Source organism: Tamandua tetradactyla, chromosome 3 (assembly GCF_023851605.1).
Source record: "Tamandua tetradactyla isolate mTamTet1 chromosome 3, mTamTet1.pri, whole genome shotgun sequence".
In the NCBI taxonomy this organism is placed as follows: Eukaryota; Metazoa; Chordata; class Mammalia; order Pilosa; family Myrmecophagidae; genus Tamandua; species Tamandua tetradactyla.
This window is the reverse complement of record NC_135329.1, coordinates 79220627-79284480: the sequence shown is the minus strand read 5'-3', so window position 1 is coordinate 79284480 and position 63854 is coordinate 79220627. Positions and strand designations below refer to the sequence as shown.

The 63854-nt window shown below is 48.3% G+C and overlaps 1 protein-coding gene across 2 annotated transcripts; it reads right to left on the bottom strand.

The window, feature by feature from the left end:
- Positions 1-12213: 12213 nt before the first annotated feature.
- Positions 12214-21658, bottom strand: AGXT (alanine--glyoxylate aminotransferase). Of its 2 annotated transcripts, none has more exons than XM_077153309.1 (12): positions 21457-21658; positions 20677-21042; positions 20399-20591; positions 19621-19685; positions 19117-19217; positions 18090-18160; positions 16998-17082; positions 16013-16108; positions 15270-15339; positions 13473-13568; positions 13052-13180; positions 12214-12550 (listed from the first exon to the last, which is right to left on the bottom strand). In XM_077153309.1, exons 1-12 carry the CDS (start codon positions 21520-21522, stop codon positions 12443-12445), a joined length of 1446 nt encoding a protein of 481 aa, XP_077009424.1. In that variant the 5' UTR covers positions 21523-21658; the 3' UTR covers positions 12214-12442. The 2 variants fall into 2 exon arrangements, with proteins under 2 accessions (XP_077009424.1, XP_077009425.1); XM_077153310.1 differs by lacking the exon at positions 21457-21658 and adding an exon at positions 21144-21165.
- Positions 21659-63854: the final 42196 nt, after the last annotated feature.

Below are 63854 nucleotides of genomic sequence, written 5' to 3'. Positions count from 1 at the left end.
TTGTTGATCAGGTGCCTGGAAGACCCAGGGCAGCAGATCCAAGACCAGGAAGAAGCACATGAACGGACCAATGGGAGTGGACACAAAATGGTGGATCTGCATATTCCACCCCAGTGCCAGAAGAAATCCACCTCAGAGAAGGCACTGGACAGCCAGGTGGACAGAATGACTTGTCCAGATAGTCTTTGTCCTCATACGACCTGGTATTTGCACAATGGGCCCACGATTGGAGCAGCCACAGTAGCCCGGACAGAGTGTGCTGGCTCCAACAACGAGAGGCTCCACCTCTCCTCTCTTCCTGATGGATGCCAGGCTGAACATTGGACATCTAGGCAGCACTAACCATCACTGAGCTCCTGAGAGAGCACCTCCCCTCAAGGACTCCACTCAGCCACGTGTGGGGAAGGTTGATTACACTGACCCCTTCCTCTCAGATGAGGCAGCAATTTATTTCTGCTCTGTTGACATGTGTTCTGGGAATGGGTTTGCCTTCCCTGCCTTCAGGACCTTGGCCAGCTTGGCTCTCTAGGGCTCACAGAATATCTGCTTTACTTACACGGCATTCTGCACCACATCTCTCGATTCAAGGTGCCCACATTATGTTGAGATAGGGGCAATGTTGGGCACGTGGCCCTGAGGTCCAGTGGTCCTATAGTACCAGGAATCATCAAGAAGCCACCAGCCTACAAGAATTCCAGAATGGCCTCTTGGAGGCATAACTAAGACTCTAGCTTTGGAAGGACATCTGCACGGTTAGGTTGGGATGCTGTTCTTGAAAATGTAGCATATACCTGTACCTTGAACAAATAGTCATAATATGACTGTATCCCTGATGGGTAGAACGAACACATCTGGAAACCAAGGGGGAAGTAAAAGTGGCTCCTTTCACCATCATTCCCAATGACTGCCTGGCAAATGTGTGTCTCTCATGCCTGTAGGATTTAGGCTCTGCTAGATTGGAGGCCTGATTCTCTGGGGAATGCCTCTACCAGGTGACATAATAAGGCTCCCAGTAAACCTAGAGGGGAGGTTGCTGCTTGGTTTTGGGGGACTCCTACTCGTAGACAACACGCCAAAAAAAAAAAAAAAAATAGAGACTGCTACACTGACTGGCAATTAACCCTGATGGTTATGAACAGACAGGGCTGCTTCCCTTCAAAGGGACAAGGAAGAGTTCATCTTCTCAGGACCTCACAACTCACTGGGACATCTCATGATGTTCCCAAGTTCTGTGAAAGGGCAGCTATGGCAGCTGCAGCTTGTCGGGACCCTGTAGTTGGGGCCCAGACCCTTTAGGCCTGACGGTCTGGTCACCCCACTGGGAAAGTGAGCTAACAGAATTGCTGGGCCAAAGGGCCACTTTGGGTGTTGCTTTGGGCTGAATTTTGTCCCCCAAAACACACATCCAAGTCCTAGCCCTTCATCCTGTGAATTTGACCACAAGGGAAATAGAATCTTTGAAAATATTATTAGTTCAGATGAGGCCAAACTGGATTAGGGGTGGGCCCAGGCTAATATGACTGTTGCCTTATAAGAAGGGAGAACTGGACAGACACACAATGGGGAGAACACCATGGGATGTCTGAGGCAGAGAAGGCCATGGGCTGCCAGCAAGTCCCCACCAGAAACCATGGAACAGATTCTTCCCTGCAGACTTCAGAGGGAGTGCGCCTCTGCTGACGCCTTGGTTTTGAACTGCTAGTCTCCAGAAGAAATATAACTTTGTGTTCGGGTTATATTTTCTCCATTGAGAAAATAACTTTATGTTCCTTTAAGCTAACCAGTTTGTGGAACTTTGTTATGGAATCCCTGGGAAACTAAGGCAGGTGTAGAAAATCACAAGAGCTTATCATGCTTTTCCTAACAAACATTTTGGAAAGGCTAAACAGTTATCATTTTAAAAAATGCATCAGAGAGCTGAAGACACAAAGAAACCAAGTGAACTAAACTCCAGACAGTAAGGAGCCCTTTATAAAAGACAAGACTTTCCACTGCTCTCATGCTTGATGCAACTGTGAGAGGAAGAGGAACACACCATATATTGGTAAGGAAAAAACATCCAGACTTTGAGTGAACTTTTAATGGCCATCTATGGGCTGGCATGACAGATGACAATTCTGAGGACAAAGAGTACATCTCTTCCAACATGCCAGCTCTCTCCCAGGGGTCTTCACCAAGTGCCCAGGTGTAAATGGGGGCAGAGAAGGGGAACTAAGAGAGCTCTCCCCTGAAATGTGTGGAATCTCCCTCAACTGTACAATTGTGTAATTGTAGAACTGTAGAACTGAGGTGTCATCTGAGAGGCAGTAAGAGGAAGGGAGGATAGGACAGGATTGCTGAGGGAAATCCATTAAGAGCATGACAGGATTTCAAGCTGAGGGAGGGGCAGGAGAAGTGAGAGAAGCCCACCTCTGACCCTCTCAACTTTCACCGAAGAAAGAGGAGACCTGTCAGGAGTCTCCTCCAGCACACCCCGTGACCTATAGACTTTCAACTCTTAGGGGTGGGTGAGGGGAAGACAGCTGAGGGAGACCACTCCAAAGCATTCCAGGCTTTTGTAGAGGGTGTTGCTTTCAGGACACTCAAAAAGCCAGGACAAGACTAGAGAACACTATCCACAAAAGCTTGTACCTGGACTGTGGAGCAGGGAGAGAGCACCAGCATTTTCAAAAGCAGATCTCAAGAATCTCACTTATGCTCAGAGTTCAGACACAGCTGAAGGTGTGTCTTTATTCTTACCTCAGAACATTTAAAACCCATGGTGAATTGGATCAAACTTAAGCTGTGCAAAGTTCAGACCCATCTGAATGACGGATTGACTGAGTTCACACTGTAATGGTTTGGCATAAGAAACAATGTGCTCCTTTCGTATTATTTAGTTCCATATTTACTGTTCTATTATACAAAATATATAGTGCATAATAAAAAATCAGCATAAAAAGCCACATATAAAATCAAGTAAATGTGACCCACAATGAAGAAAGGAAACGGTCCCAAAGAAGCACCCACAGATAGCTCAGATGATGGGATTATCATAAATGGACCTTAAAGCAATTCTGTAAAAAGGCTAAAAGGAGTCCAAAACATGTAAGAAGAGATGGGACATTCCACAGACATGTGGAACTATAAAAAATGGAAATACTTGAACTAAAAATACGATCCATAAATAATGAATTAAATAAGCTTGACAGAAGACCAGGGGAAAAGAGAAAAAGACCCGTGAACCAGAAGCCAGGTCAATAGAAAGTACAAAACAAAACAGAGAAAGTGGTAAGTTACCAGAACAGAGCATCTGAGTTAAGTAGAAAAATAACAAAAGGTTGAAGATAGCTGAAGTTGGAATCCTGGAACAATAGAAGAGAGATAATGGGGCAGAGAAATATTTGACGAGATAATGGCTGAGAACGTTCCCAAACTGTTGAAAGACATCAATCCTCAGATGCAAGAAGCTCAGCAAATCCCAAGAAGGATGAATATAAAGAAATCCATGTCCAGGAACCACCTCCTGAAAACCAAAGTTGAAGAGCAGATCTTAAAAGCAACCAGAGGCAGCGCTCATATTCTACAATAGATGGAGGTGGCTTAAGGGTGCAAGGACTGAGGAGTGGAAGGGAAATGTGGCGCATACATGCAATGGACTGCTGAGTGGAAGGGGGAACTGTGGCACATACACACAACGGACTGCTGAGTGGCTGCAAGAAGGAATGAAACTGTGAGGCATGCTACTAGATGCATGAGCCTTAAGGACTATAAATTGAATGAAATGCCAGGAACAAAAAAACCAGATATTATCATTCCTCAACCATAAGGAATAACTATAATATAAAAACTGAGTGAAGTCGAGAACATGGGTTATCAGGTTAGGGCCTATCTAGATTGGAAGTTCTTAACAGCAGTCGCATATACTCAGGAATTGTAACTGTTATTTCTAAATTTTGAGATACTGAGCTGTTTGTTTGTAACCTGATTGTTCCCAGAAACTTTGGGTATTTATGTGACACCTGAGACTCAGAGTTAGAGTTCTGAAGCTATGAAAGTCCACAGTATCCCATACAGAGAACTGTTTAAAAGGTTGAAAAAGTGCTCAGGCTTCAAGTAAAGATATGAATGAAGCAAGTCTGGATAGGACTGAGGTAAATAGGAATACAGGGTAATGGATGATATCATCCACATTTTAAAATTTCAACTTCTGTGTGAGACCAAAGGAAGAGATGTTTATTTGGTGCAAAGTTTATATTTTGGGTAATGTATTTTCTAATTTAACTTTTATGGTCAGTTTAGTTGAACACCATAAGTACATGGAATCTTGAATAGGGCGTGAGATTTTGTTGGTTTGTCTAGGTTAGTGTGATGCCCTGATATATCCCAGAGTAATTTGGGCAGTGAATAAAGTATTTGCAAAGTCCCATTGGGAGACTAGGGAGAAAGGAGAAAAAATATTCAATTTCTCCATTTGGAGAATTTCTGATATTTGGGGACAACCAAATCAATAGGCGGAGTCGTCGATCTTGGGGCTTGCCCCTATGAAACTTATTCCTGCAAAGGATAAGCTAAGCCTACTTAAAAGTAGGCCTAAGAGTCATCCCCAGAGAACCTCTTTTGTTGCTCAGATGTGGCCTCTCTCTCTAAGCCAACTCGGCATGTAAGTGCACTACCCTCCCTCCTACATGGGACGTGACTCCCAGGGGTGTAAATCTCCCTTGCAATGTGGGACAGGACTTCCGGGATGAACCAGGACCCAGCATCAAGGGCTGAGAGATTGCAGAGTCAAGAGGTTATCCCAGAGATTGTTCTTATGCATTATATAGATACCCCTTTTTAGTTAATTGTATTGGAGTGGCTTGAGGGAGGGACCTGAAACTGTTGAGTTGTGTTCCAGTAGCCCTGATTCTTGTATATTCTTGATCTTGAAGATGATTGTATAAAGATATAACTTTTACAATGTGACTGTGTGATTGTGAAAACCTTTTATCCAGGGTATGGACAGATGGGTAAAAAGATATGGATAAAGAATAAATAAATATTAGGTGGGAGAAAGGGTAAAATAAATAGGGTAGATGGAAATACTAGCAGTCAGTGAGAGGGAGAAGTAAGGGATATGGTATGTATGGGTTTTTTCTTTTTTCTTTTTATTTCTTTTTCTGGAGTACTTCAGATGTTCTAGAAAATGATCGTGGTGATGAATACACAGCTGTGTAATGATATTATGAGTCATTGATTGTAACCATGTATGGAATGTATGTGTGTGAAGATTTGTCAATAAATTTGCTGCTTGAGTTTTTTGGGAAATATCAATAAATCAGCTGCTGCCAGAAGGGTAAGGAAACATTACAGAAGGGGGTGGGGGTGGGGAAATGATATAGATAATGACTGACATCTCACCTCCACAATGCAGGGTTAGAAGACAATGGAGCAATATCGTAAGTTACTGAAGGAAAAACTGCTGACCTAGAATTCTCTATCCAGTGAAAATGTCCTTCAGAAATAAAGGGAGAAATAAAGGTGCTTTCATTCAGACAAGAGCTGAGAGACTTCACCATCAGCAGACCAGCACTGCACAGGATGCTAAAAGAATGTTCTTAGGGCTAAAGATGAATCCCTAGATCTTCAGGAAAGATTGAAGGGTACCAGAAATAAAAAGTATCTGGGTAAATGTAAAAAAACTTTTTTAGTTCTTTTAGTTTAAAAGTAAATATATGTATATGTTTTTCCCTTAAGTATCTTTAGGCTTAATGATAGTTTTAAGGAAAATAATCTTTGAGGGTGTTCATAGCATATGTAGTAATAAAATATAAAACAATATCACAAAGTCCAAGAGGGAGATAAGTGGAATTCTGGTGTTTTAAGAATCTTAAGATATGTATGAAATAGTACAACATTTGAAAGTAAAAGATGAAAAAATATGTCCATTGTAATCTTTAGAGTAGCCACTAAATATAACATGAAGAGGTATAGTTAAAATATCAATGCAACTTATAAAATAGAAAACTATAAAATATGAAGTTCACTCAAAATAGGGCAAGAACTCTCTCTTTCAGCCAACACGACAAGCAGACTCACTGCCCTCCCCCTGTCTACGTGGGACATGACTCCCAGGGGTGTGGACCTTCCTGGTAACGTGGGACAGAAATCCTAGAATGAGCTGGGAGTCAGCATCAAGGGATTGAGAAAAACCCTAGAATGAGCTGAGACTCAGCATCAAGGGATTGAGAAAACCTTCTCAACTGAAAAGAGGAAGAGAGAAATGAGACAAAATGAAGTGTCAATGACTGAGAGATTCCAAACAGAGTAGAGAGGTTATCCTGGAGGTTATTCTTATGCATTAAATAGATGTCACATTTTTAGTTAAGGTGTAACAGAGAGGCTGGAGGGAACTGCCTGAAAATGTAGAGCTGCATTCCAGGAAACATGTTTCTTGAAGATGATTGTATAATGATATAGCTTTCACAATGTGACTGTGTGATTGTGAAAACCTTGTGTCTGATGCTCCTTCTATCTACCTTACTGACAGACGAGTAAAACATATGGATTAAAAATAAATAAATAATAGGGGGAACAAATGTTAAGATAAATTTAGTAGATTGAAATGCTGGTGGTCAATGAAAGGGAGGGGTAAGGGGTATGGTATGTATTATTTTTTTTCTATTTTCTATTTATTTCTTTTTCTGAATTGATGCAAATGTTCTAAGAAATGATCATTTCTTAGATGATGATGAATATACAACTATGTGATAAAAAAGAATGTTCATATTGTATGTTGATTAGTTTTATTAATACAAATTTTTTAAAAAGTAGGGCAAGAAAGGCAGAATGGAGGAATGAAGGACAAACAGAATAAAGAACTAATGTTAAGATTGGATATTTAAACCCACATAAATAGACCAAACCCTCTAAATAAAAGTTAGAAAATTTCAGTTTAGATTAAAATAAAAGTAGGACCCAACTTTATGCTATTTAGAAGATACAAAGAAAAGGCAGTCTGGATGTAAATGGGTGGGAAAAGGTGTACCATGGAAACATTAAACATGAAAAAAGTTCATGTGGGATATGAATTTGAGACAACGTAGACTTTGGGACAAAGAACACTGTAGAGGTAAAGAGGAATATTGTATAATGCTAAGAAGAACAATTCATCAATAAGATATAACAATTCTAAAACAGATCTTCAAAATTCATGAAGAAATTTTGACAGAATTAAGGGGAAAAATCATACACACCAATGGAGATTGCAGCACCCCACGTGCAGCAACTGATAGAAAAAGCAGACAAAACAATCAGTAAGTAGATAGAGAACTTGGCTAGCACTAACATCCAACCTGACCTAATTGATATTTGTGGTACCCAGCAACAGCAGAAGAGACATTCAAGGGTTTATGGAGTAGTCGCCAAGATGGACCATAAGCTAGACTGACTATAAAACAAGAGCTCAGGAAATTTTAAAGGGATTAAAATCTATAAGAAGTATGATCTCTGACCACAAGAGACTTAAATTAAAAATAACAAACAATAAGATATTTAGAATGTCACCAAATATTTGGAAATTACAGAAGTCTAAATCTGTGGCTCAAAGAAGAAATCACAAGGGAAATTATAGAATATTTTGAAGTGAATGATAATAACATAATCTATCAACCTTTGGTGGATGCAGCTGAAGAAGTGTTCAGAGAGAAATTAAGTAGCTGGAAAAGAATAAAACCAAAGAAAGTAAAATAAAGGAAAAATAAGAGTGGAATCAATTACATAGAAAACAAATAATAGAGAAAAACAACAGAGGCAAAATTTTTTGTTGAAAAGATTAATACAATTGATAACCCTGTAGCTAGACTAATAAAGGAAATAAAGAGTACAAATGACCAATATAAGAATGAAGAAAGAGAAATCACCAGAGAGCCCATAGACATTAAAAGATAATAAGAGGCTATTTTGAACACATTTATGCCAAGAATTCAACAACATAGATGAAATGCAGATTCCTTGGAAAACACAAAGTTACAAAACTGATGCAAAAATAAAGATAAAAATCTAAAGAACCTGGGCAGGCCATGGTAGCTCAATAGGCAGAGTTCTCGCCTACCATGCCAGAGACCTGGGTTCGATTCCCGGTGCCTGCCCATGCAAAAAAAAAAAAAAAAGATAAATAAAAATCTAAAGAACCGCATGTTTATTAAAGAATTTGAATTCATAGTTAAAAAAAATCCTTCCAGAAAGAAGGCTCCAGCCCCAGAAGTCTTCAGTGGTGAATTCTACCAAATATTTAAGGAAGAAAAATATATATTCTATACAAAGTTTATTGGAAAACAGAAGAGAATACTGCCCAAATCATTGTATGAGGCCAGCACAACCTTGAAACCAAAACCAGATATATTACCTAAAAATAAGAGACCAAGCAATGAAATGCAGCATATCAACAGAATAAAGGGGGAAAACTTTATGATCTCACCATATGCAGAGGAAGATTAGACAAAACCCAACATCCACTAATGGTAAAAACTCTTGGCAAAGCAGGCTTAGAAGAGAATTTTCTAGATCTGGTGTAGGGCAGCTACCAAGAACCTGGAGCTAGTGTCATACAAAATGTGGAAACATTAAACACTTTGTTGCTTCACTGGGACAAAGGCAAGGATGTCTGCTCTCACCATCTAGACTCAGCCTTGGATTCATGGCCCTTGCTTGTGCAGTGAGACAGGGACAAAGATATGAGGCATAAATATTGGAAAAGAAGAAATAAAACTGCCTTAATTCACAGACCACTTGATTATCTACCTAGAAAATCCAAAGGGATCTACAACAAAATTACTAGACTGGTTGAATTTAGCAAATTTCACAAGACACAAGACTAATATGTTAAAATTAACTCTATTTACACATTTTAGGAATAAACCATTAGAAGTGAAATTTAATAATACTATTACAACAGCATCAAAAATATCAAATATCTAGGAGTAAATCTAACAAAAGATATGCAAGACTTCTACACTGGAAACTGGAAACATTGCTGAAAGTGATTGAAGGACTAAATTAATGTTTGTGGATTGGAATTCATCAGATTTTGAAGATTTCCGTTCTCCTTAGCTTGGTATATAGATTTAGTTAAGTCTCTGTAAAAATTTCAGCAAGCTCTATTTTGAAGAAGTAGACAAGACGACTCTAAATTTTATATAGAAATTCAAATGATCTTGAAAAGGGAACACAAGATTCGAGGACTTGCAGTACCTGATTTCCAGACTTACTCTAAAATGATAATATGGTGCTGACATAAATATAGACAAATATAGCAATGGAACAAAAAAGAGACTAGAAATAGACCTAGGTTTGGGGTCAATTGATTTTTGTATTGTTAGTTTAGAATCTTAAGAGATCCTTTTTTGAATGATTTTATATGCATGAATATGTATTATTTATCGTAAAACCCACTTGCTCTGTGACACACACACAGTGGAAAACACGTTTGGCCTGTTGCCACTCACTTATGCAAAGCAGAATCGGTGCCTTTCTGAGTAAGTGGAAACAGGTCTGTTCTTTCTCAAAATAATCAGAAGCAAAAGAACTTCTTAACTCAGAGAAGACAGGGGGCCCACACCTAAAGAAACATTGAAAAAAATAAAAAATAAAGGAACATCAATGGCTTTTGATAACATAATTCCTTTGAAAATGTACTAATTTATAAGTAGCTTCGGGAATGTCAACTTCTGACCTGCCACTTGAAACAGAAGGGGCTGGATCTTCCCAGTGCCCTGGCTTTCTCTTAAGATAATGTTCCCAAAACATCTCCTGGCAACTTCTAAAACTGCATTTCTTGGGTCCCACTCCAGACCTACAGAATCAGAAACTCTTGGGGTGGGGCCAGCAGTCTTGATTTAACAAGGCTCCAGGTGAGTCTGTACACTAAAGAGGATACCACTGCTCAGGTAAGCAATGGAGTTCGTTAATTCTGCAACCCCTGAGAAGGTCATTTAGTGCAGTGCGAAAGTAATGCACTGAAAGGGTCAGTCAATTTCTGACAAAATTGTTAAGTCACCTTGGGCCAGTTTGAAGCTATTATGTACTCCAGAAAAGCCGTATTCTTTAATCTACAATCAGTCTTCCTAGGTGGTATCTTTCTGATTGTTTCCATGGAGATGTGACACACCCAATTGTGGGTGGTAACTTTTGATTAGATGGTTTCCATGGAGATGTGTCTCCACCCATTCAAGGTGGGGTTGCTTACTGGAGCCCTTTAAAAGGGAACCATTTTGGAAAAAGCTTTAGAGACACCAGAGCCCACACAGCCAGGGACCATTGAAGAAGCCCGGAGACAAAGCTAGCAGACATTGCCATGTGCCTTTCCATCTGAGAGAGAAACCTTGAACATCATTGGCCTTCTTGAACCAAGATATCTTTCCCTGGATGCATTAATTTGGACAGTTTCTTGGCCTTAGAACCATAAACTTGCAACTTAATAAATTCCCCGTTTTAAAAGCTACTCCATTTCTGGTATATTGCATTCTGGCAGCTTTTGTAAACACAACTCAATAGGGAAGGGACAGCCTTTTAATGAATGCTGCTTGAACAACTGGGTACTGGTATGGATAAACAAATGAATGTCGACTGCTTTTTCACTCCATACCCCAAAATTAACATGGATGGGTCATTGACCTAAACACAAAAGTTGACATCATAAGGCTTCTAGAAGAAAATATAGGGTAGATGTTTTCATGACAAAGGTTTCGTGGATAGGAGATGAAAAAGCACAGATTGTAAAAAGGAAAAAAAAAAAGATAAAATTGCCTCAAAATTAAACGTGCTTCTCTTTGAAGGATATCACTAAGCAAATGGAAGATATGTTCATGGCACATAAACATGACCGAGAAGTACCACCAATCAACCATGAAAATCCAGTTAAAATTATGGACAAAACACCTGAACTGATACTTAAAAGTAGATATTCGAATGGCCAACAAACCTACTGAGTCATCAGGGAAATGCAATTAAAACCAAGTGATATACAACTTCACGCCCACTGGAAAGGTTGATGTAAAAGTAAAACACCACCAACTGCTAGTGAGGCTGCGGGGCAGCTGAACATTCCTTCCCTCCTGGTGGGAACCCTAAATGCTACAAGCCCTTTCTGGGACGCCCTCATAGAGTTACTCTTACTGTTGACCTCTGATCTGGCAATCCCCAGGCTAGGCTGTACCTGACGGAAGTGCAGACATACGTCCACGTGCACACAAAGCCTTGTCCAAGAATGCTCCTTACGGCCTTACTCCTAACAGCCCTCAGGTGGCAGAAGCATTGGAGCACCTAAGAGTGCCAGCCCTGTGCTGCTGTGGGACTGGAAGAAGCAGACCGAGCTGGACGAACCATTTCTCCATGATTCCACTAACATGGAATCCGAATATGGACAGGCCTGGCTACAGCACAGGGATCAATGTGGAGGGCCCTGGGGGCTTCCCTGGGATGAGACCGAAGCCTTGAATGTGGCGGGGCATGTCCTGGGCCCCCACATTCCCCAGCTCCTAATGCAGCCCCCCGGATCCCCTGACCCTTTCCCATACTGCACGCATGGTGGCTGTGCCGTGAAGTGGCCTTGTGTCCCCCTGGCCTCCCTCTCTCCCTCCTCGGTGCCTTGGCGGCTCGTGCCAGCCCACGGAGCAGGCTTGGCCAGTACCTGGAGTGTGTGACCAGGGACAAGCCAGGCTGAGCATCCTCTAAAGGGCATGGGGTGTGTGCCGCAGTGGGGCCCCTGCCCATCCTCGTGCTGGGGGTTCTTGGGACCAGTGAGAATGTGGGCATGTGGGCAGGGAAGTCACTGCCTGAAGTCCATCCTGGCCCTGAGTGGACAAAGACTGCTCCACCTGGCCCGAGCTTTCCTAGGGAGGAGAAAGTCCAGCCAGGGACAGGGGTCAAGGGCCAGTGGCACGGGGAGGGGCTGGGCAGTGGCCTGCCCTGACCTGCAAGGCCTGCATGAGCTCCCGGGCTTGCTGGTGCCTCGTCCGCATGGGCCCCAAGGGGTGGGGCCTCCTGCTTACAGATGCATCTGGTAGGCACCACCCCACCCTGCTTACTTACCTGCAAATCCCGAAGAAGGATGCGGTGGGATCTGCCCCAGCCCCCCACGGTCCACACTGCTGCCATTCCAGGTGACCACAGGCAGCGAGGGGAGCCGAGAGGTGCCCTCCCACGAGACTCTGGAGCCCACCCTTGCTACCCTACAAGCAGAGAAGACTCCTCCACAGCAGCTGGCTCTTTATTGAAGGTCCCCAGGAAGGACGGTGACCGATCGGGGGAGCCTCAGCTCATTGGGAAGATGCTGCAGGTCCCGGACCGAGAAGTCTGTTTCCAAGGGTCCCCTCCAAGGGGGCTGGGGTGGCTGCCAGGTCCTGGCCGGGTCAGCTTGGCATTGTCTGTTTGCTCCTGGGCCCTGCCCTCGAGCCCAGGCGGGTGTGGGAGCAGGTGGGGGTCACAGCCTGTTCCGGGGGCAGTGCTGCAGGGCCTCCTTCAGCGCCTCGATCACGCGGTCCACGTTCTCTCGCGTGGCGTTGTAGCCCAGCAAGCCAATGCGCAGCACCTGGTGGCACAGGTAGGGGTGCAGGTGCATAGTCTGACCCTGCCTGGGGGCTGGTGAGAGCTGGGGGTGGGTTCCCCCAGCGTAGCCACCCTGCCCGTGTGGTGTCCAGCGGGGAGGCCCCTGTGGACGGAGGCCACAGCTTGCTCTTGGTGCCCACGGGCCAAGCCCAGGGAGTCAGGGTGGGGGTCTGGCTAAGGCCCACTCAGAGCATCGCCCTGCAGTGGGGAGAGGCAGACCTGGGCACAGTCCACCTGAGAGAAAGACAGGCATCCCGAGTGGGCATGGAGAGGCTGTGCCTCTTGGGGTAGAGGGGGCAGGAGGAGGCCCTTTATCCCGACCCCCTGGCATTCCACGTAGGGTCTGGGCTGGGGTTACCCCCATGCCTGCCGTTCTGTGCCCCACCCTGGCCTGGTCAAGGCAGGTGCACCATGGGGTATGAGAAGCGGGGCTCCCCCTTGGCAAGGGAGATGGCAGGACCCGCTTCCCCAAGGGCCCTCTCACCTTCCCCATTGAGGGCCCCAGGCCACCCGTAATCTCGATGCCGAAGTGGTCCATGACGTAGTTGACAAGGTCCCTCCACTCATAGCCAGCAGGCACGACCACGGAGGTGACTGTAGGCAACCGGAGGGCCTGTCCGGGGAGAGGGCAGCTCAGTGCAGGGAGCCCCCTCCCCCACCCCTTCGGTGCTTGCCGCCACCGCCCCACCTCCCAGTGCCCCAGCCAGCCGTGCCTGTGCTTTGGAATGGAGGTACAGGGAGGAGAGAAAGGAGCCCACGATGGCTGTGGTGGCCCACCCACCCACAGGGTGCCACCCCAGGGTGCCTCCGGGAAGGGTCAACTCCAGCTGAAGCTGTGCTGGCCTTGCAGCTGGGCTTACATGCCCTCTCCCTCCACCCTCCAGGAACTTGCCCGGAGGCCTCACCGGGTCCTTCACGAAGAGCTGCAGGCCCAGCCCCTGCAGGCGCCCGTACAGGTAGGCCGTGGCCTCCCGGTGTTGCTGCCAGCTGTGCTCCAGGCCCTGTGGAGAGAGTGCACCTTGGGGCAGAGGGGCTTTCCCTCAGCGGCCATCAAGGTGGGGTTCCCCACCTGGCCTGGACCCAGGGACTTCTCGCCCCTAGGAGACAGGTCTGGGGCTGCCCCCGGATCCAGGCCTGAGGGGGGTTGCCAAGGGGCCCTGAGCAAGGTGGGAGCCAGGCAGTGTAAGAAAGGGATGCTTGGCAAAACCCCAGGCTGGTCCCGTCCCACCATCCCTACTTGACTTGGGCTGGGAAGCTGAGCATGGCTGGAGGAGGCACCCTATGATTACTTTAGACTCAAAACCCCTGACCCTATAGGGCCTGCTGCCACCCTCCAGGTCACAGTCCCCGGCTGGCCCCCGCTCCCCTTGCCCCGGCGACCACATCCCATGCTCAGACACCCTTGACTGGGCCCTGGCACACTGCCTTGGGTTGACTGAAAAGGGGCCAATCCTGCCCTATTCCTGCACCTGAGATCTCCATCTTCTCGCTTACCCTCAGCCCCTTCCCAGCTCCCGCCCCGGCACCTCTCAGGCCTGTCCCCACAGGGTCTTCTCTCAGCCCCATGTCGCCACCTCTTCTGCAGGACCAGGCTGCCAGCATGCGAGGTCCCGGCATCCTTGGGCCCCTTCTCCCTTCTCCCATTTCTTTGCTCCCCTTTGTAACAAAACTTGCCTGGAGGCCCACCTGGCCTCCTGCCCTCTCCTTCCCCCCAAGCACACACTGAGCTTCAGCCTCGAACCGAGGCACAGGCTGCAGGGCTCCGGTGTCTGCAGGGCTGCGCAGTTTTGGTTTTCCCCTGGGTTCAGGATGCCAGCCAACCCTGCTCAGGCGCCTCTACCTCGGGGCCTCCTTGGCCCACCTCCCGCACCCCTCAGGCCTCTGCATGGCCCCCCACAGGCCCCCCATTCTTAACTGCAGCCTGCACAAGCACTCCCAGCATCCCCATAACACTGCACACATTACATGCATCGTCACTTAGAATGTCTGTGTTCCTTGCTGGCTCCATCTTTATCTACTGAGGACCCCGAGGGCCAGGCCTGGTCAGAAGCTGCTCAGAAGCTGCAGGTTGTGATGTCTGACCAGTGCTCCTGTCCCAGCAACTTAGAGAGAGCTTGGAAAAAATTCATGGGCATGGCTTGGAAATGGGGAAATCAAAACTGCTAGTGTTGTCAGCCAAGTAGAAGTAAGGAGGCTCGATAGGGCCTTTGGGAACGCTTCTGCCATCAAGGGTCCCGAGTTCAGGTGGGGCCCTGGTACCAAACCTCGGGCTGCCAGAGACCCACGTCTTGCTGCCGCCAGTCTCTGCCCTTCATTCTGGGCTCCTGGAGGCCGGCGTTCAGCCCCTCCTGCTGGCACCCTTGGGCCTGGTGACCATCCACTGCAGGCAAGGCCCTACAAATGCCCACAGTCCTGGAGCAGGCCAGCAGGGCTCCCGGGCAGACGACAATGGTGGAAGGGTGCAGGGCAGCTTAGGGGGTTAGGGTGTCACGGGCACGGCATGCTCAGCCCGGGAGTCTTGTACTTGGCCTTTGCCTCCACTTACACGTCTGTTCCTGGGGGAGGAGCTCCACTGCAGAGGGCCCACGCCTCCTACTCCTTGTCTGTGGGGCCCCACTGGGGGGATGTATCCCCTCCACCATAGGCCCACCCATGGCAGGGCCTTCCTGCCCCAGCCCCTGGCTGGGGGCCTGTGTGCATACCTGCTCCGCGATGATGGCCAGGCTCTCCCTCAGGCTAAAGAGGCTGATGATGGGCGTGGTGTGGTGGTACCTGGAAGATGGGGGGAATTGGGCGATGCAGATCTTTTGGGTGGGCATGCCTGGGCATCTGACATGGCCCCTGGGGGACGCCCAGCACTTCTGGGCTCATGGACTGGAAGCATTGCAAAGGCTGCCTGATCTGGGGCAAAGGCATGGCTGAACACACACTGCAAATCCCAGGCTTCGGCCACCACCCCGAGGCTGCCCTCTCAGCCCCATGCGTCTTGGGGAGCCCCTCCAGGCTCCAGGTGCCCTGCACCATCCCCGGCCTCTGTCCCTGGGTACAGCATAAGGGGCCGCCCCAGAGATGGGATTTAGCATATCTTGCCCAAAGGCATCTAAGAGTCCCTGGCTCACCCTTGTCTTGTGTAAAATGGGTAAACTGAGGCCCAGGACAGGCAGGTGTGGCAGGGCCAGTCCTGGAGTGCCTGATGGTGAGCTGACACCTTCTGGAGGGGCAGGGCCTGGGGAAAGGGCGGTGGGCCATGTGTGTTGCGCCCAAGCTACCTGGTCAGGTGAGGAACAGGTGAGCTTGGGTGGGCATTGAGGCCTGGCACAAGGATACGCAGGGCTCCAGGGGTGGGGGGTGTTTGGAGTCCAGTGCGTGAGATTCATGGCGGGCTGGAGGGCAGTGAGAGGCATCCCTAGGCCATTCCACCCAGTCCGACCCTGCCCACACTCACAGCCTGGGCTTGTCGTCGCAGCCCCAGATGTTGGCCAGCCATTTGAGGTCCAGGTAGAAGGACACGGGCTTTGTCTTCCGTGAGTAGATCTTATTCCTGCGGAGGAAGAGGCAGCCTGCTGCTGTCCAGCTTCCCGCTTCCTAGGAGGGAGGCCAGAAGGGCCCTAGGAAAGCTGTATGCCATGGGCTTGGGCTCAGGGGGCCCCCAGTTGCCACATGGGGTCACGTCTCCTAGCCTTGTGGTTCTCTGGGGGTCTCTTCCTCTCTCCCTTGCCCCCAGGTGTTGCCCCCTTCATTTCCCAGGCCACCAGCTAGAGTGAGTCCAGCCCATCAAATGACAGGGAGAGACAGGCTCAGGGTCTAGGGCTGTGGCCTCACTGTTCCTGGGGCTCACAGCACTGTGGCATGTGTGTGGGAGCCCTTGGCTGGGGGACTGCCTCTCCCCCCTGCCTGCTGCTGAGGGCCTGGGCCTCAGTTGGGGACGTCAGGGGCCTCTGCATTCCTGTCCCAAGCTGCACCAGCCAGCAAAGGGCTTCAAATATGTCTGTCCTTGGGGACCCCAGGCTGATATGTCCAGCCCAGGCCTCCCCCAAGCTCCGGGCACAGACCCAGCACCTTCGCGGATCTCCGTGAGGCCCAGCAGCCCCTCAGCTGCCGCCGCCCAGCATAGGGCTCCTGACTCCCTCCCGGCCTGGCCAGCACCTGGACACCAATGGCAGGGGATGACCCTGGTCGCAGAGAGGGCAAAGGCGACGCAGACCCTCCCTGCACCTGTACATGAGCCCCAGGCCTGTGGAGGGCCCCTGCCCTCCTCCCTCCCCCTCCCCCTACCACGAGCAGCCCTCATTGCACCCCATGAAGCTGGGTGCTTCAGAGAAGCTGCCTGACCTCAACAGCCCACTTGGGGTAGGTAGGAGGGTCCCCTCTGCTCCTGTGCTCGACCTCACCCTCTGCAGTGCCCTGGCTGGGGGTGAGGGTCCACTCACTTGGCTCTGTCGCTGAAGGAGATGAGAGAGGTACCTGGAGGCGCGTTCAGGACCTTCTGGGAGCCCGAGTACAAAACATCGATGCCTGCGGGTTGGGAGTGGGATGACCGTGCTCAGAGAGGTGGGGGGCCTCACAGGAGGTCAGGCCCAGTCCCCTTCTCAGCTGCAGTGGAGGTTCGAATCTCAATCCCAGCCTGTGACCTCGAGCCCTGAGCTTCTCAGCCCAACTTCTCTCCTCTGCCCAGCTTCTTTCTCCATTGAGAGGAGTAGCTCAGCCTGGGGCAAGTGTGGCATGTGCATCCCAGGGGCAGCCCATCTGTCCCCATCCTCCTGGGTCTCCTCTTTAGGCCTTTCCTTTGAGGGTCAGCCCAGAACTTTCTCCCTTCATTGCCTTGGTGTTCCCTCACCAGGATGGCTTCTGCTGAAAGGAGAAGCAAGCTGGGGGGAAGGGGCTGGGCGGGCTTTCCTAGCAGGGAAATGGCTGGGAGTAGAGGCTTCCTGGGCAGGCCTGGCTGCAGTTCCCTGCAGGGCCACCCTGCCAGTAGTACACACTGCTGTGCAACCACCCTCTGGGGTATGGGCAGATGGGGAAATTGAGTCTCTGTATGGTCAGCAGCCCCACTGGGACTCAAGCCAGTGCTCTGGTTGAGAGGGGTCTCTGGCACTTCCTTCTGCACCTAGTTGGGTGCCAGCCCATGGAGTAATATCTGCTCCCTGCACCTGCCCCTCCAGGCTCCATATTCCCTGCCTGGACCCCAGTCCCAGCCTGGGCCTGACAGACCAGAGATGGGTTGGTGATTGATTGGTGGAGCCTGACCAGTCCCTTCTGGAGACAGAGCTGCACCCAAGAGTGTGGGCTAAGGGAGCCTTCAGGTGGAAGGAAATCTCAGCAAGGGCCTCCCTGAGCCCTTGTTTAGGGTGGGCATTGGGGATGGGGTCAGATTTCAGGCGAGGGTTGGTATTCGGGTTAGGGCTAGGGTTAGGATTAGGGTTACGGAAAGGGTTGGTGTTAGGGTTACGTTTCGGGCTGCTTTGGGGTTCACAGTCGGTATACAGCTGAGGTCATGCAGGGCACTGAGGGGCTACCCTTACCTTGCTGGTCCATGTAGATGGGGGTCCCTCCCAGTGATGCCACAGAATCCACCAGGAGCAGACACTTGTACCTGAGGTGGGAGAGCAGCCTGGTGAAGCCGGGGGATCCTCAAAGGTCCAGGCTTCCCAGGCTTGGCTGTGTGTCTGGAGGGGCCTTGAGAACCTTTTAAAGGCAGGTAGGGAAGCTGGGAGAAACTTCTGCCATGTGTGGCACCTTTCTAAACTCTGTCAGGGTCCCCTGGGACCATCAACTCTTTCTCCTCTCAGCCTGTGTCAGAGCCAGAGCAAGCCATGGGGTTAAATGGATGTCAAAGCCACGGCCTGTGGTGGTCAGGACTCTGGCTGGCCTCAGTGCAGTGCCCCCCATACAGATCTGCATTCAGGCTGGGCTTTGGCAGTGGCCACTGCCACCAGGGTCTTTGGGTGGGCTGGGACCTCTGAGTAAGCCCACATCTCCTGCCAGCAGCTGCTCAAGCTAGAGCCCAAAAGGACAGAGCCCAGAGATGGTCAAGCAGCAGGGCTGAGAAAGTGCCCGTGTTCTTCTCCTTGTGCCCTAGGCAGGGAGGGGCATGCTTTGGTGAGTCATGGTCCCCACCCGAGGCTGGGCCTGTGCTGGCCCACCCTGCTGGCTCTAGGTGGGTGGTGGGCAGTGACCCTGCCAGGGCAGCCCTCTAGGGTGCAAAGTCTTTTGTCCTTTGGCAAAGCACTCCAAGCAGGACTTGGGGGTCACAGCAGTCCTGGACCCATTTCCCCAAGGGATTCCACCCAGTTCCATAGAGGCCCAGCCCTATGTGGCCCATGCAGGGGTGGAGGGCTGGAGGAGAAGGGCAGGGGGCGGGCAGCAGGGTCCAGCCATGGAACTGGAGGGCAGCATGGTGATGGGCGCCCACCAGGACTCAGCCCTGAGAAAGGAGGAGCCCCGGGGGCCCCCACCCCCACATATGACTGAGCAGGCTCTGGAAGGGGTGTAGGGGCAGGACACCTGCCATCCTGGGCTCGGGGCTTGGCCATTTGTCCCGGGACTCACCGGTGGCAGAGCTCCCCATAGCCGTCAAGGGGCTGCAGGACGCCGCTGGACGACTCGCCCTGGACTAGGAACAGTAGCACCGGCTTGTGTTGGGCCAGGCCCTGAGTGGGGAGGGGAGACGGCAGCAGCTGTGGGCTGAGCGATGGTCCAGCCCACTGCTCCCAAGCTGAGGAGCTGGGCAGGGGGCCTGAAGGCCTCAACCCCCACCCAGCGTAAGAGTGTGCTGGGGAGGGGCGGCAGGGAAGGGGGCGCTAGCCCGAGGATGAGCAGGCTTGGCCCTGGCTGCCCATCCCTGCCTGTCGGGAAGTTGAGGCTTGAGCCTCTGGCTGGTGGGAGACCAGATGTATCCACGTCATCTGAGCTGGGTGGGGACCATCTGGCCCCATGGGACCGGCACCCTGAGTGTCAGCATCGAGCCTGCTTCCCAGCTCCCAGTCACAGTCTCCTGCCCCTGCCCACTGTTTGGGCTTCCCGTCCCATTCTGAGCACACCTGACCCCCGTACCTTCTCCACCTCTGGCAGCGAATAGTGTCTCCCGGGGTCCTTCACCATCTGGTGCACTTGGGCTCCTGGGGCCGGGCAGAGTGGACAGTAAGTGCCAGCAGGGACAGAGTCCACTAGAGTCCGGGGGCCCTGAAGACCCTGCAGGGGTCCCTGCCTCTGTCTGACTCCAGCTTCTCTTGTAGACAGGGCCTTTGGGGGTTGTCCATTAACCAGGACGAAGAGTGGCCATGTGGGGAGCTGCCTGGGCAGGGAAGGGCCCTGTGTGGCACCGGCTGTTTCCAAACCACATGCCACGATCAATCATTAAACCCAGTGGGCGCAGCTGCTTCTTGATTTTTCTCTCTAAAGGAATTTACCCTGTCCACATCACCATGGTTTGTAGGTCACAGAGGTTCCAGGAAGAGGGCTGTTTCTGAGATTTTGGGGGTAGGGGTGGGGGTCCAGCCCCTGAAAGCCCACTGACACAGAGCAGAGCTGGAGCCTGGGCATCCCAGGGAGCTGCTGAGGCTTTTGGGGTTTGTGCTGAGACCAGAGGCTTCCCAGTGCCAGAAACACTGGTCCCCAAACTCTGGGAGAGCAGGTCCAGGCAGCTCAGCCCACAAGCATTCGGGCACCTCCTGAGTTGCCAGCAGGTGAGTACCGGATGCCTGCCTGGAGGAGGTGGCAGGCTGGTGGGGAGGTTGAGGCATGGAAAGCCGCACATGGGAGTGAGTGCTCACAGGGGATAGAGCAAAGGCTCCCCCGGGCCACACCCCCTCCTCCACCCTCTGGCCCTTACCCATGCGTTCCCCGATCTCGGCGGCCCTCTGTCCCCAGATGCCGTTCACCCCGACTAGGAAGGAGTCTCCAGGCTCCAGGATGTTGAACAGGGCGGCCTCCATGGCGCAGTGGCCCGAGCCGCTGATGGCCAGTGTGAGCGGGTTCCTGGTCTGGAACACATACTGGATGCCTTCCTTGATCTCGTCCATGATCTGGGGGGCGGGGGCAAGGCTGATCAGACAGGTGGGGTGGGGGGACACCAGGTGCACCCCCACCCTGGCAGCCCACCGGTCCTACCTGGAACATCTCCTTGTGCATGTGGCCGATCATCTGCAGACCCCCGGCCGCCAGGACCCGCGGGGCCAGGTTGGAGGGGCCGGGCCCCAGCAGCAGGCGGCTGGGGACCGAGAGGGGTTTCCGCAGGGCCTCTGGTGGGGGCACCAGGAGCGGGTGCGAGGCCATGGTCCGCGCCCAGCCTGCCGCTCTGGGCCCCAGGGCCGTGCCGCCCCTGCCCAGAGCCCGGAGCATTTCCCAGCCGGCCCCGCGCCAGGCAGCCATCCCCAGGCGTGTCCGTTGGTGGTGGTGGTCACTGACCCCGTGTCGGCGCCTGGTCTGGCAGCCGGGATGTTGAACCCTCGCTGGAGGAGGAGGCGTCTCCAGGCCCTGTCAATGGGAAACAGAGCTGCTGCCCCAGCCCTTCCCCTGTTTCAGCTCCAACCCTGCCCCCCAGCTCCCCCACCCCTGCCTGGACGTGCAGCTCGAACCTGCTTGGCTCAGGGGATGAGCAGAGTTATTCTTAAAGGGCCAGAGGGCAAATATGTTCAGCTTGGCAGGACATAAGTTCTGTGGCGCAACTCCTCAACCCTGCTGCTGTGCAAAAGCAGGTGCAGGGAGTGTGACCAGGTTACGATAAAATTTATTTACGAAAACAGGTAATCAGACCTGAGGACGTAATGAATTGACCCCGGCTGAGCTGACGGAAAGGCTCTATTTAGGAGAGGCACAAGTGTGTGCACACATATGGAACACGTGCACACACACGCATCCTGACTGCAGTGTTCACTCTTCAGCACTTACCTGGAAGTGAGTGCTGCCTCTGCCCTCCATGCCTGAGGGCTCCCCTGGGTGAGGCACTGAGGACATGGGTGGGGACTTTTCCCTGCTCTCCAGCACTGGGCGTCAGGAAGTGGCACCCCGAACTCCTCTGGAAAAGGAGCAGGGTCTGCTGCGGGAGCCTGGGGCCAGGAGAGCTGTGTGGACACCCCATCTGGGCCTCTCGGGCTCCACAGCCACTTGCCGGGCCCCTCAGCCCCATCCGATAGGAGGGGACGGGTGCCTGCTGGCAGTGCCGTTATTGACAGATCTCAAGGTCCCTGGGACACCCTGCCTGTTTGTGGATCAGCTGCCCCTTTGAAAGGGGCTGGCCCCTCACACCCAGGGCAGGGTCAGGGACTCACACACCCAGGACAGGACAAGCAGAGCCTTCTCAGTGACCGAGGAGTCAGCACCCTCCCTGGGACCAACACCCCGACCTTTCACCCCTAGGAACTCATCCCCCAGAGCCCACTGGGCTGGCAGGGCACCCCTCCCCACCGCCATCCAGCACACATGCTAGGGCTAGGGTTTGTCAGGTGTCCTGGGGGTGCTGAGACCTCATGAACCAGCTAGGCTGGGCGGGTGTGGAGACGCAGCGGGGGTCCTTCCAGCCCCACCCAAAGGGTGGCCCTGCCCTCCTGGTGGTGGAGAGAGTGGGGGTAGCCAGGGTTCAGAGTAGGGAACCCCCTCTCCTGTCCACCTCCCTGCCCCTCCCTGCCCAGCCTCACACCCCGTTAACCCCAGCAGGGTTGTCCTTCCTTTGGGTGCCTGACCCTGTACCCACTGCAGCACCCCCTACCCTGGGCACCTCTCAGCACAAGGTAGGGCACAGGGTGACCAGGACAGTCTCAGTGCCAAGCCAGGAAAGGTGAGCTGGGGCCAGGCACATCAAGGCACAGGAGAACCCCTAGAAGCTGGCTTCCTTGTTCACCCCCCTTTCCCCCCTCTTGCTCCCCATTTCCTCTCTTTCTCCTCTCCCTCCTACACATCATCCTCCCTTCCTTTCTCCTTTCCCTCCTCCCTCCTCCTGCTTTTCCCTCGGCCAGAGGAGCCACCCATCGTAGGAGTGGCTCATAGGTGCTTCCTCCTGCTCGCCTGGCAGCCCCTCACCATGTGCCATGTGCCACATGGACCTCCTACTCCATTTACCCCTCTCCAGGCACAACCCATGTCACACAGCTGTGTGTGCTCAGGGTCCGCATGTGACCAGCCCCTCCCGTGCAGCCAGGGGGCCTGCTTTGCTCCCAATCAGGCAGGTGTGGCTCTCCTGTCCCATGTAAACGTAAGAGGGGGCCTGGGCAACCCAGGGTGTTTCTTCAGACTGGAAGCTGATTGGGAGCTGCAGAGCCACTGACACTAGCAGGACACGTCACTGACCTCTGCCTCCCGGAATCCTGGAGACAAGGGCCACCTGGCAGGTAGGCTGGGCATCTCTGGCTGCAATGCCAAGGTCAGCAAAGGTGCCTGCCAAGGAGCAGCATCTCATCACTGTGCAAAAAGGGGAGCTGTGAGGATGGACCAGCTCACCCGCCCCATCTTGCCAGGGACCCGGATGGGCCTGGGTCCAGCAGCCCAGGGGGCTGGGGCTAGGTCCCGACTGGCTGGGGCCACTCTACCTCCTCAACATGGATGGCTTCACGCCCAGCTGCCCAGGGACCCCAAGAGCCTGTCTTTGCTCTCAAGACAGAGTCATGGAACCAGCAGGTGGCATATGCCCCACCAAGCTGTGGGTGCAACCTCTTCTGTTTTACTGTCTGGCTTTTCAAAATCAAGAGTCCACAGGCAGACCCTCCAGACCCAGGAAAGGGAAGGAAGGGCTCGTCCGAAACCCTGGGTCTTAGATGGGGTTGGTGCCGGGGGAGGATATAGGAGGAGCTGGGGAGGCAGGGCGGGCATCTGCAGGGAGGGGCAGTGCAGGCTGTGCGAGCAGGCCCTGTTGGATGCACACTCCCGGTGTTGTCTTGGGGTGGTGGGGAACACCAAGAGGCCAATGATCTGACACCATCTTTTAGACAACCCACCACCCCTGGGGGTCGGAGCTACTTTCTCCCGGGGTAAAGGAAAGAAAGGAGCCCAGGGCCTCTGTGCTTGCTTTTGGACAGGAGACAGGCCTGGGCAGAGACTGGAGGGCAGACCCAGGGGCACAGGCTCAGCTCTGCCCAGGCCAGAGGCTGTGGGGCCGGCCGGCAATTTCCTCTCTGTGCCTCCCCGCACCCCACACCTCCCCCAGACCCTCACATCTCCCCCAGACGCCCGCATCTCCCCCAGATGCCCGCATCTCCCCCAGACACCTGCATCTCCCCCAGACCCTCACATCTCCCCCAGACACCCGCATCTCCCCCAGACGCCTGCATCTCCCCAGATACCTGCATCTCCCCCAGACCCTAACATCTCCCCCAGATGCCCACATCTCCCCCAGACGCCCGCATCTCCCCCAGACGCCTGCATCTCCCCCAGATACCTGCATCTCCCCCAGACCCTCACATCTCCCCCAGACGCCCGCATCTCCCCCAGATGCCCGCATCTCCCCCAGACCCTCACATCTCCCCCAGACGCCCGCATCTTCCCCAGACGCCCGCATCTCCCCCAGACCCTCACATCTCCCCCAGATGCCCGCATCTCCCCCAGACCCTCACATCTCCCCCAGATCCCCGCATCTTCCCCAGACGCCCGCATCTCCCCCAGACCCTCACATCTCCCCCAGATGCCTGCATCTCCCCCAGACGCCCGCATCTCCCCCAGACGCCCGCATCTCCCCCAGATGCCCGCATCTCCCCCAGACCCTCACATCTCCCCCAGATGCCCGCATCTCCCCCAGACCCTCACATCTCCCCCAGACGCCCGCATCTCCCCCAGATGCCTGCATCTCCCCCAGACCCTCACATCTCCCTGTGGGGTGGAATTTCTGGCCTGGCCATATCCAAAGTTCCTTCCAGTGCACAGACTCTGCCCCCACACGTGGAGCTAGGACACCAGCTTGGCTGAATTTACCAAGAAGTAAAGAGATCTCTTTGTGTAGCTTTTATAATTTCCCATGCAGGGTGTTTTTTTAATCGACATTTTGGACTCAAAATACTGCCTTTAACCAGAAACTTGGTCTGGGGTGGCCCAGCATGCACCACATCCCTCACAGCCCAAAACAAGTAAAGCAGTTATTTGCATTTTCCGTCTTCAAATCTCAAAAAATGACAAATGCTATCCTTAACAAGGATTCAATGAACAAATCCAGGTTTTGCCACAGGTTGGAACCTATATATTTAACCAACTCCCTATGCAACAAAGTAAGCTCTCCATGCCAGGGCAGTACCCCCATGCCTGAGAAGTCCCCCTCGCCATGCTCACAGCTGGTCACTCTCTTCTTTGAAGTGACTCATGGAATCCAAACTAGAAGGTGGAGCTTCTGATAAGGAATCTGCACAGGAGCAGGTTTGAGCACGTGAGTTCCACTTGCTGCCTGCTGCCTAGCCTGTGCCAGAGCCTGTGGTGTGGGGGGCACAGGTGCCAACTGTTCAGATATTAGGGGTAATTGGCCAACTCTTAATGCTTAGAATTTTCTTCTAGGTTTTATCGCGGGCACCTTTAAGTGTGGGAAGCAGTGGAGCCCACAGCTGCCCTTCTGCCGAGACAGCCTTGCTGGCCCTGTCCCCCCTGGCCCTGTCCCCACTGCCCCTCTCCAGCGCCCTCCAGCTTCATTCTGGTGCTGCAGCTTTACTCTGACATGGCCCCCTGTGGTTTGCTGGCCTTTCCTTCCTTACTGCACTTTCCATTCTTACACCCCCTAAGACTTGAAATTTTGATTCTCTGGTGTCACCATTGGGGAAGCAATTACCTGGCGGAGTTTCGGGAGGAGACGCAGACCTCATAAGCTTTGGGACATGGGACCCAGTGCAAACTGGGCCAGGCACGGACAGCCTCTCCTGCCTGCCCAGCCAGCTTGCCGTGCTGAGTGTGTGCCCAGAAACACGCTGAGTCCCTGGCCCCTTTCCAGGCAGTTCCTCCACGCCCAGCGCAGCCTTGGGGGAGCACAGCTCAGCTCTTCCTTGAAAGAGCTCCAGAGCTGCCCTTCCTGGCTGTACAGACACTTAATTCTTGTCTTGTTCTGCCAGCCTCCCAGGTATGACTCTCATTGAGTGTTTAGGAAACCCCCATTTCCGCAAACTCAGTTATTGTCTAGACCCTGGGGTGACCTTGTCCGAGGAGGGGCTGGTGCCAGCGGCTCCAGGGTCAATGGTTTCTTGGGCATGGGCTGGGCGCTGCCTCCCTGGCTGCACAGAAGGGTCCCCACCAAGATCGGAATATGGAATACTGCGAAACTTTGCAAACCATGTCCTAGATCCACGTAGTTCTGTGCTAATGCAGGCCTGGGGGCTTGGCTGGTCTTATGAATTTCCATTTTTCAAATTGAATTTCTTTTTTTTTTAACATGTGAAAATCAGTTATATATTATTTATTTATGAACATAAAGATATTTTTAAAAAACTTTTTTATTGTATAATGCAACATACATACAAAGCAAAGAAATAAAAAACCAATAGTTTTCAAAGTACTCTTCAACAAGTACTTTCAGGACAGATCCCACAGTTTATCATGGGCTACCACATCATCCTCTCAGATTTTTTTTTTCCTTCTACCTGCTCCAGAATATAGGAGGTTAGAAGGCTTAAATGTTTTTTTATCATCACAATTGACTTTTTTCCTTCTTATTTTGTGAAAAGTAACATACATGCAAAGCACACCACCACAATTAGCTGTAGAACATATTTCAGACTTTGACATGGGTTACAATTTCACAATTTTAGGTTTTTACTTCTAGCTGCTCTAAGAAACTGGAGACTAAAAGAGTTATCAATTTGTTAAATCTTATCTTCACTGTATAACTCCACCATCACCTTTAATCTCTCCATCCCTCTCTTTAGGGGTGTTTGGGCTATGGCAATTCTAAATTTTTCATATTGGAAGGGTCTGTCACTAATATGGAGTAGGGAGATGGAATCTCTGGTGTTCTAGAGTGGCTGGGCCATCTAGGTTTCAGGACTTATCTGGACCAGGGACCCATCTGGAGGTTGTAGGTTTTCTGAAAAGTTACTCTAGTGCATGGAACCCATGTGGAATCTTATATACTGCCCTAGGTGTTCTTTAGGATTGGCTGGAATGGTCCTGGTTGGGATTTGGCAGGTTATGATAGGTAGCAAGGTCTACCCTAAGCTTGCGTAAGAGCAACCTCTAGAGTAGCCTCTCAACTTTATTTGAACTCTCTTTGCCTGACTGATACTTTATTAGTTACACTTCTTTTCCCCCTTTTGGTCAGGATGAATTGTTGATCCCATGGTGCAAGGGCTGCATTCATCCCTGGGAGTCATCTCCCACATTGCCAAGGAGACTCACTACTGGATGTCTGGTCCAGACATAGCGGGGAGGGCAATGATTTCACTTGCAGAGTTGGGCTTAGAGAGAGTGGGGCCACATCTGGGCAACAAAAGAGGTCCTCCAGAAGTAACTCTTAGGCATACCTATAGGTAGTCTAAGCTTCTCCACTACCTACAAAAGCTTCACAAGAGTAAGCCTCAGGATTGACGGCATGGCCTATTAATTTGGGTGTCCCTAAAGTTTGACACAGTATCAGGGGATTACCTGATAGTAAGGTATAATGCTTCTATAATCTTTCTCCCATTCTTCAAGGGACTTTGCCAATACTTGTTGATTATCTGCTTAATATATTCTAGGATGTATTCAGGCATTAAATAATCTATACAGGATTAAAAGATCTCTTTCTTATTCTGGGCTCATTGTGTTTCAGTTGTTCAAATGACCTATACAGATAGGTTGAGTTAGATTATGTGCTACTGAAAATTTCAGTTCCAGACCAAATAAACCTTTCTTCCTTTGGTCTCAAAGAGTACGTGTGGTTCTAAAATATAGGCACTGTCTTCCTTATCTCTGAGTTCTGAAATAGTTTAACCCCAACCTGATCGGCTACATTATTATCTCTAAATATCTGGTTTTATATATATATATAAATGTAACAGTATATATATATATATGTAACCGTATATAACATATATATATATATGTAACAGTCTCTCAAAATCCAGAAATAATAATTACGACTCCAAACATAACGTGTCTGCTCTAAAAGCTTACAATCCAGGACCTCTGTTTTTTTATAAGCATTTTCTGAAGATGACCATACCATTGTTTTTCTTTTGTTCCTAGCTTATTTTGCCTCACCAAATGTCCCACATGTTCATTCACATCATTGTATGCCTCATGACTTTGTTCCTTTTTGTAGCAGCACAACCTTCGTTCATAAGTATACACCATCGTTGACCAATCTACTTCTCAGTTAGTGCATCCTTCAGCTACCTGCTTTCCTCAGGCTTCATGCAGAGTGCCCAGAGTCCACAGCCCATCAACATTCTCAATTTTAGATAATTTCATTGTTCCCAAGAGAAAGAAAACCAATAAACACATCCTCACCAAATAGGAAATCTAAATCTCCTCTTAACTCTTGTCCCTCACTCCATTATTTACTTCTGATGTTGCTGTAGGATTGCTAATAGTTTCCTTTCAAACATAGCCCATGGCATGCAATAGTAGTTTTCCCCCTGTACCCTGGACTTAAACACTCTTTGTACACATATCATATCTTTGAAGTAATTCTTGTCAGAACTAATTCATATTTCTAGTGTTAATCAGTGGGACACTTAGGTCTATACAACCCCTTTCAATGTTGTTCACATTCTGTTTGGTAATATTACTTATAGACTCACTAGAAAACCACTTTCGTTCTATCTATTCCCTTACATTGGAGTTCAACCTCACTAGTTAACTGTTCACCCATCTTTAGCTTCTATGTATCACTAAGTCCCCTATATTCTGTATTATAAGCCCATGATCATACCTGTATTCTGGTCATAAAAGTGGAATCATACACTATCTATCCTTTTGTGTCTGGCTTATATCACTTAGCATTATGTCCTCAAGGCTCATCCATCTTGTCATGGGCTTCAGCACATCACTTTGTCTTACTACTGCATAATATTCCATCAGTATACGTATGCCACATTTTGTTGATCCACTGTCTGTTGATGGGCATTTGGTTTGTTTCCATTTTTTGGCTATTGTGAATAATGCTGCTATGAACTTCAGTGTGCAAATGTCTGTTTGTGTCGTTGCTTTCAGTCTTTTGGGTATATACCAAATAGTGCTATTGCTGGGTCATAGGGCAACTCGTTATTTAGTTTCCTAAGGAACTGCCAAACAGTCTTCCATAGTGGCTGCACCATTGTATATTCCCACCAGCAGTGCGAAAGTGTCCCAGTTTCTCCACATCCTCACCAACATTTATAGTTTCTTATTTGTTTAATAGCAGCCATTCTTATAAGTGTAAGGTGGTATCTCATTGTAGTTTTGATCTGCATTTCCCCTATAGCCAATGAAAATGAGCATCTCTTCATGTGGTTTTGAGCCACGTGTATTTGCTCTTCAGAAAAATCCTTATTCATATCTTTAGCCCATTTTATAATTGGGTTGTTTGTTATTTTGTTGTTGAGTTGCATGATTTCTTTGTATATACAGGAAATCAAACCTTTGTCTGATGTGTGATTTCTGAATATTTTCTCCCATTGAGTTGGCTGTCTGTTCACCTTTTTGACAAAATCTTTTGACGTGTGGAAGCATTTGATTTTGAGGAGTTCCTATTTATGTATTTTTGTTGTTGTTGCTTGTGCTTTGGGTGTAAAGTTTAGGAAGCTACTTCCTAATACTAGTTATTGAAGATATTTCCCTACAGTTTCTTCTAGAAGCTTTATGGTGCTAGTTCTTACATTAGGTGTTTGATCTACTTTGAGTTAATTTTGGGGTAGGGTGTAAGATAGGGGTCCTCTCTCATTTTTTGGCTATTGATATCCAGTTCTTCCATATCCAATTATTGAAAAGACTATTTTGTCCCAATTTAGAAGATTTGAGGGCCTTGTCAAAAGTCAGTTGACCATAGATTTGGTGGTCTATTTCTGCACTCTGGATTCGATTCCATTGGTCATGCTTCTATCTTTGTGCCAGTACCTTGCTGGCTTTTTTTCAACATGGGCAGGCACCAGGAAGTGAAGCCAGGTCTCCAGCAGGGCAGGCAAGAACTCTGCCATTGAGCCACCATGGCCCCAGACATGCTTTTTGTCCGCTGTAGCTTTATAATAGGTTTTAAAGTCAGGGAGCATTAATTCTCCTACTTCGTTCTTCTTTTTATGATGCTTTTAGCTATTCAGGGCCTCTGTCCCTTCCAGGTGAATTTGGTAATTAGCTTTTCCAAGTCTTCAGAGTAGGTTGTTGGAATTTTGATTACTACTGTGCTGAATCTGTAGATCAATTTGGGAAGAACTGACATAGTAGCTATATTTCGCCTTCCAATCCATGAGCAGGGAATGTCTTTCCACCTATTTAGATGTCCTTTGAGTTCTTTTAGCAATGTTATGTAGTGTTCTGTGTACAAGTCCTTTATATCCCTAGATAAGCTTATTCCTAAGTACTTGATTCTTTTAGTTGCTATTTTGAATGGAATTTTTTCCAGAACTGACTCCTCAGCTAGGTCATTGCTTGTATATAGAAACATTACTGATTTTTGCACATTAATTTTATATTCTTCCACCTTGCTGAATTTGGTTATTAGATCAAATAACCTTGCTGTAGATTTCTCAGGATCTTCCAATTATAGTATCATGTCATCTGCAAATAATGGAAGTTTTACTTCTTCCTTTCCAATTTGGATATCTTTAATTTCTTTGTCTTGCCTGATTGCTCTAGCTAGAACTTCTAGCACTATGTTGAATAATAGTGGTGACAGTGGACATATTTGTCTCATTCCTGATCTTAGGGGGAAAGCTTTCAGTCTCTCTCCATTGAGTACAATGGCTATAGTTTTTTTTTTTTGTCATAAAATATAACACATACATACACAAAGCAAAGAAAGAAAAAGGCAATAATTTTCAAAGCATACGTCAACAAACAGGTACAGAACTGGTCCTAGAGTTTTTCATGGGCTTCCATTCCCTTATCTCAGATTTTTCCTTCTAATTGCCCCAAAATGCTGTAGGCTTTCCAGAGTCATAATAAAGAAATCATACAGTATCTGTCCTTTTGTGTCGACTAATTTCATTCAGCATCGTGTCCTCAAGGTTCATCCACGTTGTCGTATATTTCAGGACATCCTCCTGCATGATATTCTGTCATATGTATATACCACATTTTGTTTATCCACTAGTCTGTTGATGGGCACCTGGATTGTTTCCATCTCTTGGCAATTTTGAATAGTCCCACTGTGAACATCGGTGTGCAAATGTCTGCTTGTGTCACTGCCCTCAGCTCTTCTGAGTACATACTGAGTGTTGGTTGGGTTATAGGGTGACTCAATATTTAGTTTTCTGAGGAATGGCCAAACTGACTTTCACAGTACCTGAACATTCATTCCCACCAGCAGTGAACAAGTGTTCCGGTTTTCCAAATCTCCAACATTTATAGTTTCCTGTTTGTTTAATAGCAGCCATTCTTATAGGTGTGAGTTGATAGCTCATTGTCATCTTAATTTGCATCTCCCTTTTAGCTAATGAAGATAAGCTCTTCATGTGCTTTTTAACCATCTGTATCTGTTCTTCAGAAAAGTGTCTATTCATATCCTCTGCCTATTTTATAATTGGGTTGTTTGTTCTTTTGTTGCTGAGGTGTGTAATTTCTTTATGAACACAGGACATCAAGCCTTTATCCGATATGTGATTTCCAAGTATTCTCTCCCGTTGAGTTGGCTGCCTCATCACCTTTTTAACAAAATCCTTTGAGGCACAGAAGCTTTTGATCTTAAGGAGTTCCCATTTGTCTATTTTTTCTTGCGGCTTGTGCTTTAGGTGTAAAGTTTAAGAAACTACCTCCTATTGCTAGATCTTGAAAATGTTTTCCTGCGTTTTCTTCTAGAAGTTTATGGTAATGGCTCTTACATCTAGGTCTTTAATCCATTTTGAATTAATTTTTGTATAGGGTGTAATTAGGGGTTCCTCTTTTACTCTTGAAAAGATATTCTGTTCCAGTTCAGTGGATTTGGGGGTCTTATCAAAAATCAAATGTGCATAACTTTGATGATCAACCTTGGAGCTCTTGATTCTATTCCTCTGGTCGATGCTTCTGTCTTTGTGCCAGTACCATGCTGTTTTTACCAGTGCAGCTTTATAGTAACCTTTAAAGTCAGGAAGTGATAGTCCTCCCACTTCACCCTTTTTTTTAAGGGTTATTTTTTAGCTATTTGAGGTCTCTTTGCATTCCATATAAATTTTCCAAGTCTTCAGAGTAGGTTGTTGGGATTTTGATTGGTATTGCATTGAATCTGTAGAACAGTTTGGTTAGAATTGATATCTTGATGACATTCAACCTACCTATCCATAAGCATGGAAGGTCTTTCCATCTATTTAGGTCATTTTTGTTACTTTTAGCATTTTTTTTTTTTTTTGGTAATTTTCTGTGTATGCCTGAGGCCATAAAACAGGCCATAATCCCAGTCCTTGACATCCCTGGGATATCTAGATACCTGATTTTTCAGCTACTATTTTGAATGGAACTTTTTTCTTGGGTGTCACTTCAGATAGGTCATTGCCCATGTATAGAAACATTGCTGATTTTTGTACGTTAATCTTGTATCCCATCACTTTGTTGGATTTGTTTATTAGCTCAAGTAGCTTTGCTGTAGATTTCCCAGGGTTTTCTTAGTATAGGATCATGTCAACTGCAAATAATGAAAGTTTTACTTCTTCCTTTTCTATTTGGATGCCTTTTGTTTCTTTATCCTGTCTAATCACTCTAGCTAGGACTTCTAACACAATGTTGAATAATAGTGGTGACAATGGGCATCCTTGTTTCATTTCGGGTAATAAAGGGAATGCTTTCAATTTCTTACCATTATTGGTTTTTCTACTTATGCAAAGCAAGTTGTTGGGATTTTAATTGGTATTGCATTGAATTTATAAATCAATTTGGGTAGAATTGACATTTTAACTATATTTAGTTTTCTAATCCATGAACATGGTATGCTTTATTGATGTGGACATTAATTGAATTTCTTGTGCTGAACCACACTTGCATACCTGGAATAAAACCCTCTTTATCATGGTGTATAGTTCTTTCAATGTGCTGTTGGATTCAATTTGCAAGTATTTTATTGAGGATTTTTACATCTATATTCATTAAAGAATTTTCTTTTTTTTTTGTAGTATCTTTACCTGGCTTTTGTATTAGGGTGATGTTGGCTTCGTAGAATGAGTTGGATAGCTTTCCTTCCTCTTCAATTTTTTCGATGAGTTTGAGCAGGATTGGTACTAATTCTGTCTTGAATGCTAGGTAGAATTCACATGTGAAGTCTGCTGGTCCTGGACTCTTTTTTTTTGGGAGAGGTTGTTTATGCTTTTCTGGTAAGTTGTCCATTTTGTCTAAGTTGCCTAGTTTGTTAGCATATAATTGCTCACAGTATCCTCTCATTATTTCCTTCATATCTGCAGGGTCAGTAGTTATGTCCCCTCTCCCATTTTTGAGTTTATTTATTTGCATCCTCTCTTCTTTTTTCTTTTTCTTTTGTTATCTCTAGCAGCTTTCACCTGGGGGGTTGGCTTGGGGAGGAGGGTCTGCCTGGGTTGGATTGACCCCAATCAGATTTCCTCACCCAGGAGAGGCCCAGGATTCACAAGGGAGTATAATCAGTATCGAGGTTCCCTGAGGATGAGACCCAGCAGGTTGACTTATCTGTGAAGACTTTAGACTTTGTGCCTTTCCTGTCTTGCCCAGCAGATGGCGCCTGTCAGCCAGCCCTAGCTCCCCAACAGTGTAAAGTGATGTGATGCCTTTATTCTCAGCAGATACTGTCCCTTCCAGGGACATGGTTGGGACAGAGGCTGAGGCTGAAGATGGACTTAACTGTTTCTGCTTTCCAGCTCCTGAGGTCTGAATTCTCTAAATAACAGTCATTGCCTGTGCTGGGCCTTGCCTCCCCCCTCCCTTTTTTTGTTTTTGCATGGGCAGGCCCCAGGAATCGAACCCGGTCTCCAGCATGGCAGGCAAGAACTCTGCCTGCTGAGCCGCCGTAGCCCCTCCCCCTCTTTTATTATTATTTTTTTGTCAGCGGGTATTCAGGAGCTGCTCTTCAGATCCCTGTTTACTGTAAGCTGGAAATGCAACGAGTCTCTCTAGCAGCTCCTCCTTCTCCCCTTTCTGGGAACGTGTTTTAGACAGACTGGGCCCCACATTTTGCCTGGGGGTAGGGGGTGGGCATTGGGCACCTTGGCTGAGACCTCACCTGTGGGCAAAATATGTCTGGTGATTCTCAGGCTTCTGTGTGGAAAGAAGTCATGCTGAGGGACTGAGAGGTTCAACTTCCCCAGCCAGAAGCTGGCCCAGGAGTGTTCTGCTTTCACCGGCAAGCAAGACCTGAGTTTGTATAGGGCACTGCTTTGACAGCTGAGTCATCTGTGTTTCTCAGCCAAAACATGGGGGGGGGGGTTGTAGAGCAGCTCCACTGAGCCTGGGACAGGGTCCAGAGAGGCTCTGAAAAGCCCTGCAGTTCTTATGCACTTTCCAGCCTTCCCAGCAGGTGGCGCTGTTGGGTGATGTAATCCTCCTCAGAAATTGTTTTCCTCCGGGAGCCCAGGTTGCATCTGACCAGGTGAGGCTGAACTACCTCCTGGAGCCCAGGCTGCACCTGACCAGGTAGGGCTGAATTACTTCCTGGAGCCCAGCCAGCATCTGACCTGGTGGGGCTGAAACTGGAGGTTCCTCTGCTCTTACTTCACCAGCCAGAATCTGGCTCAACCTGAGGCTGTGCCCACCCTTTTACTTGAGGTGCAGGACTCCCCCAGCAACCCAGTCTGCAGCGATCTCCCAGGCAAGGATTGTGCAGCTGGCTGCTGTTCCCCTCAAGGTGGGCGAGGGGCACCAGGACCCAGTGTTGGAAACACACTCTCTGTCCACGTTTTCTCAGGCTCTTGGTCCCTCACTGACCTGGGCCTTCACAGGTTCTCCCCTGTCCCTCAGGTCCCCAAACAGTTGATTTGGGTAGATTCTGCCCGTGCTTGCTGCTTTTAGGGAAGATTATGTGGTTCCTTTCTACTCCTTCATTTTGTAAACTCCTCCTTGCTGCTCTTTTGTATTCCACTGTCCCCCGTGGTTTGTCTTCTGCCGTGGGTCCCTGTGGGTTTGGGTTTCTGTGTCTGGATGTGGAGGGCATCTGTCCCACTGTTGTGAGAGATTTTATAGTGTGTGTCTGCGGTGGGAGGTGGGAGGGAGCCCAGCTGCTGCCTCTGGGCAATTCCTGAGCTATGTGGGACCAAGTGAGGGGGAGGGGGAAGGACTGGCCAGCCTGGGACAGAAGTTTCCTACTGATATTTCTCTCATTCTTTGAGTTAACATTCGTAGGACCCTTTTCCAGTCTTCAGCTTCTTCCAGAGTGCTGAACTAGTGAGATTTGTCCTTTTTTTTGCTGAAACTCTGGGGAGGGGTTTTTAGTAGCTGTTTATCACATTGATGATGTCACCACTATTTTGCCACATTTTTGTCTAAGTCGCTGAAATCAGTTTCCATGTACCCATACTTGAGCAGAATTGGCCAGGAAGGAACCTTCCTAGATACCTGATGGAAGAGAATATATATAACAGATCGTGTGTTGCAGCACCTGCCAGTGGCAGATTCATCAGTCTCTTTCATCACATTTTTTTTAATGGACAGGAAAAGAAACTATTTCTATGCAATTTGGTAGAATTCAAAGATGGCGAATGTTTCTTCACATGTTCACTGTGTGTGCTCTGCACACATCTCCTTCCCTTTGGCATCTCTGTCTGCCCAGGCCTGGTGCTGGGCAGTGCTGCCCAGACAGGCACAGAGCCAGCACAGCCCCGGATGTGTACAAAGCAAGGCGGCCCAGTGGGCGCTGCCTCAGAATGCAAACAGGCATGGGGAGGCCATGGGGGTCCTTCCCTCTACTGACTTCCTAATTTTGATCCATCTTCACTTGAAAGGGGAGCACCTTCTGGAATCTTTCCACGGAGGGAGAAGAATGTAGCATGTCTTCCTGTTGTCTCCATTCTCAACAGCCTGCTTGGGTGGGTGCAGAATTATGGGGCTGCGGTTACATCTCTTTAGTCTACATTTTGCCTGAAAATGATGTTTTTGCTAAACTATGCAGTCAAAACTCTGGAATAAAGATCTAGTTCATGAAAACAACAACAACAACACATAAGTGATGGAGGGTTGGGGTGAAGCTGGGGGTGAGGCTTAGAGATTCACATCTATATATAGGTGTCACATTCTTAGCCCTCTCTCAGCAGACGTTTGCATCAACAAATGAGATGGATGAGCCTGAAAAGGAGGAGCGAGGGTGCTCTGTGCTCTGGCCCAGAGTCTTAAACCATCTGCGGTGAAGGACTACTAATTTCCTCCCAATGTGTTGAGACTTACTTTGACATTGGTTCACATCCAATGTGACCCGTTGCTTGAGTTTGAACCGTCCAAAACGATTTGAACCCTGGTCAATGAGATGTGTTCACAGGTCATGTTCTCAGATGACAGGCAATGCCCAGCTGCTATGAAAGTTCCTAAATGTTCTCTCAGTTTCTGTACTTATCCATCAAGGGCCAGAGAGCACGTAGCAGACTAGGGCCAGTCCATGGACTACATAAAGTAGCCCTGCTGAAGGCCAACCTTACCTACTGGACAATTCCATCCAAGCCAATCCTGCCAGGAAATACAGAAATAGATAAAAAAGTAAAATGATGGGGATGCCATCTGCTTTTCTTCGCGACTTGATTGCCTGTCCACGGTCTCCTGGTACGTGGTACCTCAGGGAGACGTCAGCTTGATTTGTGTCCTCTGAGTGCCATTTCTTATTTCTGCCTGAATGATTACATAGGGGGTTTCTTCTCCCTTAAATCCAACACCTTGCCAGGGGATTTCTAGGGCTGGGTCTTTTTCATCAGCTCTGCCTGATGCCCAGTGAGTCCTTTTCATCTGCCGTGCAGGAAAGGGTCCACACGGCAGCCTGGCAGCCCTGCCTAGAGAGGCTACCTGCAGGGTAGGCCCTGGGCTGGTATCTGGAAACTCGGATTCCATGTTAGGAGGGTGCCCACCTCCCACGCTGGGCAGAGGTCTCCCTGTGCTGAACTGCCTGGCGACATATGGGTGCTGGGTGCCTGCTCTCCTGGCCGGCCAGGGCTTTGGTCCAAAGCAGGCAGAGGGGCCCACGTGACCAGTCTCCCATGCAACCCTGGGCCTGGGGCGCCAGTGGGCTTTCCTGGTGGCAGCATTTCACATGTGCTGTCACCGCTAGTTCTCAGGGGTTGAGGACACCCCATGTGACCTCATGGGGAGAGGATTCTAGAAGCTTGTGTCAGCTGTCCCCAACTTAGTCCCATGCACCTGTTCCCTTTGCTGATGGGAAGGTGCTTGGGGTCACCGTGGGGATGACCAGGTGTGGCTAGCGAATGACCAGACTCAGCTCACTGCCTAATCAGACTTGTTTAAATGCAGGAAAATTGTTTGGAGGCTTTCCCTCAGCACCGAGAATTCTGTGGCTAGGCGTACACACTTTCTGTCCATCATGGGAATGGTCCTGGGGCTCTGCTTTAGTAACCCCTGCCTCTGTGTACTGGCCGCCACTTGTGGGTAGTTTTCCTGTGTCTGTGAGAGGTGGTTATGGCTGTGTGCTGAGCAATGCATAGGCCCACCAGACCCGGGCAGCGTGGGTGCAGGAGATGGAGAGTGTGCTCGCAGATGTGGTCTCAGGGAACAGGGAAGGTGTTGTGTTAGCTTTCCAGGCAGGGGCAGGCAGCAGGGAAGGATTTCAGGTTGAAGCCATGTCTGAATCAGGCTCCAAAGGGGGATGAGGTTTAATGAGGGGCAGGAGGTGAGGTGCAGAGCAAACCAGGTTGATAGGACAGCACCGTGCAGGCCCTGGGGCAGGAGCTTCAGGCCAGGGTGGCCTCGGGATAGAGAGGGAGGCCAGAGATGACACAGGGCTGGGGCCACCCTCGGGGAGAGTGGGGGGCTCTACCCCAAGGGCTCCATGGACTCGGGAAAGGATGGCCTTGCCATGGGCAAAGCAGACCCTAGCAAGGAGAGCACACTGAGCGTCTCCTAGGAAAGGAGGTACCAGCAGGCTTTCAGGATGTCGAGAAGAGAGGCGCCAAGTCCAGGATGCACTTGGGAGGCAAACTGGCCTGCGGCCGCAGGGAGGCCAGGAAGTGGCTGGTGCAGTTGGTTCTGTGGCTTGGGAACTTGGTTTTGTGCTCAGCGAATCCTTGTGGGGGATTTGACTCTGAGATCTCGTTTCCAGTTTCTTTCTGCGTCCTTCTCCTTCTCTCGGGGGAAAGTGGTAGAGGGAGGTTGAGGCAGCAGCTTTGCCTGGGCTGTCCTTGCTCACCAGCTGTGTGCACACAGGGACTGACCCCCAAGCACCCTGCAGAATGGGGTGCACTGCTGCCCAGCTCCCATGCCAGGCGAGGGTTGTGGGAAACAGACCAGCAAAGTGTGCAGAAGGTTCTGGAATCCACAGAGTGCCCAACGTGCACCAGCAGGCCTTTCCTCAGGGAACAGTCCTGTGCTCTGAGGCACCTCCTGTCCCAGCCCTGCAGGAAGACCCAGGTGGTGGCCTCCATTTGTATTCCCTGTGAGGGGTGCTGCGGTGCCTGGTGTGTGGCCTTGTCCTGCCAAGTCACCCCCGCGTCCCTGGCCAGCTGCCACCAGACACTCGCTGCAAGCTCCCTAACTTCCTGGCCACACCGCCTCACTCTCCCGGTCCACGTTGTCCTGGAGGTACTCCAGGCCTCAGAAGGCAGTGTCCCCTAGACCCTCTGTCCCTACCTTGGGGATGGCTTTCTTGCCTGTAGAAATAGCCATCCCACCTTCCCCACCACCCCTGCCCCATCCACCTTGCACGTGCTGGACTTCTCACCCAGGCCACCTCCTGATGGATCCTGGAGGGCACAGGTCCCAAAGGGGAGGGCAAGTCAGAACCACAGCGTACTGGGGGCCCAAGACCCTGGGGTGCTTGACAGAGCCCATCACCAGTCTCTCTTTGGGCCCACTCCTGACCAGGCCTGGCCCACTCATGCCCACACTCCTGGGAGACCCCACAGTGCCCCAGACCCCATGCGACAGGTACGTGAGAATGGGGACATGCCATGGACAGCCAGGGGAGGCCCCCAATATCCAAAGATGGTGAGGCTCAGATGCCCCCAACTCCAAAACCTGTGCTCTGACCCCTACTGGCTCCAGGACCATCACCTGAGACTGTCCCAGAGGAGGTGGAGGGGGCAGCCTGCTGGTCCCCGGGGGCACAGTGACACCGAGCAGCCTGGTACATCCCCCAGTGACCGGCCACGTCCCTTCCCTCCAGTGCAAACAGGCTTCTTATTCTTTGTGGTGGTGGCAGTAACGTAGCTCTGGAAGGAAAAAGGCAGTTTGGACGATGGATTTCTCAGGCATGTCCCTGGTGAGGGATGGGGGGCATTGTGGGCAGTAGGGTGGGGGTAGCCGAGAGCCACGACAAGGATGATAACAGATCCTACCTTGGCCGACCCTTGCACCTCCTCAAGAAATGTCTGCTGTTACCCCCCATGTACAGATGAGGAAACTGAGGCATAGAATAGGGGAGAGACTTACCCAAACAGAGCCTGGCCTGGGAAGGGTGCTGGGATGCTGGCCAAGCTGGCTGGGCAGAGGCAAGACCTGTCCCCTGTGCACCAGTGGGCTTCAGTGGTGACTTGGGGTTTGCTGCCTTTGGTCCTCTAGCAGGGGTGCTTGACCACCAAAGCCATGGCGGGGGAGCCAGGTCTGGGAAGGGAGCCAGGTCTGGGGGGAACAGGGCTCCCCAGGGGGACCACTGGCTGGCTCCCTGCCCCCAGGAGTGCTCTGCTCTCGTCCTGCACATCCTAGTTTCCAGCTCTTTTCCATTCTTCCTTGAAGGTGGCCCTGGGGAAGCTGCTGGGTGCCTCCCACCCATGGGCCCAGTTTGAAAGAGCCGCAGGTCCCTTGGCCACAGTGGCCCCAAGGGAGCTCTCCTCTATGTCTGCTCAGCTCTCTCAGGCCAGGCCCTGCAAGGGCCGTGCTCTCTCTCCAGCTTCTCCCTGCACCCCCTGCACCCTGCCCTGTGCTTCCACTTTGCACTGGGCTCTCAGGGCAGGTTTCCAGTGGCAGTCAGGCTGCTTCGCTGTGCCGGGGGCCTGAGCCCCGGGGGGCCTGCTCTGTGTGGCCTTAGCTCTGGGCAGTTCACCCACCCTGAGCTCGCGGTTGCCCTGGTAAAGGTTTGTCAAACCACAAGGTCCTTGGTGTTTGGCCTGGCCCGTCGGCTTCACACACTCCTCTTGAATAAAAATGGAAAATTGATCCCCAAGTACCTTTTCTCCAAGGTCAACCTCTCTTCTGTCAAAATCTAAGAAAAGATTTCATTCCAGCCACTTCTGCTGCCAATTCTGTTTTTGCAGTGTCATATTCTGACCTCCCAGCCTGTTCTGCATTTGTTATGCATTTGGGCTGAAGCAGAACTGCAGACCCTTTGATGAGACCTTAGAGGCAGGGGGCCTCTAGAAGTTTCTTCAGGGTACAGATGGGGAAACTGAGGCCAAAAGGGGGTTACCTTGTCCACAGCCACACAGCTAGTCCTGGGAGGGCTGGAAGTGGGGCCTGTATATGGCCCCAGGTGCACCCCTGCTAACCAGGGCTGGGGACAGCCAGTGTGGGCCAGGGGAGTCACTCTCAGATGTCCTACCGCCAGCAGATGGGTCCATAGAGGGGGTTGAAGAGGGACAGGAAGGGCAGCTCAGCATAGGCAGTGCCTCCTTCCTCCGACCGGCCACACTCCCCTTTCCCAAAGGAGGACTTGGAGGTCACGCTGGCTACAACTTGGGCTGAGTGTTGGGAGCCCCAGGCCCATTTATGAGTGTGAGCCCCCCAGCACCCCCAGACTTCTGGATCAGAACGACCCATGGCTGGGCCCCGTGCTGCAGGTGACAGGGACACATGGCTGCCCTCAAGAACCTCTGCTGGAGCCTGACCCCAGTCACAGAGAAGCAGGTGGGGCTCATGGACAGGTGGTATGTGCAGCCCGGCCCCCAGCAACCCCAGTGTGAGTGCCCGTGCAGGATGGTGCCGTGACCCAATGCGAGTCCCTGCGTGGGGCGGTGCCATGACCTGAGGGGCACCGTGGTGCACATGTCCCCCAGGTGGGGTAGGGACATTCGGCATGTGGTGCTACCTGCCAAGTGGGGTGCGAGGCTCTGGCTTCACAGAGCCCCTCTCCAGGTTGTCAATAAAGCAGATGCAGATGTACCAGTCTCTGCGCGCAGAGGGCCATTCTCGCCCACCAGGCCCTGGGGTCTAAGTGATGTGCTAACAGGGTCCCTCTGCACCCACACGATATGGGGGTGAAGGGGGCTGCCCCAGACTGCTTTCATTGGGGTTTCCATCTCCTGGCTGCTAAAACAAAGGCACACAATGGGCTTGCTCACACAATGGGAATATATTGGCTCATGATTTTGAGGCCAGGAGAAGACCGAAATTGCTGCATCAGCAAGGCGAGAGTTTTTCCTAAAGACGGTGGCACTCCAGGACTGGCTGCCAGTCATCCTTGGTCATCCTTCTCCCATCAATAGCAGTGCACATGGCAGCCTCTCCTGGCTGCTCCATCTGCCTAGAAAGGACTCCAAGGATCTGGATTAAAGTCCCACTCCATGCACTGGGGCCACGCCTTACCTGAAGTATCATCCTCCAGAGAGCTTATTTGCAAGGGGTCCTCACCACCGAATGGGGACCAAGAAGAAGAATATATCCAAACTGGGGTTCACAGTTCAACCACCACTGTGTTAAACCTGGCTTGGCCCCTACTGCTCTCTGGCCACCAGGCAGACCTGGGTCCCCACCAACTGGGTGTCTCAATATCCCCAGTCCATGGGCCTCCGGGTGAGCAGGGTCCCAAGCTGTGCTCAGCCTGGCATCAAGGAAGAGCAGCCCCTTGCCCGGTTCCCACCCACCCGCTCACTCACTCATGCATCTCGACGTGGAAGACATGGCCCAATCACAATCCTTGCCCTGAGGGTCTCACTGCCTGGGAAGGTGAAAGGGGCACATGTCAGCCAAGAGAATCAACGCAGAGTCTACCTTGCAACAGGCAAGATGCCACCACCTCCCCTCGGCTGGCACAGCAGATCCAGAGGGAGAGCATCCTGGATCACCTCCCTGGGGCCATGGAGGCAACCCTGCCTGCTGGAAATCTGCTGGGGCTAAGTCTGGGAACTTTCCCTCCTGTGTGGCTTAGGGCCCTGTGTGTATGTACGTGTGTGGGGAGGGGCAGGGGTCCTGAGTCTGGTGCATGCGCAGGATGATGCCCATCCCCCCAGCTGGCCCTGGGTCTTCATCATGGTGTGTTTCCTTCACGAGGGTCTCCTGGTGCCTGAAATCCCAGGCATGTCCCCTCTGGTCTGGAGGACAGCAACGAGGTGTGGGCAGCTCGTTGCAGCCGCCTGCACCCTGACCCCTGCTTCTCCCTCTGTAGAAACCACAGGGAAATATCCAAAGAATTATACGAATGCTGTTGAACAGACACTGGCAGAGTCTGTCGGAGCCCTGGAGCCAGGCCATGGCTGGCAGCCCGAGTCCCCAGCACCTGAGGCAGACACCTGGGCCAGGTGCAGGACATGGCTGAGGGGGGTGGTGGCAGAGGGCAGCACTTGCCTCCCGGCACCACTTGTGTCCCCCACCACCAGGCAGGACCTGCAACTGCCCAACTACAACCCTCCACGGCCCACGGGACCTGGGAATGGGTCGGGGGTAAAAATCACCTGGGGAGTCCAATTGAGCCCAGGATGGGGCCCGAGAGGCTCTGGGGTTCACGCCTCATTGTCCCGTCCCAGGTGGTACTTCCTGGGCCTTAAGTGTCACTCTCTATTCAGCTCTGAGAAGATAATGCTCGGGCAAGGGTCAAGGGTTTCACACACAGGTTCTCCATCTGAAAGGCATCACGGGTGATCAGCTTAGAAAAAGAAACATGCCTCGGGCTGGAGGGTGTTCTAGTTTGCTTAGCGGCCAGAATGCAATTATCACAGAAATGGAGTGGCTTCCAAAAAGGGGGAATTTATTAAGTTGCTAGTTTACAGTTCCAAGTTCCAGATAATGTCCTAATTAAAGCAGGTCTATAGGGCAGTGCAACAGTGCCTCAGTGGCAGAATTCTTGCCTGCCATGCTGGAGACCCAGGTTCAATTCCCGGTGCCTGCCCATGCAAAACATAAATAAAATAATAAAGAAAGTCTATAAAAATGTCCAAATTTAGGCACCAGCAAGAGGTTACATTCACTCAAGAAAGGCTGGTGAAGTTCAGTGTTTCTCTCTCAACTGGAAAGGCACATGGAGAACATGGCGTCATCTGCTAGCTTCCTCTCCAGGCTTCATGTTTCATGAAGCTCCCCTGGGGGCATTTTTCTTTGTCATCTCCAAAAGGCTCCAGCCGCATGGGCTCTCTTGCTTCTGGTGACTCTCCTGACTCTAAAGCTTTTTCCAAAATGGTTCCCTCTTAAAAGGTTCCAATGAGCAACCCCACCTTGAATGGGTGGAGACAGATCTCCGTGGAAACATCTATTCAAAAGTTACCACCCACAACTGGGTGGATCACAGCTCCACGGGAACAATGAAAAAGATCCCACTCAGCAATATTGAATGAAGATTAAAGGGCATGGCTTTTCTGGGGTGCACAAGAGATTCAAACTGGCACAGAGGGGAATGTGGATTTGGAGAGAAGAGGGATAAAAGCATGTTGCACTGAAATGCACGGAGGCCAGTAGCCTGTGAGTAAAGAGAGTATGTGTTTGGGGAATTGTCCCAATTCCCTGAACTCCACTGATGTGACTAATTAGGCCTGTTTATCACAGGCAGTGACGCTATTGGACTGACAGTCTTGGAACAGTGGATGAGTTAAAGACAGGACGTCCATGCAGTGGCCATTGAGCCTGGTGGTGTTAAAGGACAGAAATGAGATGGAAGGCTGTGCATACTTCATGGTTAAGGGAAAATAGCAGGTCACAGAAAGAGCATGTAGACATGATTCTATTTTTAAAAATGTGCCCATAGACCGGTAGGACAGAAACCAAACGTATTTGCAAATACAGCAGGGGGCTAATTCTCACCCTTGACCCCAAGGAGGGCTGGAGATGCAGACCTCTGTGGGCTTCCAGAAGACATGCAACTGCAAATACATCCACACAGAAACGCGACTGCAAATGCACATAAGCACAGACACGCAACCAAACACACACACACACATGCACAGACATGCAACAGCAAATGCACACAGGCACAGACACGTGACTGCAAATGCACACACACACACACACACACACAGAAACACGCGGCCACAAACGCACATGTGCACAGATATGCAGCTGCACAGGCACAGCCGTAGCTGCTTAGGCAGTTGAAGCCCCCCTAACTCTGCAAGCGCTCCAGGGCCCTCAGGGAGGAGGGTCTGGATTTCTTTCTCCCACCCAGGCCCCCTGAGGAGACACAGAGCAGGTCCTTGACAGTTGGCTGCACCTACTGTCCGTCCTTGGGCAACTGACACCTGTGCAGTGGGCTCTGAGCTTCCAGCCCCGTGAGGACCTGGGTGGAGCTTGAACACCATGCTCCACCGTCCTCCCGCCTGAGTTGGTGGCCTCCTCCCCAGGATGGTAGGCCCTTCATGGCTCCATCCCGCCTGGGGTGAAGGCCACCCTGGCCCTGAGGGCACTGCCTGTACTAGCTGCCAATAGCAGCTGGAACAAAGCACCCCAGGCTCAGTGCCACCACATTTGTTCTGTGGTAGATCTGGAGGCTGGGGGTCCAAACTGGGTCTGACTGGGCTGAAGTCACGGGGCGCAGGGCTGGTGCCTGCTGCAGGCTCTGGGGCAGAGGCTGCCCCTAGCAGCGCCCAGTCTCCCCCTGCTCTGATCTGGAACCCCTGCCTCCTCTTCTAGGGACCTGGTGATGGCATGGGCTCCCAGGGCAACCCCCACCTCAGGGTCCTCTGCTTTGTCACATCTGCAGGACCCCCCTTTGACACATTGGGTCACATGTCTGCAGGTTCTGGGGAAGACGCCTTTGTACCCTGTTCACCCCCTGCCCCAAGCACGGGGAGCACAGGCCCAGTGTGGAGGGCCCTGGCGGAGGGGAGGGCAGTCACGGGGCCTCCTGTTGGGGGCAGCCAGTGTGGGCACCAGCTCCCCCTCCCCTGCTCTGCCTGCCCTTCCCTCCACAGCCAGCCCTCACCCCGACACCCTACTCTTGGGTTGGGAGGACGGGAATCTCCTAAGTAGAAATGGGCCTCAATGTTCTGGGTTCTGGGGCCACTATTTTTTAGAGCATCAGACTTGGCAGTTTTTTAAAAAATGTTTTCTTTTGTTTCTTAAAATATGTCAACACCTCTACAAGCTTTCGTAAAACATCCAAACATACTAAAGCATTGGTTTAACATTTAGGGGTGTTTTGATATCATATATACTGATACAATGTCTTACATATGGCATATAAACGTTTTCTCCCAGTTGAACTTTAGTCTTTGACCTCAAGTTTTAATTTCCTATGAGGTCAATCTGTTGGGTTTGCCCTTCAGGGTTCTGGGTTCTCGGGGAAGATCCTTCTATCCAAGGAAATAAAAACCATGATTTGTATTTTTCGTAGTATAAAAATAACCAGAAATTTTATTTCTTATTTTAAATCTTGTATCCATCTGGAATGTTTTTTTTTTAACTTTAGTTATTGTAGAGTATAATATACATACAAAGCAAAGAAATAAAAAAGCAACCATTTGCAAAGCACTCTTCAACAAGTGGTTGCAGGACAGATCCCACAGTTTGTCATGGGCTACCGGACCATCCTCTCAGATTTTTCCTTCTAGCTGCTTCAGAATATAGGAGGCTAGAGGGCTTATATACTTTTTTATCTTTAAAATGGACTTTTTTCTCCTTTTTTTGGTGAACAATAACATATATACAAAAAAGCTATAAATTTCAAAGCACAGCACCACAATTAGTTGCAGAACATATTTCAGATTTTGACATGGGTTACAATTTCATGATTTTAGGTTTTACTTCTAGCTGCTCTAAAATACTGGAGACTAAAGAGATATCAATTTAATGATTCAGAATACATATTCAGTTGTTAGGTCCTATTTTCTATATATAACTCCACCATCACCTTTGATCTTTCCATACCTCTCTTTGGTGTTGTTTGAGCTATGGCAATTCTAAATTTTCTATTTCAGAAGGGTCTGTCACTAATAGGGAGATGGAATCTCTGATGTTCTAGAGAGGCTGGGCCCTCTAGGTTTCTGGGCCATGGACCCATCTGGAGGTTGTAGGTTTCTGGAAAGTTACTCTAGTGCATGGAACCCTTGTGGAATCTTACATATTGCCCTAGGTGTTCTTTAGGATTGGCTGGAATGATCCTGCTTGTCGGTTGGCAGGTTATAATAGGTAGCAAGGTCTACCTGAAGCTTGCGTAAGAGCAACCTACAGAGTAGCCTCTCAACTTTATTTGAACTCTCTTTGTATCAACTTTATTAGTTACACTTCTTTTCCCCTTTTTGGTCAGGATGGAATTGTTGATCCCATGGTGCCAGTGCCTGGGAATCATCACCCACGTTGCCAGGGAGACTTTCACGTAGTGAAAGTCTGGATGTCGTGTCCCACGTAGGGTGAAGGGTAATGATTTCACTTGCAGAGTTGGGCTTGGAGACTGAGGCCACATCTGAGCAGCAAGAGAGGTCCTCCAGAAGTAACTCTCAGGCATGCCTATAGGTAGTCTAAGCTTCTCCGTTACCTACATAAGCTTCACAAAAGTAAGCCTCATGATTGAGGGCATGGCCTATTGATTTGGGTATCCCAAAAGTTTGACGCGGTATTAGGGGATTCCCTGATGGTAAGCTTTAATAATTCCATATATTTTCTCCCCTGCCTCCGGGGGACTTTGCCAATACTTTTTGATTATCTGCTTAATACACTCTAGGATGTTTCCAGGCCTTACAATAGTCTATGCGGGATTAAAGGACCTCTTTCTTGCTCTGTGCTTCCTGTGTTTCAATTGTTCAAATGAGCTATACAGACAGATGGAATTAGATAATGCACTACAGAAAATTTCAGTTCCAGATCAAATAAACATTTCTTCCAATGGTATCAAAGAGTAGGTGTGGTTCTAAAATATAGACACTATCTTCCTTACCCCTATGTTCTGAATTACTTTAACCCCAATCTGTTTGGCTTTGTTCTTATCTCTAAGTATCAGGTTATATATATAAAACAGCTTCTCAAAATCCAGAAATAATAATCACCACTCCGGATTTAATGTCTGCTCTAAAAGCTTACAATCTAGGCTCCTGTTTTCTTATAAACATTTTCTGAAGGTGACCACACCATTGTCGTTTTCTTTGTTTCTGACTTATTTTGTCTCACCAAATGTTCCACATGTCATTCACCTTGTTGCCTGCTTCATGACTTTGTTCCTTTTGTAGCAGCACAACCTTCGTCCATAAGTATACACCATTGTTCACCAATCTACTTTTCTGTCAGTGGATCCTTCAGTCACCTGCATTCATCGGGCATCATGTAGAGGGCCCAAAGTCCACAGTCCATCAACATTCTCAATTTTAGATAATTTCATTGTTCCCATGAGAAAGGAAACCAATAAACACACCCTCGCCTAATAGGAGATCTAAACCTCCTTGTCCCTCACCCCATTATTTACCTCTGCTGTTGCTGTGGTAGTGCTAGTGTTTTCCTTTTGAACATAGCCCATAGCATGCAATAGTGGTTTCCCCCCTGTACCTTGGACTTAAATACTCTTTATACAAGAATCGTATCTTTGAAGTAATTCTTGTGAGAACTCATTCATATTTCTAACGTGAGTCAGTGGGACACAAAGGTCTGTAAAACCGCTTTCAATCTTGTTCATCTTCGATCTGGTAATATTACTTATAGACTCACTAGAGAATCACCATCGCTCCTATCTATTCCCTTACATTGGAATTCAATCTCATTAACTAACGGTTCACCCATCTCTATCTTCTATGTATCTCTAAATCCCCTATATTCTGTATTATAAGCCTCTGATTACACATTTATGCTGGTCATGAAAGTGGAATCATACAGTATCTATCCTTTTGTGTCTGGCTAACTTCACTCAGCATATGTCCTCAAGGCTTATTCATCTTGTCATGTGCTTCAGGATGTCATTTTGTCTTACTGCTGCATAATACTCCATCATATGTAAATACCACATTTTGTTGATCTGCTCATCTGTTGATGGGCATTTGGTTTGTTTCCATCTTTTGGCGATTGTAAATAGGGCTGCTATGAACATTGGTGTGCAAACGTCTGTGTCATTGCTTTCAGCTGTTCTGGGTATATACAAAGTAGTCTTATTACTGGGTCATAGGGCAACTCAATATTTAGTTTCCTAAGGAACTGCCAAATAGTCTTCCATAGTGGTTGCACCATTATACATTCCCACCAGCAATGTCCCAGTTTCTCCACATCCTCTCCAACATTTATAACTTCCATTTTGTTTAACAGCAACCATTCCTATAGGTGTGAGGTTCTCTCATTGTAGTTTTGATCTGCATTTCCCTTATAGCCAGTGAAAACGAGCATCTTTTCATGTGCTTTTGAGTCACCTGTATTTGCTCTTCAGAAAAATGCCTATTCATATCTTTAGCCCATTTTATAATTGGGTTGTCTGTTCTTTGGTTGTTGAGTTGCATGATTTCTTTGTATATACAAGAAATAATGTGATTTCCAAATATTTTCTCCCACTGAGTTGGCTGTCTTTTCACTTTTTTGACAAAGTCTTTTGAGGTGCAGAAGCATTTGATTTTGAGGAGTTCCCATTTATGTATTTTTGTTGTTGTGCCTTGTGCTTTGGGTGTAAAGTTTAGGAAGCTACCTCCTATTACTAGTTCTTGAAGATGTTTCCCAACATTTTCTTCTAGAAGCTTTGTGGTGCTAGTTCTTATATTTAGGTGTTTGATCCACTTTGAATTAATTTTTGTGTAGGATATAAGATAGGGGTCCTCTTTCATTCTTTTGGTTGTTGATATCCAGTTCTTCCATGTCCAATTATTAAAAAGACTATTTTGTCCCAGTTCAGAGGATTTGAGAGCCTTGTCAAAAATCAGTTGACCATAGATTTGGTGGTCTCTTTCTGCACACTCGATTTGATTCCATTGGTCAATGTTACTCTCTTTGTGACAGTACTATGCTGTTTTGACCTCTGTGGCTTTATAACAGATTTTAAAGTCAGGGAATGTTATCTTCCCACTTCGTTCTTCTTTTTCAGGATGCTTTTAGCTATTCAGGGTCTCTTTCCCTTCCAGATGAATTTGGTAGTTAGCTCTTCCCCAAATCTTCAAAGTTGGTTGTTGGAATTTTGATTGGTACTGTGTTGAATCTGTAGATCAACTTGGGGAGAACTGATATCTTAACTATATTTAGCTTTCCTTTCCATAAGCAGGGAATGTCTTTCCACCTATCTAGATGTCCTCTGATTTCTTTTAGCAATGTTATGTAGTTTTCTGTGTACAAGTCCTTTTCATCCGTAGTTAAGTTCATTCCTAAGTATTTGATTCTTTTAGTTGCTATTTTGAATGGAATTTCTTCCTTGACTGACTCCTCAGTGCATTGCTTGTTATAGAAATGTTACTGATTTTTACACATTAATTTTATATCCTGCCACTTGCTAAATTTGATTATTAGCTCGAGTAACTTTGCTGTAGATTTCTCAGAATCTTCCAAATACCCTATCATATCATCTGCAAGTAATGAGGGTTTTACTTCTTCCTTTCCCATTTGAATGCATTTTATTTCTTTGTCCTGCCTGACTGCTCTAGCTAGAACTTCTAGCACAATGCTGAATAATAGTGGTGACAATGGGCACCCTTGTCTTGTACCTGATCTTAGGAGGAAGGCTTTCAGTCTCTCTCCATTGAGTACAATGCTGGCTATTGGTTTGTCATATATTCCCTTGATCATATTGAGGTAGTTACCTTTGATTCCTATGTTTTGGAGCGTTTTGATCAGAAAAGGATGTTGAATTTTGCTGAATGCCTTTTCAGCATTAGTCAAGATGATCATGTGATTTTTCCCTTTTGATTTGTTAATGTGCTGTATTACATTAATTGATTTTCTTGTGTTGAACCATCCTTGCATTCCTGATATAAACCCCACTTGGTCATGGTGTGGAATTCTTTTAATGTGCTGTTGGATTCAATTTGCTAATATTTTATTGAGAATTTTTTGCATCTATGTTCATTAGGGAGATTGGCCTGTAAAACTCCAGCATCTTTACCCGGTTTTGGTATTAAAATGATATTAGCCTCATAAAATGAGTCAGGTAGACTTTTTCCTCAATTTTTTGGAAAAGTTTGAGCAGGAGTCATGTTAGTTCTTTCTGGAATGTTTGATAAAATTCCCCTGTGAAGCCATCTAGCCCTGGACTTTTCTTTGTAGGAAGATTTTTGATGACTGATCGAATCTCTTTACTTGTGATTGGTTTGTTGACATCTTCTATTTCTTCCTGAGTCAGTGTAGCTTGTTTGTGTGTCTTGAGTAATTTGTCCATTTCATCTAAGTTGTCTAATTTGTTAGTGTATAGTTGTTCATAGTATCTTCTTATGATTTCTTTTATTTCTTTAGGATCTGTGATAATGCATCCCTTCTGATATCTGATTTTGTTTATTTGCTCTCTCTTTTTTTCTTTGTCAGTCTTGCTAGTGGTCCATCAATTTCATTGACTTTCTCAAATAACCATCTTTTGGTTTTATTGATTCTTTCGATTGTTGTTTTTTTCTCCCATTCATTTATCTCTGCTTTAATCTTTGTTATTTCTCTTCTCCTATTTGCTTTGGGGTTAGTTTGCTATTCTTTCTCAAGTTTCTCCAGGTGTGCTGTTAAGTCCTCGATTTTTGCTCTTTCTTGTTTTTAATATAGGTATTTAAGGCAATAAATTTCTCTCTCAGCACAGTCATTGCTGCATCCCATAAGTTCTGATAAGTTCTATTCTCATTTTCATTCATCTTCAGATGGCTACTGATTTCTCTCGCAATTTCTTCTTTGACCCCCTGGTTGTTTAAGAGTGTGTTATTTAATCTCCATATGTTTGTGAATGTTCTCATTCTTTGGTGGTTATTCAGATTCAGCTTCATCCCCTTATGATCAGAGAAAGTGCTTTGAATAATTTCAATATTTTTAAATTTATAAAGATCTGTTTTGTGCCCCAGCCTATGATATCCTGGAGAATGTTCCATGAGCACTAGAGAAGAATGTATAACCTTATGCTTTGGGGTGCAATGACCTACATATGTCTGTTAGTTCTAATTCATTTATCAAGTTATTTAACTTCTCTATTTCCTTGTTGATCTTATGTCTGGTTGTTCTATCTATAGAGAACAGTAGTGTGTTGAAGTCTCCTACTATTATTGTTGAAACATCTATCACTCCCTTCAGTTTTGCCAATGTCTGTCTCATGTACTTTGGAGCTCCTTGATTGGGAGCATAAACATTTATGATTCTTGTATCTTCTTGGTGAATTGACCCTTTAATTAGTATATAGTGTCCTTCTTTGTCTCTTATGATGTCTTTGCATTTAAAGTCTATTTTGTCTGATGTTAGTATAATTACTCTTGCTTTCTTTTGGTTACAACTTGCGTGGAAAATCCTTTTCCATTCTTTCACTTTCAATCTATTCATATCCTTGTGTCTAAGATGAGTCTCTTGTAAGCAACATATAGCTGGATTATGTTACTTAATCCATTCTGCCAATCTGTATCTTTTAATTGGTAAATTTAGTCCATTAACATTCAAAGCTATTACTGAAAAGGTGTTTCTTGATTCCACCATCTTAAATTTTTAATTTTATTTGTCAGATCTATACATTCTTTTCCCCCTTTATTTTTTTATTCTTAAAATTACCTTTAGTGGTACTCTTCAATTCTGGGTCCTGCTCCAGACCTCCCTCTCCTGTCTTTTTTTTTCAACCAGCAGAACTCCTTTTAGTATTTTTTGTAGGGCTGGTCTCTTGTTGACAAATTCTTTCAGGACTTACTTCTTTGAATGTGAAAACTTTAATCTCTCCCTCAATTTTAAAGGGCAATTTGGCTGGGTAAAGAATTCTGGAAGGCTGGAAGTCTTTCTCTTCCAGGTTCTTGAATATACTGCTGACTTCTCACCTCCAGGGTGCTAGTTGAATAGTCTGAATTCAGTCTTACTTGCTTTCCCTTGTATGTAGTAGATTGTTTTTCTCTTGCCACTTTCAGGATTTTCTGCTTCTCTTCAACATTTGACAGACTGATTAGTATGTGTCTTGGGGAAGGCCTATTTGGATTTATTCTGTTTGGAGCTTTTTGGGCTTTTTGATTTGTATATTTATGTCCTTTATAAGGGTTGGGAAGTTTTTCCCCATTATATCCTCAACTACTTTTCCTAGCCCTTTACTCCTCTCTTCTCCTTCTGGGACACCAGTGATTCTTATATTGGTGCACTTTGTTTTGTCTGTCATTTCCCTGAGTTCCAATTCAGTTTTTTTCCATCTTTTTTTTTGCCATTTGCTGGTTTGAGTCTTCGAAGTCAATTTTCCTGTCCTTTATATCACTTATTCTTTCTTCTGTCTCTTCAAATATGGTGTTGTGTACTTCTAGTATGTTTTTTATTTAGTCAACAGAGTCTTTAATCTCTGTGATTTCTGCTATTTTTCTATTTATTCTTTCAAATTCTTCTTTGTACTCTTCTACTATCTTCTTAATCTCCTTTATGTCATTTGTTATCCCACTTATTTTATTAAGTAGGGTTGTATGAACATCTTTGATTAGTTGTTCCAACATCTGTGTCTCCTCTGGAGTTTTAATTTGGTCATTAGGCAGGGCTATATCTATCTGCATTGTGATATGCTTAGTGATCTTCTGCTGTGTCCATGACATGTAAATATCTTGATTGATTTATGTGCTGGTTTGAAAGGAAGCATGCCCCCTAAGAAAAGCCATGTTTTAATATAAATCCCATTTCTTAAAGGTAGAATAATCCCTATTCAATACTGTATATTTGAAACTGTAATGAGATCATTTCCCTGGTTGATGTGATTTAGTTAAGAATGGTTGTTAAACTGGATTAGGGATGACATGTCTCCACCCATTTGAGTGGGTCTTGATTAGTTTCTGAAGCCCTATAAATGAGCAAACATTTTGGAGAATGAGAGATTCAGAGAGAGCAACACTACAAAGCAGAGAGTCCACCAGCCAGCGACCTTTGGAGATGAAGAAGGAAGACACCTCCCGGGGAGCTTCATGAAATAGAAAGCCAGGAGAGAAAGCTAGCAGATGATGCCATGGTCGCCATTTGCCCTTCCAGCTGAGAGAGAAGCCCTGACTGTGTTCGCCATGTGGCTTCTCAACTAGAGAGAGAGACCCTGAACTTCATCGGCCTTCTTGAACCAAGGTATCTTTCCCTGGATGCCTTTGATTGGATATTTCTATAGACTTGTCATAATCGGGACATTTTCTTGGCCTTAGAACTGTAAACCAGCAACTCATTAAATTCTCCCTTTTAAAAGCCATTCCGTTTCTGGTATATTGCATTCCAGCAGCTAGCAAACTAGAACAATTTACTTTGGAAGTTGATTTCTTTCAATAGTCTAAGGCTTTGTGCTTATGGGATGGTTGTACAGCAGGGAGCAGGGCATGGACAGGAGCATTTTGTATGGTTATTTGGTTCAGGGCAGGTATGGGCACAGGTTGGGGATGTTACACTGATGCTTGTGAATGTGGGTGCCCAGTGGCCAGGGAGGATGCATCTGTGCGGGTGCACCGGTCTGGGGGCGCATAACCTTTGTGTGCACTGGTCTTAGGCATGGGGCCCTCTATGCGCATGCATAGAACTGTGGCAGCAGGTCGGCTTTACGCCTTCATGGATTGGGGGCAGATGTGACCCAGCTGTGCAGATTGGCACTTTTTCAAAGCTGGGAAGTGATGCTGAGGGCTGTGTGCATGTGCAGCTCTAAGACTGTTGTAAAGTGCAGTTCCCAGAGCTGAATGACGTGATAGGAAGCCATTCACATTTGTGGGCCTGGGAATGCCGTAAAGGGATGCACTGAGCTCAGGGAGGGCGGGGTGAGGCTGTGTGACACTATGGGCGGGGGGGTGGAGGTAACCTAGGTATGGTTAGTGCCCGCAACCTTTATGCACTGGTAACAGTCTGCAGGGAACAAGGAGGGGGTGGTAGTGCTCAGGAAGGGTGCAGGAGAGGTGGGTTAGGCTGCACTTGAGGTGGGGGTGTTGGGCAGGTATGTGCACTGGGGGCTGGTGGGGTGGGGGCACCTGGAGCACAGGGAATTGGAGAGGGTGATGGGGTTCAGGTGCATGGCATGTGGTGTAAGTTGTCGGTCACAGGGCTGCACTGGTGAGGGGCAGCACGCCCAAGGAAAGCAGCCTGGCTTACTTCCTAGTTCCGCACTCCAGTCGGTATACTCCCACGGGCTCCGCATCTCTGCGCCTCCACACCAGGCTTCAGCTTTCTGCGTCTCAGTTCCTTGGCCTCTGCAACCAGGGCTGCCGCACGTGGTGCAGAAGGCTCTCCCAGGTCAGTCGCACTCCCGAATCACCACCTCAATCTGCATCCTGACCCCTCTCCAACCTTTCCATGGAGCAGGGCTAATGTCGAGCCACTCTAGTCAGCCATCTTCCCGGAAGTCTGGAATGGATTTTTGTGTGTGGAATGAGGAAGACACCTAATTATCTGTTCTTTCAATAGATACTTTAACCCACAAATGCAATTCAGAAATTTGGGTGACTTTGCTGCATTGAAATGCCACCTTTCCTGTTTGCTAAATTCATTTATTCCTGTTTTGTTTCATTTATTGTTTGATCAGTTTTTCACTAGTTCTGAATTGTTTCAATTTTTATAGCTCTAGAGTTGATAAGGTAGGTGAAGCCCATCTAGTGGTTTTCTTTTTACTTGTTTCAGGCTTTTTTCTTGCTATCCACTCTAATTTGTTTTGCCTAAATTAATTTGAGAATAAATTTGAATTCCTAAAATACCCTTTTATGACTTTCATAAAAATTGCATTAAATTTACAACATTTCGTCTTCCTTTTAAAAGAACTGGTTTGCCTGGATTAACTTGAGAATAAACTCAAATTCTTAAAATATCTTTTTGTGACTTTTATAGAAATTGCATTACATTTGCAATACTTGGTCTTCCTGTCCAGGAAAATATTATATCTCCCAATTATTCTGATTAATTCTATATCTTTCAATAATATTTTATAGGTCTTTCAAAAATAAAGACCTTATTCATTTATTATTTAAATTTATTCCTAAGTAGTTTAAAAATTCTATCACTGTTGTGATTGCAAGCTATTTTCTATTACATGTTAATGAATGTTTTAAAATATTTTGAAAGGTTTAAAAATCCATCTACACATCACCAGATTTAACAAATGTTATCATCTTCCTTTTGCTTCAGATCTTTCTTTTTCAATAATAAAATGTTCTAGATAGCTATGATAAGCACAATTGAGTGGCACTGGGAAAAAGAAAGATATATTGATCAAGGAACAACAGAGTGTCTCAAAATAGAGCCAACAGGTGAGCAGTGGTGGCTCAGTGGCAGAGTTCTTGCCTGTCATGCTGGAGACTCAGGTTCAATTCCCAGTGCCTGTCCATACAAAAAAAAATTAGAGCCAACACATCTGGTTAGTGAATTTTAACAAGAGGGCCACTGCAATTCAGGGGAAAGGAACCCTATTCAACAAGTGCTACTTGGACAACTAGAAGTAAATTCAAGGTCTGTTTATAGATGTAAAGGCAAAAGCTGAAGGAATGAAGCTATTGGAGGTATATATGCGAGAATATCTCCGCAAACCTGAGGTGGCAAAGATTTCACACAAACCATAGAAGAAAAAAATGATAAAATACTCTTCTGCAAAATTAAAAAAATTTTTCTCACCAAAAATATCAACAAGGAAATAAATAAGCAATCCACCAGTTGGAGAAAATATTCACAGCACATATAATAGACAAATGAGTTTTACCTAGAATATATTAAGAAGCATGCAACTCAGTAATAAAAAGAAAAATACTGAATTTTTTGTATGGGTGAAGACTGGAACAGATACTTCACAAAAAATATACAAATGACCAATAAGCCCATGAAAAAGTTCTTAACATCATTAGTCCTCAAGGAAATACACCTCCTAGAATGTATAAAATGAAAAAGAATTGTGAAACCAGGTGTTGACGAGAATGTGAGGAAACCAGAACCTCCCACACGGCTGGCAGGAGGGGAAAATGCTCTATCTCCTTTGGGAAACTATACCATAGGTGGAATAGGTGCTTAAAAAGCTAAACATGCATCTATTCTGTGATCCCTTCAAGGTGTTAGCTCATGTGAAATTAAAAATATATATCCCACAAAAGCCTTGTCCAAGAATGTTCAAGCTTCATTTATGATAACCAAAGACTGGAAACAATCCAGATGATCAACCAGAAGGATGGATAAACTGTAGTCTCACTGCATGATGGAAAACTGCTCGGCAGTAAAAAGGACCGAGCTATGGTAACTTCACAGCACTGATGAATCTCAAGGATGATGTGTAGAGGGAAAGTCCAGGTGCAGAGGAGACCATGTAGTGGGCTTCAGCCGTGTGATATTCCTGCATAGGCAAAAATAACTAATGACAAGTAACATCAGAGCAGTGGCTGTTTCTGGGACTGGAGAAGGACTGGGACAGCCTCATGGGAACTTCCTGGTGGGATGGAAAGGGCCCAGCTTTGCCCTGTGTTTGTCAGAACTGATGGATAGGTACACTTAAAATCTGAGCGTCTCACTGTCTGCAAACTACAACTCAAGAGAAGTACACAACTATAGTTGAAGCTTTTTATGCACCCTCCTTCAGTCCCTTTCCCCCTTCTCCAGAAATAACTCCAAGGGTGGTGAAGTCCATCTCTTCCTAATTTTACTATATTCATAAGGATCAATAAACAATAAGCTGATTTTGCTCAGTAAAATGTTTGTGGGAACCAACCCAAGCTTTTCCTTTTTCTCAGGGCATGATGTTTCCAGGGTTTACCCAGTAAATATGCAGAAATCTAGCCCTTCATCCTAACTGCCCTGCGCTGATGACATGGACACATCACGTTTCATTTGTCCTTTCTTCACCGGTAGACATGGAGATGGTTTCTAATTTGGGGGTGTTCAACCATGCAGTGAGGAGCACCCCGGAGCCTGCCTCCTTGGGTCTTGGACTAGCCCAACACCCTGAAAACTCATCACTGAGGGTTGGGCAAGCACCCCTTCCATGCCACAGCCTGCAGCCACATGAGGTCCACTGTGTGCTCATGGACCCTAAGGCCGTGAAGCCACCTCTTGTTCCTGTTTGGGTTTTGATTTTTGCAAAATAGTAGGAGGGTCATCCTTCTTCTCACCGTTTCCCAGTGCCTGGCCTTATTTGAGGTTTATTGCTTCTGAACTGCCTCTTTATATCTTCACCATCACATTTTCTCCTGACTCATGGCTGGTGATTTTCTGGTTAAGTTGGCATTTGGCCACCTTGACAACATTCCTTGTTCATCCTCTAAAATTGTCTACATATTAAAAATATTTCACTGAAAGTCATGATTATTATGGTTCCTCCTTTCCCTTACTTAGATCTAGCATTTTCTGTGTGTCTTTTCATGTTGAGTAGGAGCTTCACAAGGACATTGAATACAAACACCTCATAGTAACCATCTGTTTTAGTTTGCTAAAGGTGCCAGAATGCAATGCACCAGAGGTGGATCAGCTTTTAATCAAGGGATTTATTTAGTAAAAATGTATAGTTCTTCAGAGGAAAGGCAGCTTTCATCTGAGGTTCTCTTTACATGAGAAGGCATACAGTGACGTCTGGTGGCCTTCTCCCCTGGCTTTTGGGTTCCAGCGGCTTTCCCTGGGGCAATTCCTTCCTGCCTCTCCAAATGTCTGGGCTGAGCTGTGAGTGCTGAGATGAGGTATGGTGAGCTGCTTAGCTCTCTTCTGACCTCTTTCTTTTAAGCCTCCAGCTAATTAAACTAAACCTCACTCATTGTGGAAGGCACTCCCCTTAGCCAACCACAAATGTAATCAGCCATAGATGAATTTCACATACTGATGATTTAAGTCCACAGAAATAGAAAAATGGGCCATCACCACTGGCGAAGTTGACACTTGAACCTAACTACCACACCATCCTTATTTTGTTTTAACTTTAAGGGAAATATGTTGAGTTGCTTATCACTTCATTTCATTTATATATTCATTCATCCATTCATCAAGTATTTATTGCCCTGTAATTGTATGCCAAGCACTGTTCTTGGTTCTGGGATACAATTATGAACAAGGCACTTAAGGTTCCTGCTACTGGGAAGAAGAGAGGAAATAAATAAACAAATCAATAAAATAATTTCAGAGAGAAATAATTGTTTTGCTAGAAACAAAATAGGGCACCAGTTTTAGAGTGATGTGGGGTATGTATGATACTGGGTTTTGAGAAATCTTTATAAGGTTTAGATTCATGCTATTCCTAATTTGCTAAGAATGTGTCTCAGGATAAAATGTTGGATTTTACCAAATGTATTTTGAACAACTATCAATATAATGTGGCTTTTCCTTCTTTAAGTAATCAGTGTAATAAATTACATTATAAGATGGTCTAATGTTGAACCATCCTTGCATTCTTGGAATAAATTTGACTGGTCATGACTTATCATTTATTGTACTATACTCTTAAATTCCATTCAGATTTTGCATTTGTGTTAGAAAGTGATATTAGTCTTTAGATTTCTATTTTCTGCTGTTGCTGGTTTGGGCTTTAAGATTATGTTGCCTCTAGAGAATGCAATGAGAATCTTACTATATTATTCTCTGCTCTAGAATGCTTTAAACAAGACATTACCTGGCTGTAAGGATTTGGGAGAATTGACCTATGAAATAATATGGGCCCAACACCAGTGGGTAACTGGGAGAAGCGGATTCCAGGCCACAATGTGCTTCCTTTTCCTTATTCCAGGGTTATCAAACCTTAAGGCTTCCTTTCTGCTCATGAGAAAAGCTTGAATATTAATATTTTCTTAGACATATATAGTTTATTTACATTTTCAGTTTTTATATAAATATTCAATTTTTAAAATTTGGGTTCTGTAACTATGGTCTCTTTTTATTCCTTGTTTTTATTTCTCTTTTTATTTTATCTGTTTTAAAAAATTATTTCCTCTCTTTTATCTGCCAAACTTGATATAGTTTATTTCACTTGATTTTTCAAAGAACCAGTCCTTTATTATAACGTCTAATTTCCTTTATTTTCTCTTTCATTACTTCTGGTTTTATTTTAATTCATTCTTTTCTTCTACTGTCATTTGGGTTTCTTGCTCGTTACTCTTTACCTAGAATCCTAGCGTCTGCAGTTGAATACATAGATCAATCATTTTCAATCTTTCTTGAATTCTTATAAAAGCATTAAATGCTTTGGATTTCCCACCTTTTACCACAATAACTACGCGTTTTAACTTTCAAGATGTTTGATGTTTTTTCTTGGCTATGCTTTTTTCATTCATTTCCTGTTTTATTACCTTAGGCTCAGAGGTCAAAGACTATACAAGTTCATCAGAGAAGGCTCAGCAGGAGACCCATTCAAGGGGGACGGCCGAGGGAGTGGGGCCCAGGGCTCACGGCAGAGGGTGATCACCTGTTCCAGCCTTGGCCTGGCGCCACTCTTGGACCCAGGAGAGAGCTGGCACAGGAGTCGCAGCCTCAGCAAGGGTGGCAGACCCCCCGGGCGGTCTGAAAAGGAGGCCTTAGGAAATCACCCACTCTCGCTCTATCCCCTCACCTGCCAGTCTTTCCTCTGGGCTGGAACCAAACCAGAATCCACAATGCGGGGTTGGAGAGCTGGTGAAGAGGGGTCAGGGGAGGGGTAACACCATGCCCCTTCCATCTCCCTTCTCACACTGCCCTCTAGCCACCTGCATTCCAGCCTCTTCAGCAGGAATGCACACTTTCCCCATGTGCCCCGGTCCCCTCAGCTGTAAACCCAGGCCAGCCCCTAGCCACTGAGCCAGAGCCCCTTCTCTGTGTGAGGAGTGGTCACTCGGAGGCCCCCAACTGTCTTCCATCCTCAGCTTGGCTCAGGGTAGGCAGAAGGGGGCCCTGGCCTAGAAGCCCCCGTTGCAGCTGCATGTAAGACAGAGAGAGAGAGAGGTGGAGGTAAGGGGGAAGCATCTTGGGCCCTCACATCCTGTAGGCAACCCCCCCCCCCCCGCCCCCATGGAGACAGCATGGATCTTATAAGTTCTTCCCGGATGGACACAGGAGGTCAACCAGGATGGAGGGCCTCTCAGAACCAATACTTCCTTCTGATCTAGGTCAGTGGGGGCCCGGTGGAGGCAGCTCTGCAGACAGAGAGGAGAGGGAGCCCCCACCATGGGCTTGGTCCTGGCCCAGGCTGCCCAGGCCAGTTGCCACTGACCAGACACTGAGTCAACAACTTGTTGTCCCCTGCACGAAGAGCTGAGCCCAGCAGAGCTGTCTCCTGCAAGGCAGGTCCTTGGAAGCCTCCCATGCCAGACTCCAGGGCCTACTCTCTGGGAGCCTAGCAATCCCATCCCCAGGTGATGATGGGATGCCCAGCTCAACTCCATTTACCAGGGCATCTCTGAGCCTGGGACCCCTCTTTCCTGAGGGTTATTTACTTCTTCTTGAAATGTTATAACACTGGTACTGCCTCCCAGGTGATTCTCCGTGAAGTAGGGTTAAGGCTGTGAAGGCGTGAGGTTTGTGCTCCCACAAAGAGAAACTCCTGGAGAGAGATTCAGATTGCAGCTCAGCAGAGCCCCGAGAGTTTCTGAGGTCCCGAGCTGAGCTGCGGGGCTGGCTTTCCTCCTTCCCAGCTGCCTGGAACTCTGGCTCCACTTCCCAGCCCCTCAACCAGGAGCCAATGCACTGGGACATGTGAAAGTGTATACACACACACACACACCAAACTGTCCAAACCCAAATTTTACAAATACAGTGAGTGGTACAGACCGCCCCTGAAAAGCCACCTTGGGTCTCAGTTTGTCCATGGGGCTCCCTCCTCCTCCCCCCAGGTCTTGGGGTTCCCTGCCAATAGGGTGGACAGGTCACTTCCCCTCCAACCCAGGGCATTTCTGAGAGACACAGGGGCACTGGGATGGCAGCGTGAACCAAGGTTGTCCTGGCAGGCCAGGCTTGTGGTGGCCCCGCATCCTGCTGCTGGCTAGATTCCTGGTCACTTTTCCTCCCTCCCCCTTGGGGTGGTCTCATTTTGGGTTTAGTCACCAAGGAACATCCACACCCCTCATTCCAAAAGAGGCACAGCACCATCTGGTTTTCTGGGGCAGAGACGTTCTATGCTGACTTCTATTTCTAGAGACTTCAGGGTTTTTGAGGTAGCTCAGGGCTGGGCAGTTCTTTCAACAGGGAAATAAGGAGGGGCAGTTAGCCTGGGTTCTGGAATCTACGGCCTCTGGGGGGACTGAATCCTTCTGGGCCTCAGTTTCCCCTTCTATGAAGTGGGGAAGGGGTCTAGACCCCAGCTGCAATCACAGAGTGAGGGCGGATTCCATGAATGTGCATCAAATAAAACTGACAGGACTTAAGCACAGGGAAGACTGTGAACCCCTGGTCTTGGAAGTTTGAAAGGAAAATGCCATTTCAGTTTCCCCTGTACTTTTTGATTCTCGGGCAGGGAAAGGGGGTATCATGCTTACAGAAATCTCATTTGCGGCTGCTCCCACACCCTAGGGCGTCTTACATGAGAATCACTTGAAGAGCTTTAAACATCAACAAACACCAACATCCCACCTAGACCCGTCAGCTCAGGACCTCTGACCAGTGAGGCAGGGGCAGGCATTTCTGCCAGCTCCGGGTGGTTCTGATCTGCAGCCAAGACTGTGCACACCTGCTCTAGGGGAGCCACCAGGTGTGGGCTGGGTAGTGAGAGGCTGAGCCCTGGTTACCCTGGTCTGTCCACAGATGATTTATATGCTGCCCTCCACTCATTTGTTTTACTCTTTCCCAAGCTCCAGGAGATCAACATGTTTCCACTTTGCACAATGCATACAGCAGAACTGGTTTGGGAGAGGAAAGCACCAAGGAGAGCTCAGAGGACAGGAAGTTCCACCCAGTGGTAAAAGTAAGAAGGCAGGAAGGCTGCAAACAGGAGGAGGAGGAGGAGGGATATGAAGAAAGCTTCTGAAGGTGGGTAGGCTCAGGTACTAGGGAAGGGCTGTGTATGCTGGAGAGACTGTGTGACTACAAGGTGGGCAAGGCTGGGTGCAGCTGGTCAGAGGCAGGAGGAGACCAGCAGTGACAAGATGGGCAAGGACTCATGACCCAGATTTTTGGGAGCGCTCTGTGGGTGCCAGGATGGAAGGGCCAGGTCAGGAGAACGAGTGTCCACTACTGGTCACCCAGAAGCCTGGCCTGCTGGAGGCAGCTGAGCAAAGCTGGGAAGGACAAGGCTTGATTGGGCTCCTCCTGCGTTTCCCCATCCGGACGTCAGTTTCCACATCTATATAATGAGGCGTTGGATCCCTAGGGGCCTTGCAACGCTGGATCTGGGAGGCTGGACCCCACCAAGAATCACTGGGCCAGCTCAAGGTGGGGGACCACACTGCTTGCTCCAGGCTAGGCGCGCCCACATTTCCATGGCAGCAGCGCTCTGAAAGGGACAGGGAGCTGGAGGCCAGGGGAAGGAGGCTGTTGCCATGGCAACTGGGCGGAGCCTCTGCGGGGGTGGGGCCCTGCGGGCTGGCCTTAACCTGGCCTGCATCTTCCGCCCGCGGGCGCACTCCCGGGCGGCGGTGGCGCTGGGACCCCGGGACCTCTGCGCTGGCGGAGAGCGAGGCCCAGTACTGGGGCAGGGTCCCGAGAAGCGCCAGCTCTGCTTGACCCCGCATTCTCTGGAAGCAGGGTCCAGAGAACTTAGGAGCTTTGGGGCATGGGATGCCGGTGAGGGGTCAGTGGAACCTCGAGGGGCACAGGGTGCCTGGGGGCACCCGCGAGGGCCTGAGCAGACCGGGCAGCCGCGGACGGGATGGCCCTGGCGGATGCGGATGGCGCCTGGTGAAGAGGCAGGTGCGTGGCGGTGGGTCCGCTGGGGAAGGGCGGGAGCCCATGGGCGCTGCGGGCCGGGAGGACGCCGTGCTCTGCGGGGTGGGGTGGGATGGGGTGGGAGTGTTTGGAGGCCAGTCGGCGTCCTTTCAAAGCGCAGGTCCACCCCGGCTGGAATCCCCCACGCTATTCCTCCACGACAAAAACTCAAACTCCCTTAGCCCGGGGACTAATCATCCCAGCAGTTAGGCAGCGCGGCTTCCTCTCCCCTAACTGTCCAACTGCCACCTCTTTTCAGGTGCCCTGTCTTTTCACTCTGCTTCCCATCCTCCCCTTTATTCTGTGTCTAGTGTTCTGCAGTTTCATGCTAATGTGTCCAGGTGTGGATTTGGCTTTAGTTTTCCTATTGGGGACCTTACTGATTCCTCATCTGAACATTTCTGTCTACTGGCAATTCTGGAAAAATCTAAGTCAGTGTTCTTCAAATATTGTTTTCGAGTCTCTCTACTCCCTCCTGCAGTCTCTGGAATCTTTTCCCAGCATGGTTCACGACCTTCCACGTGGCTCCCAGCTTTCATACCCGGTTCTTAGTCTACGGCTGTGTGCCTGCCCTGCCTGGACTCGGGTCACTGCAGGCCTGTTGGGCTGGCCAGGTCCTGTCCCTCCCAGCTTTGCTAGGTGGGCTCCAGCAGTGAGTGGTAAGCCAAGGGTGACCCCCTGTGGACAGCCTTGCCTGGGCCCTTAAACCCTGGAGCCCCCAGAGCTCTCTTGTAGGGCTACCAGCCCTGCCCACCTTGCCCCTGCCAGTCCCTCCCGCCCCTGCCCAGCTGCCCTCAGGTGTGACAACCTCCACTCATCTGGGCTTTAGCAACCACCATTGTTTTGAGTTTCTCTTGGTTTTTGGCACCTGGAGGTCTTTTCATATCTGGTTTTTTTTTTTTTTTTTTTTTTTTTTGCCTGGGCAGGCACTGGAAATCAAACCCGGGTCTCTGGCATGGTAGAAGGGATCTCTGTCTGCTAAGCCACCATGGCCTGCCTTCATTTCTGTTTGTAAGTTTGGATAGTGTATGTTAAATTTTCTGAGATGTTTTTCTGCAATTTTATTAGGTTCAATCATCTGAAATTACTATTTTTGAGGTTAAAATAAGCAAATATCGGTAATTTCATATGATTTAACTTTATATTCAGTGTGGATGGAGGGTCTCTCTTGTCTGGAATTC

What these genes read in the sequence shown, in the direction of transcription:
- AGXT (XM_077153309.1), bottom strand. Translation starts at nt 21,522, where the DNA reads ATGTCCTCAGTGCCTCACCCAGGGGAGCCCTCAGGCATGGAGGGCAGA. An exon ending in CGAGATCGGGGAACGCATGG is followed by an intron (nt 19,686 to 20,398) that starts GTAAGGGCCAGA and finishes GCCCGGCCCCAG; the next exon opens with GAGCCCAAGTGCACCAGATG. An exon ending in TGCGACGACAAGCCCAGGCT is followed by an intron (nt 15,340 to 16,012) that starts GTGAGTGTGGGC and finishes CCCATCTTCCAG; the next exon opens with GTACCACCACACCACGCCCA.